The sequence below is a fragment of the Apodemus sylvaticus genome, chromosome 14, assembly GCF_947179515.1.
Source record: "Apodemus sylvaticus chromosome 14, mApoSyl1.1, whole genome shotgun sequence".
Classification (NCBI taxonomy): Eukaryota; Metazoa; Chordata; class Mammalia; order Rodentia; family Muridae; genus Apodemus; species Apodemus sylvaticus.
Window position 1 is genome coordinate 45,159,463 of NC_067485.1, and position 71,543 is coordinate 45,231,005.

Below are 71,543 nucleotides of genomic sequence, written 5' to 3' on the forward strand. Positions count from 1 at the left end.
AGAGTTTCCACAACTGGCTCAGAACTTTCCAAGGCCCAGGAGTCCCTTGGTAACAAAAATGCCTAAAATGTTGCAAAAAAGCCTCTAGGCCAGAAAAGCTGTTCACAGGAGAGGACCTTCCTGGACCTTCACACTCTTAAAGACATCCTGTCCCCATGGTGAAACCACTCTGGGATTAATTTAGAGGGGTCACAGCAGTGAGTTGAAAGAATATGATTAAAGACTCCAGTCTTTTGACTCAGTCTTCTTAAGGAGCATGAACCTGACCACACAATACTATGCAAATAGTAAATAAAAGTAGTGAGAAAATAGGGAATGGAAACAATGTATAGAATTGATATCAATTAAAAATAGCCAGGCATGGTGGCACAAGCCTTTAATCCTGACATTTGGGAAGCAAAAGAAGCCAGATCTTTGAGATTTGGAGGCCAACTTAGTTTATATATTGAGTCCCAGGCTAGCCAGAGCTATGTAGTGAGAGCTTGCCTGAAAATAAAAATATTTTTTAAGTATAAATAGGTGTTACTTGCATATGTTTGGGAAAAGCATAAGGTAAATGGTACACTAATGGTCTCAAGTCTTAATCCTTTCCTATATTCTTGTATTTGTAACACCTTCCACTCTTGAACTGCGACTCTGAGCTCAATCATGTGATTTAATTTGGCTCACGTGCTGTTGGCAAAGCAAAGACCTGAGGGTTTGCCAGTGACTGGGTTTGACTTACCTTTTCCCTCTCACATTGGCATAAGGTTATACCCAGGCAAAAGTTTTCAGATGATCTGAGACTCAAGAAGAGTTAAATCACCCCACTAATGATGAGACCAGCCTAAACCAGCTAAACATGAAGAGGTTGATAGAGATATGGGTATGCCTAACTTAAAACCTGTAGAATTATGTGGCCATTCTATAACTGACAGCAAACATACAAATATGCTGTGCCCACCATTGGCCAGCTGTGGCCCAAGGCCCAGGGATATTCCACTATTCTGTCAGAGCAACAGATAACTAAAATACAGGAATGAGGATGTGGAGCAAATGAGGAAAATGAGTATGCTTTTGATTGTGCAGTTTGTATACCCGTATACCTGATTATTGTGAAAATTGGGAATAAAATACGTATTCCAAGGAGAGAGCAAGAACACAAAGTGTTACGATTCAAATATCTGCTAATGTATGGTAGCTGAAGATAATGAAGGTTATACAAAGGACAAAAGGGGGGCTTAAAAAATCCACTGGAACATTGAAAACTATGGATTAGAAGCAAGTTCTGAACCCAGTGCAGTAGGATTAGTTTAAAATGATTGGGATGGCCTGGTGAGAAAAGACAAGGAGGAGCCGATATCACACACCACACAATGACACAAAGAGAAGTCACTTACAGGTACAAGTCATAGGCAGGGGGTTCTGGTGGCTTAGCTATGAAATGTAAGCACAAGTAAAAACAAAAGTTTTACTGTACCTCCATGTGTGAACCAGGAGGTTGAAAAGATTCATAAGCAGGCCAGCAAATGCCACAAGTAGAGGTGCCCGCCACCATGCCTCCCAACTGAATTAGATACTGAGAAGTAGCCAATTCCCAAAAGTCATTCTGTGGTTTCCACAGGACCACCAGAGCATATGAGCACAAATGCACAAAGATTCACTAGAGTGAAATAAAAAGCTAAAAATTTTAGACTCTCTTTCATGGAAACTCGCAGTGGGGCGGGGGGGGCAGGAGGTGGGGATCATTTCAGTTCAATCCTTAAGTGCAAACAGAGTGACCTGCACATTGGGCTGAGGATGGGAAGACCACTGGGGCCAGCTCAAAGCCATAGGCCAAAGGAATGAAAGGAAGCTAGAATGTCTACGGCCACGTGAGGAAGGGGAGTGACAAAGCCGGGGCTGGCAAGACATTAAAAACTCAGGAGTTTGGCTTTTATAAATGATCGGGGAAATTCTAAAGGCTTGAAAACAGAAAGTGAAAAGACTGGATATGTGTATGGAGAAGTTCTGCTACTGAGTTTCCACAATAAGGACAAAAGCTAGAGTGGAAGCCTGAAAGTAAGAACAGAAACTAGCAATTCATCCAGGAAGACGTCCACTTCAGTAAAGCGACTAAAAGATACAGTTTTGAAAAGCTGATACAACTGAAAGGAGAAACAGTGTAAGTTTTGAAAATGCAGACTTCAATAGAAGTCTATAGAACTGGGACTAACTTCGAGCTCCTGGATACAATTCTAATGCACTGAAGGAAACGTTGTAATTTAGAAGGTGTTTTCAAGGTATAGTCCTGTAAAAACTAGAAATGTCCTTCCTAAATTTAACATCCAGTTTCTATGGATTACCTGTAATCCACAAAGAAACCATTTCATAAGTATTTACTAAGTGCCTACTGTGTGTCAGGCAGTGAAACAATTGCAGTTTGATGAGTTCCTATATTCTTCCCACAGTGAACTAAAGCCGTAAAAGTATAAGAATGTTTTCTCATTAGCTTTGGTGTACTTAGCAATAACGGAAAAACAATAATATCAATTACCTATGTTGCAACATAATTCCCAAAATATACTGGGTCACAATTACAAGGAAATAGAGGAAGACTCAAGGCAAATCTATTAAGACAATAATATACAGACAAGCCAGTGGTCTCTTCCACAAGCTGATGGAATGGGAAAAAATGGGGGGGGGGGAGGCAGCGGTGGGGTTATAACTAAAGGAGATTTAAAACCTACATACAAGTGCCCTACAATTACATCCGAGTTGGAATAAACTAATTGTAAAAGAAGTCGGACAGAGGGAATTTGACTGTAAACTAAGTGTCAGATAGCATTAGGGAACACTCCTGCTCCTAATTGTGTCTGCTAATAATATGATGATGTAGGAAAATGTCCGTAGAAATGCATTAAAGTCTGGAGAGCTTGCTCAGTGGTTCTTGCAGACACCCACGTGGCAGCTTACAAAATGTGTGTAGCACTAGTTTCAGAGCACCTTACACTTTCTAGCCTCCCTGGGCACCAGGTAGCACACAGTGCGCATGCACACATTCAGATGAAAACTCAAACACAAAAATAAAAATAATTTTTTAAAAATGTACTGGGGTGACATGTCATGATACTTGTAGTTTGCTTTGCAACATAGAAAATTATGTGAAACAAATGCTACCTCGTGTTTCCGTTTATGAGATAAGAGTGATATTATGGCTAAAGGTATAGCTCGCCGGTAGAACGGTGTTTAGCATGTCCCTGGTTTAAATACCCAACATCATAAAATAGAAATGAGGGCTGGAGATCCGATTCGGCGGTAGAATGCTTGCCTACTTTAAGAAGATGCCCTGGGTTCCACTCCCAGCACAATCAATTAATCATCAACAACTATAACTGTCTCAGGTATCTCGGGACTGGATTTGAGCCAGGAAGATCCAGCTTCCTCCGGATTTCACCCAGTCTCTGAGCCCCAAATCAGGGTTGGATCGCGTCGGCAATTGTTCCCTAACCCTTTTCCAAATAAGGGCCTTAAATCTCCTGGAAACCGGAGAGTCGGTAAAGCAAGCCGACTCAACTTTCCAGCTCCGAGCGGCTGTGCGCTACAAAGACCGGAAATGCATCATCGGTCGTGAGGCCAGGCGCCAAATTAAGCCTTCCTTCCCTCTTTCTAAAAGCAGCTTTTCTCGGGGAATTACGGGATAACTGAGCTTCGATGACGCAAGGCTGTCAAGCTTGGGCCCAAATGGCAGCCCCACCGTCGGAGGCTGAGCTTGTAGGTGGCGCTGATAGGGGCACGAAAACCAAAACTGTGGGACTGGGAGTGACCGCTACTTCCCAGCCCGTATTCCTCCTCATTCTGACGCCAGCAGCCTAGACTCTAATTGACAGTGTAAAGAGAGAAGAGTGGCGGCGAAAACGTAAATTTGTTCATCTTTGGGAGTTGTTTCTGTTTTGTTTTTGCCTTCCCTCTTAAAGCCTCCTGTATTTCTCTTCTAGAATCGTACTACAGAACATGGATTCTCAACCGTGGGCTGCAGCACTTTTGGAGAGCCGGCGACCTTTTCACAGGGATCCCATATGTGCTTGTATATCATGTATTTACATCATGACTCATAATAGTAGCAAAATTAAAATTATGAAGTATCAACAAAATAATTTTATGGTTGGGGGGAGAGGGTCACCATAACCTGAGGAACTTTATTAAAGGGTCCCAGCATTAGGAAGAAACTCTGGAAGAAGACATGTAAGCAAGTAATTGCAGAAGAATTATTTGAATGTGAAATGAATTAAAATAAAAACCTGCAATTCAGTTAGAGTGGTGAATCCTATGTGTGCCTGGCGGGTAACTTAGAAACTGCCTGGCTGAAAAGTCGACTCCACCTGTACCCACAAGGAAACTTAATCCATGTAAAAGCCTGTCATTTCTGCCTTCCTTTCGTATGTCTCTAAATCAGCTGTCTGCTCAGCTCTGCATATAGCTATGTTAATTATTTAAGTGGTTTCTGTTTAAACTTGACGATACTCATCCCCCATCAAGGTTAAAGCCACAAAGATGAGAGTAACAGAGGTTCTCATGGCCACCTTTTGCTACTCCTGTCTCAGATCCTGAAATGGCACCGGAAAGTCCTCAGTTATGGTCCTAAGACATGGCCAACAGAGAAAGAGGACCCTGACAAAAACAGATAATCCCACGAGGATGCATGAGAGGGTGTGGCCCGACTGACTGGAAACAGTAAGCAGAACAGCCTCCTTTAGAGCTAGAGTGGCACACAATGGTGTTTCCACCAATCAAGAACTGTTGCACCAATCACAGTATAGTTCTTTTGTTGGGTCACCAGTAAAAGCACTTTCCCTCTGGCCTGCATGCAAATGGATTCCAGAGTTCACTGAAGCACGCAGTACTTAAAAGGTTCTTGCAGAAACTGAAACGTCGGGATTAGGATAGTGCCTTCTGAGCAAGCAGCTGCAGGTGACACATAGTTTCCTTAAGGTATTCTTGGAGTGCTTAAGGCGGATAGATTTGACATCAGCTCAGTCCAATGGGCTGTGGCTAGCAGTCTGTGCTCAGGGCAGCTAGGACCAAACAAAACAGCTATTAATAAGTGAGTTAAGTAGCCCCAGCTCTCATCTCGAGATGATTGAAAACATTGAAAGAAGCCTTATCGTTAATTTTAATGGTGCTTTTACAGTATTAAAAGTGTCTTAACACTGGGCAGTGGTGGCTCATGCCTTTAATCCCAGCACTTGGGAGGCAGAGGCAGGTGGATTTCTGAGTTTGAGACCAGCCTGATCTATAGAGTGAGTTCCAAGACAGTCAGAGAAACCCTGTCTTGAAAAAAAAAATATTAACAATACTTCAAATGCTTAAGCAAATATCGTTTAGGAAAGTTGTTTGCCAGACTGTGTTGATATACTTGATGCATCTAAAGAAATGAGCAATTCTGATGACTAGAAAGTAGACCGTGTAGCCAAGAACACCAACACTAACTTTTCCTGTATACCCAAAAGAGGAATCTAGGTGATATGATTAAATTAATAGACAGACTATAAGGAAGTAAGAATATGAGCAGGAGGGTCAGTAAGAGGCTGCGATAGAATCCTTATGAAAACAATGTGAGTAGGGAACAGGGTAGTAACCACAAAACTAGGGAAGAGAGAAAACCACACACGCCAAAAGTTTACACTGATGTCTTTGTGGTTTTGAAACAAACTGTCATAGTTCAGTCTGACCTCAAACTCACTATTCAGCCCAGGATGGCCTTGAACTCCTAACACTCCTGCCTCTGCTTCCCAAATGTGGAAGTTACAAGCTTATGCTATTAGTTGATTTTTAAATTTGATTAATTATTCAAAGTCTGTTCAATATAGGCTTGTGCTAGAGGTTTGCTCTTGGGCTGTATATAATAATCGTGAATACAAGTCTCTCCTTCTCATGAATTTTATAATACAAAATAAAATACTATTTGGGAAACCATATCTAAGAAAAATAAATCAAATTATAAACATATAGTGCAGATTTACTCTGGAAAAATCTTGTCATAAGTTACAGATTTTAAAGCCTTTCAGACATCACAAGCAAAAATCAAAAAAGTAACAGTTTAGTTATGTAAAGACCTGATACACATCTACAATATTTTCACATTATTTCTTGGACCTTATGCCCTTGAACTACTTATTTATATGAATTTCTTTTTGATATTCTAGGCTGGCCTCAAACTCTATGTATACCTAAAGATGACCTTAAATTCCTCCATCTATCTCCCAAGTGCTGGGATTACAGACAATGTCACCATGCTCTGTGGTGTTGAGGGCTGAAACCAGGGCTCTGCACATGCTAAGGATGAACCCTACCAGCTGAACCACATCTTAAACCTCTCTATTTATTAGTTAATTTTTTCTAGAAATAGGGGATGGAGAGGTGACTCAACAACTAAGAGGATTCACTACTCTTGCCTAAGCCCTGGGTTTGAGTCTCAGCACCTACTCGGCAGCTCACAGCCACCTGTAACTCCAGTTCCAGGAGACCCAGGATCCTTTTCTGACTTCCTCCAGTGCTGCCTAGTCACATGGTATATAAATGTTGATGCAGGCAAAATATCCATACATGTAAAAAAAAATAGTGAAATTAAGAAAGAAAAAGTCTCATTTACCATTCAGGTGCTCATCATTTTTTCCTAAAGAACTGTTTTCAGCGTGATGTGTGTGCAATCTCAATACTGAATAGGTAAGAGAATAAAAACAGATCCTTATTCTGATCCTGTACAAAAACCAACCCTAAATGAATCAGACCTCATTGGAAGACCTGAAACATTGAAACTCATAGAAGGAAAAGTAGGAGAAAAGCTTCACGAACAAGAAATTCCTGAAGATGACTCCAGTCTTTCAGGAAATAAATGCCAAGTTAACAAATGGTGTCTAAAGAAATTGAGAGCACTGACTGCTTTTGGAGAGGTCCTGAGTTCAAGTCTCAGCGATCACACGGTGGCTCATAAGCATCTGTAATGGAATCCGATGTCCTCTTTTGGAGTGTCTGAGGACAGCAATGGTGTACGTGTGTACGTGTGTACGTGTGTGTGTGTGTGTGTGTGTGTGTGTGTGTGTGTGTGTAAATCTTTAAAAAAGGAAGGAAGGAAGGAAGGAAGGAAGGAAGGAAGGAAGGAAGGAAGGAAGGAAGGAAGAAAGAAATTAAAACATGTCTGTACAGCAAAGGAAATAATCAAGTAGAAAGACAGCCTAGAATGGGAGAAAATCTTCATTAGATGGACCATATTATCCAGTTATACCACTGCTGAACATTATTCAAATGACCCCAGGTAAATATAACACAGCGATAATTACATGTTAATGTTTATTACATCACTATTCACAATACTTAAGTTCTGGAACTAAACTAGGCATCCATTCAACAGAGAAATAGGTTTAAAATGTGACAGATAGATGATAGATAGATAGATAGATAGATAGATAGATAGAATTTTTCTGCTGTAAAGAAAACATTACATCATTTATAGGAAAATGAATATAATTGGTGATAATTGCACTAAGCAAATGAATTCACATTCAGAAAGACAAATATTGCATGCTTTCATTTGTAGTTCCTAGGTGTCATATAGAGTCACAAAAATCACATGTACTTATTGACACAAAAATAGAAGCAATGCTGTCTAGAGTGGTGGTTCTCAACCTGTGGGTCGTGACCTCTGTGGGACCTTTCACCAGGTTCACCTATCAGATATACTGCATATCAGATATTTATACTATGATTCATAACATCAAAGCTACAGCTTTGAAGTAGCAATGAGGATAATTCTGTGGTTGGGGTCACCACACATGATGTCTCTTTGTGTGTGTGAACCACTGGGTTTAACTGTGTTTGCTTGCGTGACCATGAGTGGGACTGGAGGATGGTTTTGTGAGGATGGAACTCACCCTGTAATCCAGAACTCCAAGATGGCCTGGAACTCAAAGCTGTAACTTGAAGTGATTGTTCTTCTTCAGCTTCCCACATGCTGAGATTATAGGAATGAGTCAACTTCTCTGGCTTTCAACTACCTGTCCTTAATAAATAAAGCCTTATGTTTCTGTTGAGGTCTCTTTTATGTTTTCTTGCTTTTTAGGTGATGGTTTCATATTTGTGTTTGCTATAAAAATGTAACAACATTAATTTTGAAAATTTAGTAGCTTTGCTACTTTGCTAATTATAAGTTGAAGATGAAATTATCTTGGATTTTCTATAAAAGTCATTCAGCATGGTCCTTAAAACTGTTATATAGTTATAATTAGTATTTTAATTAGAAAGTGCAATTAGTACACTTTTAAAATTAGTACATTTTTAAAAGCACATTCCTCTCACTTTTATTTTCCCTTTTCATCCAGTTTCTAAATAAACATTTTCTTATGCATTTCCCAGGACTTCTTTGTGATGATACAGCAAATACAATTTTCCTTTTTCTTGACATCACAGAGATGTCAGGCTATGCAAGGACGTGTTCTTTTGCCAACTTCCTTAGTTGTACTTGGAAAAATCACGTTTGAAAGTCTCTTGGTCTGAGTCATCTTTCCTGGATAATGTAGCTCCCACCCCTGATCCAAGATGCTTCTCTTTATGACAAATAGAGACCATCACTAAAAGCCCAACTGGATGCAGTACAGGCATCGACAGATCCTGGGGGTCCCAGCCCCAACAGATACATCTGCACCATGTCTCCTGCATCTATGGCTCAGAGGACATGAAGGAAGAGGAGGCAAAAAAAAAAAAAAGTGTTAAGACCCAGCAGAACCCTGGGAAGTCAGCTGTGAAACAGTTCCTCTGAGAAATGGCTGCAGACATAGGACTGAAGCAATTGCAATATCATTATCAATAGAGGGGGTAAAATTTCACAGGATGCCACCCCAAACCAAAGACTACTGGCAACTATTGATTGCTGGGAAGTGGAGAATTAGTCTTTCCCAGGGATGAGCCCTCCTATGAGTTGTCCAATGCAGCCTTGAAACCTTGAAATCATATACAGACAAATAACAAAAACCCAACTTAGCCAGTGGAATATACACATACATACACACATACATATATATACTTGTTTGTGCACATGCATATATACATATACACACACACACACACACACACACATGAATATAGCAATAATAAAGAGGCTATCAGCCTCAGAGTGAAAGAGTAGGGCAAAAGACTGGAGGGAGGAAAAGGAGGAGAAAAATTCCACTTCAGTTAAAAAATTTTCTTTTTAAAAGCCTTTTTATGAAGCAATCCCGAAGAGGAGGAGAAAGACTGGAGGAAGTAAAGGAAGGAGAAAAAGTGATGTATTTCTACTTCAGTTAAATTTATTTTCTTTCTTTTTTTTTTTTTTGCTGTTCATTGTTAGTTTATTTTGGTTTTGAAAAATAAAAATCATGATATTTGTGCTATATATAATAGTGAGAAATGCTTTTCTGAATAATTTTTTTCTTTTTAAAAGTCTTTTTAAGAAGCAACCACGAAGAGGAGGGAGAAAAGGGGGGAGACGAATCATAGAGTGTCGCCGGTGCCTAGAGAAGCCGGAAGTGCTCTGTGCCCCGCCCCCCGGGGTCGGACTTTCGACACTTTTGTGACTGCGGGGTGCTACGAGGTGCTGCGTTCGCGGGTGGGTTCGGGTCCCCTCCTGTTACGGTCCTCCCGCGGGGGCTGGCTGCTTGTGGGTGGCTGGGGTGGGACAGAACAACTTCCTCCGCGGCCTAGTGGCGCCGGGAAAATAAACTCGGTGGCCATTCGGGCCGAGCGCCGGACAGGGCCTCGGGCGCCTCGCCTCAGGCCGGTTCCGGGTGTCTGGTCAGTCTCAGGGCGTTTGGCGATGGGATTCTCGGGTCTTGTACTTAAGCTTTGAAAATGGGAGACGTCACAGTTTTGCTTTTCCTGGAGACAAGGTCAGTTCCAAGGTCTTTATTCTGGGGTAACTGGAAGAGAGCCAGAACTTTGGAATCGGGTTGCCTGGTTGAATCTGGCGTCTGCTACTTTGTGACTTCTCCCAGTCCCTTAACCTTTCTGTGTTTTGCTATTTTAGGGGATAATGATATCGCCTAACTTACTGGATTGTTGAGAGGAGTAAATGGCTTCATTTGTGCAAAGGTGCTTAAAATAGTACCAGGCACGGGGTAATCGGCACGGTGTAAAGATAGCTGTTATTATTACTGTTGCTATTTCGAACTAGGACAGCACTTTCTCTTCATTGATTAGCCTTGGTACTGGCTCTTGGCTTTTGAATTTTACTGCTATTTACCAGTTCTCTTTGTAATGAATGACTTGTGTATTTTAGGAGGGAAAATAAAATATTCTGGAAAAGAGCCTATCCCACAGCAAAGACTAAAAGTGGTTTGTGTAGTGCCTTTTGATGCTCAGACTCAAAAGAGTTTTAAAATCCTGGGGATGCTTTTTTTTTTTTTTTATTTTCATTTTTTTAGTGGGAGGAGAAGCTTGAGAAACAGGAGGAGCTTCTAACAGTGAAGAAGGATAAGGACCCTGGTGTAAGCAGACACTGCCCTTTCGTTTTGCCCGCTCGGTGGTGCTGCTGCGAACCTACCAGCTTTCTGACCCTCAGCAAGAATCCTCACCAGCTTGAGAATCACATGGATGGCAGATAGATAGATAGAACTGATGATAGATTGGTGGTAGATTAGAAAGAAATAGATCTGAAACTGAGTTCACACTAACACCCTTTGTTCTTTCTGCAGGTTTTTAAAGCTAATATTGACCATATACAGTTTACTGTTGCCATTGAGTGATCTCTGAAAGTCCTTTTGTCTTCCTTCTTTGGCTCTTTAACTAGCGTTCTTTTCTCTATTTGTAACATAACAAAAAAACGAAAACAAAAACCTTGTCTTTGGTTTACTTATTTGGCAAACACTTGTGTTGGTAACATCTTCTGGCCAGCACCTTTGTGCTCTGCCCAGTTGGTGGGACTCCAGATAGGAGAGCTGGCGTGACGTGAGTGCGTGAAATGTTCTTCAGAATGTATCAGTGTTCATTTTTCTCCCTACAGCCTCTCCCAACAGCACCACCCCCTTTCAGCCTCAGATCTTATCTCACCTCCCTTGGCCCCAACAAAACACTTTGGTCTGTACTCAGAAAAGAAAGAAGAGAGGATTTTGTTTACTATTTGAAATGGCACTAGTAAAGAGTGAGTCCGAGAGAAACTTCAACTCACCTGCAACAGTGGGCCAGCATTCAGCCGTAATCTTGCAGTCACCTTCAGTCACGCTTTTCCTGCCTTTCCGCTATTCTTCCCTTTCCTCATCTGCCCTCATCTACCTTCCTTTTCCTGTTCTTCCCCTTTCTTCCTTTCATTCTTTTTACAGCAAACTAGAGGCCAAGACATCAGATCTCTTCATCTGCAGGCACAGCAGTGTGCTATAAAGTCGGAACTTTAATTTAGACATACCATCATGAACAGAATTGTCAGTAATTCCTTAATCTGCGTTTGTGCTTTCCTGATTGACCCACCAGTGTCTTTTTACAGTAAAAGTATACTATGTTTAAACGACATAGTATGTATAGAATTGCTGTCCCTTGTGATCTTCCATAGTCCACCTTCCTTTTGCTTCCTCTTTAAAAGTAACATTTATTTGTGGGAAAAACGTGGGTTTCCAATATTCTCACATCAGTTGCTTTATTCTACTGATACTTTGGGAAAAAAATATCCTTAGCTTCTTAGTTCTCAAACTTGGCTGCACTTTGGATCACACAGTAAGTTCTCAGATACTGAGGCCTGTGACCCACCCCAAGAGGCTAGTTCAATTCATCTTGACTGCCCAACTGTTAGGAGGCTTTAAAAGCTTCACAGTGGTTCTGTTGTGTAGTATAACTTCAATACTTTTAATTTGTTCCTGTGTTTTTACCTGTACATGAATTCATGGATATAGAGACTTGATTAAATTTAATTTAGATTTACTTATTTGAATAAATAAATTATATTATTTCAGATCTCTCATGACAGCTAATTAGAAAGTATTTTCTGATTCTTTGTAAGAGTTGATATAATGTTCACCCAGGTGTGATGGTTCACAACAGTACTCTCAACTCCTGGGAGGTGAGGCAGGAGGATTTCCAAGAAGAAAAAGAAAAAACAAAATTAATGAGTCAAGGTTACTGAACTTCCATCACCTGTGTTATCCCATAAATTGTAGAAAATTGGAGTGAGAAATAGAACTTCAAGTGGGCACAGACTTGGAACTGTCTTTCCCTTAGTAATTCTAGCTTACCTGTTCTAATCTCATTTCACTGAGTAGAGAGGAATGAACTGCCATCTCAGTGTACCCTCAGAACTTTTAAGTCAGCCCTAGATTAAAATCTAGTTTGAATCCTGATTCAAAGAAATCAGATCTTCTGTCCCTTTTAGGGCACCTAGGTCTCACAGCTTCTGGGAAGCTGTGAAAAACTGAGGCACTGACTAGTTAATATGTGACATTTCTAAGGTCATACATCTCATAGTGATAGGGAAAGAATATTTGTAAATATCCTATTATAGTGGCCATGTTGTGACTCAAGTGGGATTCTCAACCAGCCTTCCCTGTCAGGGATTAAGCCAACTTTAGCTCCCTTGTGAGGCACATTGGGCAGCTACTAAATGCCCATATAACACTTACAGCTTTTGAGGTTGCACAGTGAAGGAAAGGGAGGGTGCTTCCTTTACTCGTTTTTGTATGGGTCAGAGATCTCTGTTGCCACTTTGTTTCTAATCCAATTCCCCCGGTAAAAGAAATCTCAACTCAATCAGTTAAAGAAACAAGCTACAAGCCTAGATTGGGCAGGTCTCCCACTACACTACTCTATTTCCATCTATATTATCACATATATATGTGATATGTTATATAGCCTCTCCTTCGATCCTTTCTAACTCCTTCCTGTTGATCCCCTGTGGCTCCTCCCCTAAACTCTCAGCTCCTCCCCCTTCTTCCTGCCCAATCATTGGCTCAAGCCTTTATTTGAAAGTTAAGGTGGAGAGAAGGTTCACAAGGCAACTCCTCATCTGCAGCCCCTCTGAGGAGTGGAATTAGCATTAAAATATGCTAATGGCTATCCACGACAGCTCTCCAGTACATCTATCTGCCCATCCATCCATTGTCCGTGGTCCAACCATGGAAATAAGCTTGCCTGCCTGTATTCTCTGGGGCATCCTTTGTCCCTACCTTCTTACCATGTGACTCCCTTCTCTGGTCTATGTTTTCTGTAAGCTTATAACACTGAGATGAATCAGCCAGTTTTCCAGTTTTGAAGTTTACATTTGTTATATGTTTGTGTTCCAGTGTTTGTGCATGTGTGTATACTGGTACATGCCACATGTGTGAACATGGAAGCCAAAGATAGGTATTGAATGTCTTCTATTGTTTTCCACCTTTAATTAGCTATGTTTTTAAAACAGGGTCTCTCACTGAACCTAGAGCTCACCAGTTGGGTAAGAGTTGGCCAACAAATTCTAGGGATCCTCTCATCTGTCCATCCCCAGTGCTGGGATCACAGATGCTTGCCACCATGTGATGTTTTCAGGGTTGCTGAGGATCCGAACTCAGGTCCTCAAACTTGTATATCAGGTACTTTACTGACTAAGCTATATTCCGAGCCCCTACATTTGGACTCTGGCAATACTGGTTTATAGTTCCCAAGGTGACATTTAGAACTCTGGAAGTGCTATTGTCACCTAGTGGGCAGAGACCAGGAGTGCTACTAACCATTCTAATAGTTTTTTTATACCATAGAGATAACCTCACTTAAAATGCCTGAACTTGAGAAAAATGGCCTTGGAATGAATTTTAGAAAAAAAGGCATTTGAGTTTATTCAGTCTTTTCTCTTACACAGTAATTATTCTGTTTCTACTCTATATTAATACCTGAGAAATAGAAAAGCAAGGTGAGGACAGTTGTTTTCAAGAAAGTCACAATCCAGTGGAATAGACAATCTGTTTATTTATTTAGAAAGATAGTTTTAGTATATAGCCTGAATTGCCCTAGATTTCGCTGTAAACCAGGATGGCCTTGAGCATGCAGCTCTCTCCTGTCTCTGTCTGATGAGTGCTGGGATTACAAGTATACTCCACCAAGCCTGGCTGACTAGTTTGATTTAACATTCCCAAAGTTCCAGCAGGGGGCTGTAGAAACTAGTGCTAGCTTGACTGAAAACATGCATGCCCTGGTTAGGAAGTTTAGATCGATGTCTGATCAAAGCTTGGGAGAATTGGGGAGGAAGGGAAGCATGCATGTTTACTAGGCTGGAAACAATAATGCTGATGGCTGTGAGGAGACACAGCAGATCTGAGGACATTCCAGGGGAACAGATGGAGCAGATGACCCATGTTGGAACTGGGCAGAGGCAGTTACGTGAGTATGAGGATGACGTGGGGCGAGTTGCTGCCCGTAGAGAATGCTGCGGGGAAAGTGGAGAAAGCAGGAGAACCAGCTCTGTGTGACGCATACTGACGAAGGTTTGCTTGTAAAAGTTCCACTTAGAACTATCTGGGTGGCAACTCAAGATAGGGATCAAGAAATAGGAACTAAGAAATTGGAGATAAATAAAATCTTGCAAAGGACTCAAGAATATGGGGCTAGGGGTCAAAAACAGAGTGCCAGAGCACATTCTTACTTAACAGGAGAAAGGCCATAAACTATGTTGATGTCTATGCACTACTTTATTAGTTGACAGTAATTTACTACTCACCACATGCTAACCACTGTTCACAGTGCTCACAACATTTCTATCTGTTGTCCCTAACCTGTTAACATATGAGGAAATCAAGGCATGGAGATGTGCGATTTACAAAACTTACCCATTTGCCTTGAGCCAAACCAGAATTGAGGCCAGGAATCTTAGCTCGGGAGTCTACGTACCTAATTAGACTGAAGGAGGCGTTGAATAGAAAATAAGGAGGCAACAGAAGAAAAAAGTCCCATAACCCAGGGACAAGAGAGTTTCTAGACTCAAACAATAACTTCAGCCTGGTTACCTGAGCAGCCGTGGAACGTAGGAACTGGAAGGAGCTTTTTTAGCTACTGAGGTGTATGGTCTACATCTGTTTGAACCCATGGCAGAGAGAAAACTCGAGTTGGAATCTGGAGGGCTCTGGTCTTGGGGAGCAGCAGACTGGATGATGGGGTGTGGCCTCGCAGAGCTTTTCCTATTTTCTGGATGGAGAGCACAAGGTTTCTCTTTGTGACACAGCTTGACAGTTACAGAGGCTTAGTCTGCATGCAGCTCACTGTCACCTGACACTGTACACGTTCTTTCCCTAGGCCCCTCACTGTCACCTGACACTGTACACGTTCTTTCCCTAGGCAAACCACATTTTTCATATACTTTTGGTCTCTCCCTATGGATTTGAATAAGAGCAGTGAACACTATTCGTGCCATGGCCTGAATGCTATCCTGTTTGGAATTTCTTCTGCTAAATTACTCCATTGTTTTTTAATTCATTCTCAAGTTCTCTTGGCAAGGACAGAATGCAGCCAGATTCGTTGGCAAGATGTAAACATAAGCAGATTTTACCAGCGAGGCCTCCACTGCTCACATATTTCTGGAATTCCAAACTCAACCAGAATGGCCTATTAAGCTTTTCCTGTATCCACAGGGTCTCACCCTACAGCTGCGAACTATGTTCTCTCCACTATCCAGTCCATGGTGAAAGAAACACATGGTCAAATTTAACACAGCAGTGACCTCTGCTCCAGACTAGTTACATTAGTTACTTTGTTGTCGCAATGACAAAATACCAACAGAAGCAAACAAGAGGTTATTTTGATTGACAGTTTGCGGGTACAATCCAACATGGAGGCAGCTGCTCACAGTCTGTGTAGTGAGGAAGCAGAGAGGTAGGCTAGTGCCCCAGCTGCTATCTCCTTGGCTGGTACCCGGACCCATGGAATGCTGCCCGCCAGCCATGGTGGATCTTCTGGCATACGTTCAGTCTCTCCAGAGCACCCTCAGACATAGATGATTCTAAATGCCCCACGATGGTACGGAGACATTTGAACATGGGGATCTCCTCAGCTGCTCCTTGGCAGTTTCCTTGGGGTCCTGGGCCTAGGAGGAGGGGAACATTTGCAACAATAGTGCCTTATAGTGATCTCCACCTCTCAGTAGTCTTTTACAGAAATACAACTCAAAGCTACAGTGAAACGGGAGAACTGCTTGGTTCGGGATGGCTAGAGAATCAAGGGAAAGCACTACCCTGGACTCACACTCTGCAGAGGACCAAATGGAGCTACTGGTCATAAAGGTGGAACAGGAAGAGGCCTCCCCCTTGGCAGAGGAGGCCAGTTGGCTGGGCAGTCCTGGGCCTGACCGCTCCCGCCAGCGCTTCCGCGCTTTCCGCTACCCAGAGGCGGCCGGACCCCGGCAGGCGCTCAGCCGGCTCCGCGAGCTCTGCAGACAGTGGCTGCGCCCAGACATGCACAGCAAAGAGCAGATCCTGGAGCTGCTGGTGCTCGAGCAGTTCCTGACCATCCTGCCAGGGGAGCTGCAGGCCTGGGTGCGCGAGCAGCACCCCGACAGCGGGGAGGAGGTGGTGGCGCTGCTGGAGTACTTGGACAGGCAGCTGGATGACACACCTCCACAGGTAGAAGGAACAGGTTTAGACCCATGCCCCGTGCCTCTCAGCAACCTCAAGCAAGACCCAAGGGAGGCATTGCTTAGAGCCCTCCAAGTCTGTCTATGCTGGGAACCTGCGGCAACCAGCGTACTGACCTGGGCCCCTCAGAATAGTTAATCGCATAAAGGAAAAGCAAAGGATTGTGGAAGAACTCAGTCCTAGTGAAGCTAGGGTAGAATGTGTCGAGCAGAGAGGTGAAAGGTTATATATGTACCTTTTACTCTTGTGTTGAGTAAGACACAGGACAGGTTTGGGCACAGTGGCAATAGGCACAAATGGCTTCGTAGGTGTTTTCTTGGCTTGTCACATGTAACAGCATCTGCGGTGGCTTGTTGGATGTACTGGGGTGCTTATGCCGTGGCCCCTGATAATTCGGTTGACAGTGGAGGGGAATTCTACAGTTTTCTTAGAACCTAGAATCTAAAGGAGTTATTTTTTGGGTTGGGGTTTTTTCTTTGTTTGTTTGGTTGGTTGGTGTGGGGTTTTTTGTTTTGTTTTGTTTTGTTTTTTTCCTATCTAAATTTATGGGTCCCTTGTTTAAACCTCTGGTTAAAAAAAAAAAAAAAACAGGCCAGGTTTAATGTCCATCTCTGGCTTGTATCAGTGAACACATGGCTTGTCCAAGGCCAAGGTTCTGTACTCGGGTCATTGTCTGATTTCTGTAACAGTGAAAAATCAACACAATTCTCCAAACTTTGTCCTGTATAAAAGATATGGAAAGGCTGAGCAGCAGAAGAGAAAGGACCTCAGGAACTGTAACTTAGTGATCTAGAAGCAAACCTGCATCTGGCAGGATGAGCCACGCCTTAGTGGGTGGTTCCCAGCATCTTACTGGCTTCACCCACTCTGTAGACTAACCTAGAAGTGCTAGCTTCAGGTTTCTGATAAGACATTTGCAGGTGATGAATTTTATCACCATCCCCTAATAAAGTGCTTCATAAGTCTGTGTGTGTATTAAGCATTGAATGATCTGTGGAAATACTTGCCTAACCTCCCATCTTAACTTAGCCATTTAGTAGCATGATTTTGGCTAAGTTGTACCCTAAGGAACTGTTCGTATTAAATTAGTACATATTTGTAGAATTTGGATACAGTGCCAAGCTGATAGGAGATACTTTGGAAATGTCTAATAAATAGATAGAAAATAAAAGTAAATGAATGATTTCTAGGTTCCAGATGACGACGATGGTCAGGACCTCCTGTGCTCCAAGGCAGTGCTGTTGGCATCCGCCCAGGGCTCAGAAAGTAGCCAGATGGAGCCCCTGGGGCCTTTGCTTAAGCAGGAGTCGCTGGGATCCCTGCACTCAGAGGTCAGAGGTCAGTACTGCGGGGCTCTGTAGTGGGCGGTCTTGTTTTTGCCTTTCCCCTTCTTGTAGTGGTGCATATGGGCATTCCAGGATTTCAGAAATGCTAATAAGGCGCTTTTGCATATCTTCAGAGAAGGTCTTTGGTTCTAGTAGCAATCAAGTATTTGGAAAGGAAAATATTTTATAGACTTGTATTTGCATAAATTCATTAGTCAAGTTTTTAAACCTGGGATTTACAATGCAAGAAGGCTGATGCTAGCTAGTGTGAGTCTCACCCAGAGCTTCTTTTTGTTGTAGTCACCCAAGCTGGGCACTGTGGAGAAGATGGAGTGACAACTACGAGGCTCACGTCAGAGTTGCAGGTGAGTTAGAGCTGCTCTTCCTTCTCAGCACTCCTTACAGTGGTGCGCTCACTTCTCCACCCTCATCTCCACCCCTGTCCTCAGTTCTCCACCCAGCTCCTAGTTAGGATGGGAATTTACTTATCCATCTCAAGGTGTGTTTACTGCTTAACTTCGAATAGAATTTTAAAAAATTTAATGCTGTTTTATGTGCATTGGTAGGAGGGTGTCAGATCCCCTGGAACTGCAGTTACACAGTTGTGAACTGCCATGTGGGTGCTGGAAATTGAACCCAGGTCCTCTGAAAGAACAGACAGTGCTCTTAAACACTGAGCCATCTCTCTAGCCCCTCACTCAACATTCTTGAGGTCTCACCATTTGGGGATGGGGTAGAAAGGCTGTGAGCTTGCAACCCAGGTATTCCCTATTCCATCTCTTTGGTGGAATTTTATTCTTTTAGGGGTTGCTGAAAATGGAAGATGTAGTCCCAGTCCTTTCCCCCAGATGGACAGAGCAGGATTCATCTCAGATGAACTTCTACAAAGATGAAATGCAGGAGAACTCTGGCAGCCTGGTTTCCCTGGGTAAGACTAATGAGTGCTAATTTCTTCTCTGGCTTCTTGCTCTCTTTTATATAATAGAACCTACTTCCCGTTAGGTTGTTAGAAGCTCTTGAGCTCATTGTGTTTGAAATTATAAACACACTTTGAAACACTATTTTTGACTAGCTCCTTACTGCTTGTAATTGTGGTTCTTTGTCCTTTGTCTTAGTTAGGGTTTCTATTGCTGTGACAAAACACTATAACCAAAAACAACTTGGAGAAGAAAGGATTTATTTCATCTTACAATTCCATATCATAGTCCACCATCAAAGGAAGTCAGAACAGAACTCAAAGCAGGATCCTGGAGATAGAAACAAAAGCTACAGAAGAGCACTGCTTACTGGCTTGCTCCTCACGGCCTAATGAGTCTGTTTTCTTATATGCTCCAGGGACACCTGCTCAGGACAGGCACTGACACAATGAACTCGGTCTTCCCACATTGACAGTTAATCAAGGAAATGTCCCCACAAACTTGCCTACAAGCCAGTCCATAGAGGAATTAAGATTCCTTCTTCCCAGATAAGTCTAGGTTTGTGTCAAGTTGAGTAGCATACACTCTGAGTATTGCAGTGACAGCAAATGGGCTAACGCATGGAGTCCCCTGTATTGTTCTGGCTCAGAGGAGATGCTCAGGGAATACTGAGTGATAAAGGGTGCACATCTCAGGGACAGCACACTTGTGAGCATGCATGAGATCACAGCTTTAATGAACTGCAAAAAAAAAATTTTTTTCCTTCCTGTTCCTATCCATGACTAGTAAAAAGACTGAGGAACCTCTTCACAAGAAATGGTTGTGGAATCGGGTTTGAGAGTTAGAAGCAACATTAGACACCAGTTATAGGCCCTGACCCTAAAGGCAAGGACACAAAAGGTTACAAGACTTGTCAAATGTCATATGCTGGTGGCATGGTAGGGCCTCCAGTTTTTCTCAGAGAGTTGATGATCTGTTCTGTTGTGCCAGGGCACAGTTTACCATAACTACTTTTGTCTTTGTCCTAGTTAGAGTGTCTATTGCTGCAACAAAACACCATGACCGAAAAGCAAGTTAGGAGGAAAGGGTCTAATGAGCTTACACATCTCCATTGCTGTTCATCACTGAAGGAAGTCAAGACGGGAACTCAAATAGAACAAGATCCTGGAGGCAGGAACTGGTGCAAAAGCCATGGAGGAGTGGGGGCCAGGGGTCCTGCTTACTGGCTTGCTTTCCATGGCCTACCCAACCTGCTTTCTTATAGAACTCAGGACTGCCAGCCCAGGGGTGGCACCACTCACAATGGATTGGGCAATCCCCCAACAATCACAAATTGGGAAAATGCCTTACAGCTGGATCTCATGGAGGCATTTCTTCAACTGAGGCTCCTTCTTCTTTGATGACACACAAATACATCACTATTAAACTACAACCCTTCCTTCCCCAAGATATAACATTAAAATCATTGTCTTGGTTAGGGTTTAACTGTTTTGAACAGACACAATGACCAAGGCAACTCTAATGAGGACAACATTTAATTGGGGCTGGCTACAGCTTCAGGGGTTCAGTCTACTAACATCAAGGTGGAAGCATCCAGGCAGTCATGATGCAAGAAAAGCTGAGAGGTCTACCTCGTCATCTGAAGGCCAGTAGAAGACTGGCTCCCATATGGTTAGGAGGAGGGTCTCAAAGCCCACATCCACAGTGACATACTTTCTCCCAAAAGGCCACTTTCACTCCAACAAGGCCACTCCTCCAAATAGTGCCACTCCCTGGGCAAAGCATATTTAAACCCCCACATTCATGAATAACTTTAAAAATCCCAGTCTTTACAAATTCAGACACATTAAATTAAAAGTCCAGGGACTAAAGAGATAGATGGCTCAGCAGTTAAGAGTACTGGCTGCTTTTCCAGAGGTTCTGAGTTCAATTCCCAGCAACCACATGGTGGCTCACAGTCGTCTATAATGTGATCTAATGCACTCTTCTGGAACGAAGGTATATATGCAGATAAAGTACTTATATACATAAATAAAACTTTAAAAAATAAAATTAAAAGTCCAAAGTCTTAGCTGTGGGCACCAATAAAAATCAAAATTAAATGAAATACCTCCAAGAGGGAAGAACCAGGGGACAGAAACCGTTTGCACCGGGCAAAACCAAACCAACAGTATAAATAACATCCAGTTATCTGGGATTCACTCAGTCTTCCAGGATCCTCCAAGGGCTTGAGTCACTTCTGTGATTCTACCCTTTGCAGAACACACAACTTATCTTCTAGGCTCTCCCTGGCTCCATTCTGCTGCTGCTTTCTTAGCAATCATCCCATGGTACCGACACTCCAAAATGGTTCTTCTGCTGCAACTAGGATGCACTTTCTCAAATAGCTTCTCATGGGCTCTCTTAATGGTGCCAAGCTTCAAATTCTTTTCATGGCCTCTCACAGTGTCAAGTCTCAGCTGTTCTCCATGACCCCTTCACGCCTTCAAAACCAGTACCACCTGGGTGAATCTTACATATTACCCAGTCTAGCTGCTAGCAATGAGTACAACCTTGACCACCTCTGGAACATACCTTCTAAGTGCTGATTCTCAGAAAACACTTCCCAGAAAATTTCAACTCAGTGATGCTGGTCTCTTCTTAATCACCACTAATTTCTTAGCTCCAGCTAACCAGCATCAATGGTCCCAGGAAAGCAGAGGTTTCACTTCAGTGGTGCTAGTCTCTTTTTAATTGTGGCTGACTCTTAAACCCCTGCTGGCCAGAATGACAGAATCCTAATTCAAAATAGCAAAATGGCCCATCACACTGCGCTCACAACACTCAGTGGCTTTTCTAACTCAAAGTTCTTCTATAATGCTCCCAAAAACATAGTCAGGTCTGTCATAGAATACCCCACAATCCTGCTACCATCTTGTCTTAAGAGTTTCTATTGCTACAACAAAACACTATGACCAAAAAGCAAGTTGGGGAGGAAAGGCTTTGCCCAGCTTACACTTGCACATTGCTGTTCGTCCCTAAAGAAGTCAGGACAGGAACTCAAACAGTGTAAGATCCTGGAGCAAGAGCTGATACAGAAGCCATGGACAAGCTGGCTTACTCGGGCCTGCTTCCCCGGCTTGCTCAGCTTGCTCAGCCTACTTTGTTATACAACCCAGGACTGTCAGTACAGGGATGGAACCACCCACAATGGGCTGGGCCCTCCCCAATTGATCACTAATTGAGAAAATGTCATATACCTGGATCTCCTAGAGGCATTTCCTCAACTCAGGCTGTTTCCTCTGAAGACTTTAGCTTGTATCAAGTTGCCACAAAACCAACCAGTACAATCTTTATCACAAACAGATGTGAACACTGCAGAAATCCTTTTACTTGCCCTGTTTTCTGTTACTTCCTGTGTTCAGTCTTTCTCACATCTGTTCCATTTTTTTTTCTGTTGCTATAATAAATACTATATGACCCAAATGCTATGACTCCTTGAGGGAGTAAAGGGTTTATTTTTATCCCATAGTCTTTCTTATTTTTTTTTAAAGATTTATTAATTGTTATGTGTAAGTACACTGTAGCTGTCTTCAGACACTCCAGAAGAGGGAGTCAGTTCTCATTACAGATGGTTGTTAGCCACCATGTGGTTGCTGGGATTTGAACCCAGGACCTTCAGAAGAGCAGTCAGTGCTCTTAACTACTGAGCCATCTGTCTAGCCCCTGAATACATCCATTATTAAACCATAACCTTTCCTTTCTAGTTTATACCCAAGACCTTATGTTAATATTCCAATATAAAACAGTATAATTTTATAAATCTCAAAGTCTTTAAAAAAAAAAAACCACAACACTTAAAATTCAGACTCTCTTTAACTTTTGATTCCTGTGAAATTAAGAACAAGTTAAGGGCTAAAGAGATGGCTCAGAAGTCAAGCACACTGACTGCTCTTACAGAGGTCCTGAGTTCAATTCCCAGCAACCACATGGTGGCTTATAACCCATCTTTGATGAGATCTGATGTCCCCTTCTGGCCAGCAGGCATATATGCAAGCAGAACACTGTATACATAATAAATAAAATAAATAAATAAATAAATCTTAAAAAAAAAAAAGAACAAGTCAAATGATTTACTCCAAAAGGAAAGTACTTGGGCATAAAGCCAAAGTCCAGCAGTATAACTTCAAATCTTGTAGTCCAGTATTCAAGATCTATGACTCACTAATGACATTCTGGCCTCTGAAGGGCTTAGCTCTATTTCTTTCCAGCAGAGAAAGTGAAATATTTAATCTTAGGTACATGTCTTTGCTGCCTTCCTATTATTACACCTTCAGGGTCCTTACGACCTCCACTGTGTATCCACAGGGGTCCTTAGTTCTCAGCACTTTCTCTCCACTCCCACTATTCCTGGTTATGCCCTTCTACCACTCCATTCTTGCACGTGTCTCAGTAGCTTTTCTGTTATCCTCCTTTTTGTTCCGTCCTAATTTCTATACTTAAATGCTTAACCTTGCTGAACACAAAGACCTTTGTGATTATTGTCTCGATAGTATTCATCACAGTGCTCTATGGAAAGCATAATTAACAATTACTGGCGTTTGTGTTTCAGATCAGGACATGCAGACTAAGGTTAGGGACTTGTCTGGAGCTGAGGAATACACAGAACAAAAGCCCGAGCAGACAGTGTGCTTCCTGGGTGAAGACACTGTCCAGATTCCTACAGGTGCAGAAGCCAGTGAGCAGGAAGGCAAGTCACAGACAACACAGAAGACTGCCACAGCAAACAGGCGGTTCTATTGCCGTGAATGTGGGAAGAGCTTTGCTCAGAGTTCAGGCCTAAGTAAACACAAAAGAATCCACACTGGATTGAAACCCTATGAATGTGAGGAATGTGGCAAAGCCTTCATTGGAAGCTCAGCTCTCATTATTCATCAGAGAGTTCACACTGGTGAGAAGCCATATGAGTGTGAAGAATGTGGTAAGGCCTTCAGTCACAGCTCAGATCTCATCAAGCACCAGAGAACCCACACTGGGGAAAAGCCCTACGAGTGTGATGACTGTGGAAAAACCTTCACTCAGAGCTGCAGCCTCCTTGAACATCACAGAATTCACACTGGGGAGAAGCCATACCAATGCAACATGTGTCCCAAAGCCTTTAGGCGTAGCTCACACCTCCTAAGACATCAGAGGACCCATACTGGGGATAAAGATTTTTTTGTTCCAGAACCTTACTGGGAAAGTCAGAGTAGGGTGGAAAGCCATTGGGAAAATATTGAAACTCCTGTGTCTTATCAATGCAATGATTGTGAGAGAAGTTTCAGTAGGATTACAAGCCTTATTGAACACCAAAAAGTACACACTGGTGAGAAGCCTTTTGAGTGCCAAACCTGTGGGAAAGGCTTCACCCGACCTTCATACCTTATTCAACATCAGAGAAGACACACGGGGAAGAAACCTTCTGTCACAGCGACCCCTGCTGTACATTCCGAAGTTGGTGTTCAGTTGTCATTGAACTGAAGCCACTCTGAAGCTCTTAATGACTGCAGAAGTCACAGGCTGGGGCACTGTTTGATAATGTAAATCCTCAGATATTAGGAATTTGGCTAAGACTTACCTTCTACATTTTAGAAGGTGACTAGAAAAAACTTATTTCATAGGAGAGTTGTCTGCAAGAGTTCTCACGGATTGGAATTAAATGGGCTTCCTGACTGTCAAATTGCCTTCCCTTGGCCTGCACGTCATGTCTCTTGAGGGAATGGTTTTGCTTTGGGGGAGTTACTCTGATCCTTCATTAGGCTAATGAGCCCTTCACATGTGGTCAGACTTGGAACTCTAATGTCCTGCTTTGTGCCTTGTATACAGGTGCTAATAAACATTTATTAAATATACTGGTGAGATTTCCTACATAGCTCTGAAAACCTATTATCTGGAAATTCTCACCAAGGCCATTTGTATATCTTTAAAATCAAAAAAAAAAAAGATGATGATGTTTTAGATTGAATCAATGTAGTGCTGTTTTTGTTTGTTTGTTTGTTTTTGTTTTTGTTTTTTTACCAAGTATTCCAACTTGGCAGGGCAGAGGTGAAGGTGAGGTTACTGTGCTAGAATCCTTTAATTCTTTACCTAATTTAGGAATTCTGTGAGAGTGCCTTAAACAGCTTTCTTAGCATTAAGTCATTGTGAATGTGCCACCCATGGAATTCCACTAATATTTTTTCCTGTTAATTTTGTTACTCTTGAGAGAACAAAAAAGAAAAAAAAAACTTTTCCTACTTATGTAGTGTAAAAACCAGTTTCAGAATAAAGTGATCAATGTCTAAGGCTTGGCCTCTTGGTTCTCACTTGGGTGGTTCTCTTGGGTCTGAAAGCCCCTGCATCCTCCTCTTATTTCATAACCACCGTGCTAGGGCAGTCCATGTGATACAGCAGAGTATATGTGGGGCAGGAATGGCAAGAGCTTCACTACTAAGCAAGCGGCAGTTGGTCTCTTGATGTGTTCCAGTATACGGAGGGGGTTCATAAGCTATACTCCATGAGCAGTGACACGTGTCCCTGTATGACCAGCTTCCTAAGGAAGAACTATCAGCAGATGTTTGCCTATCTCCTACTATACAACTGGGGAATTAACTATGTAAACACTCTTGACTTGACTCTCAATCTTTTATTGAAGAGTATTTCAGTAGTCTCACTAATCCCAGCACTTGAGAAGCAGAGGCAGACAGATTTCTGAGTTTGAGGTTCACCTGAACTACAGAGCAAGTTCCAGGAGATTCATGGATACACAGAGAAACCCTGTCTGAAAACAAACAAAAAAGAAAAAGAAAAATCATTTTAGTAGAGTGCTGGGGAGATGGCTCAGAAGTTAAAAGTGCTTGTTCTTGGAGATGAACCATGTTCAATTCTCAGATCCACCCCCCCTTGAAACCATCCATAACCCAGATCCAGGGGATCCAACACCTTCCAACCCCAGAGGGCACCACACACACTTGGTGCAAGACATACATAGGAGCAAAACTCATAAATCTAAACATCTTTTAAAAGAGAGTTTCAGGAACATTGCATTTAATGTTCTACCTTTCTCAAAGGTTTACCTATAACACATATTGATAATCTGCACAAAGCCTATCCCCCGCTAAGTCCACACTTTGGTAATCCAATGAATTCACACAAAATATTTAAAATGAAAATTGCTTGCTTTTGGATCCAGAACAAGTTGACTAAATCACATGTAACAATGCCATTACACGTGGTAATTACTTCATGTTCACTCCCAGTAACTCCCCTTGGATACTGCATATCACCATTTTCTTTTAAAATGTAGGACTTTTTTAAAGATTGTATTTATTTATGTATGTGAGTACACTGTTGTTGTTGTCAGACACACCAGAAGATGACATCAGATCTTATTACAGATGGCCGTGAGCCACCATGTGGTTGTTGAGAATTGAACTCAAGACCTATGGAAGAACAGTCAGTGCTCTTAATCACTGGGCCACCTCTCCAGCTCACCTTTCTTTCTTACCTGCACATTTCAGTTTTGTCAGTTTGAAGTCAGTACTGTGAAAGTATTTATTACATATATTTCAAATGGAGTTGCTTCTACAAAGATCTCAGGGATGTCTGCCTGCTCTCTTTAAAACTTCACTAGACTATCACTTGTTAGGACAGAAAAATTCCCATTACTATATCTATTCATATTTCTCTGTATCCATTCATATTTCTCTGTATCCATTCATATTTCTCGATTGATTTCTGCCATCAGCAGTCTTCCGTGGTTATAGCAGTGTTGAGAATTTAGAATTTGGACAGAACAGATTTTCTAGCTTGTTTTCACTATGATTTTGCTTATATGATATTTCTCTTGCTGTAAGACCCTGGCCCTCTGTCAGTGGTACTTACTTCAAGATGCCCCTGAGTGAGACACTGATACACAGGTGCAAAAGCAAGAGGTTTCTTTTCTGGTGTGTTGGTCAACCTTTAATTAGTCCCTCAAGGTGAGTTACTAAGAAGGCAACCCCTACCTATTAAAAGATGTTTTTATACTTTTTAGGGGCACAGGTTACATTAGCAAGGTTACAGTCCAAAGTTATTGGCTACACATATGGACCTTTAAATGTATTGGTTAGCAAGACTGACATGCATTTGAATTCTACCTGGGACTTTCCAGGGGGTCAGGCAACTATCAGTCAGTACATTCTGAGAATTTTTTACTCAAGAATGTTCCTGTGGGTGGAGAATGGAACTTGGTCTAGCCTTGACTACAGGTGGAAGGGGGAGGATGTAAGGAGGGTGTGGGAATGGAAAACCCCTTAGGGTTCCTCTTTGCCAAATACATTTAAAAAAAAAAAACTAGGAATCAAGTTATCATCTAACTCCCTCACAGACTTATCTAGGACTCTGTTTATGAGTTCCCGAGGTTTGCTATGTCAAGGTTCTCAGAGACCTACAGTGACTAAGCCAGCTCAGACAGTCAACAGGGTCTCGAAGGAGGGAAAGAGGATTTTAAAAAGAAAAAACAATTAGACAACACTATAACATTATCCCAGCCAATACTGAAACAGGTTTAATTTCTCCCATTCTGCTTTTATATCACTCTGGGTACATGCTAGGTACATGCTACATGATAGGATCAGTCCTGAAGCACAAAGCAGTTAAGGGACAAACCAGTATAAGCAAAGTCCCATGGTTATTCAGGGACCTAATGAGACAAGACACAAAGAGCACATTCCCCAGCTGTATTCATCTTGAATCTTGTCCTAGTCCAACATCAAATTCTTGTCCGAGCCTACTTTCTTGTCCTAGCTCGATGTAAATATTCCTGCTGATATCCTTGAAGCAGCACCAAGAGCTCTCCATTCTACAGACACATGTTTAACAAATCCTCATGTAAATGGTTTGTATTTCTGTAATAAACCACATTGTTATTTTGTGAGTTGTAAATGTAAAAAGGCATGGCATGATTTCTAAACTTCTGGACATGTATTAGAATCCTGCAGAAAATCAGTACAATGTACAGGTATGTTGGAGGGGGCGTATCCTTAAAGAATTGGGTGGTGTGACTATGGAGGCTGCTTTTTATAATTTGGAGACCAAGGGTGTGAGTTTCAGTTCAAAAGCTAAAAGGCTCCAGTCTCAAGAAGGACAATGTTCAGTTTGCATCCAAGGACTAGGAAAGCGAGTGTCCTGCTCAAGATACTGGCAGGAATGGTGTCACGTTTCCAGGGAGAGTTAGCTTCTTTGTTCTTTCAGGCCTTTAACTGATTGGATGAAGGTCCAGATATGGGGCAGCATACTTACTGAATTACAGATGCAAAGGATAATCTTCAAAACTTCCCTCACTGTGCTCTCAGAGTCTGACCAAAATATCTGATCTAAGGACACAGGGAATGAACCCTCATGGCACTGCTACAGTTGAGCAGTTTGCATAGCACTGCCACACCTCTTTGGTGTATATTTCGTATCCCAGACCGACCTCAACTTCTCTTTGTAGCCAAAGATGATCTTGAACTCCTGATCCTCACACATCCACCTTCCAGGTGCTGGGATCACAGGTGTGTATTACCACACCTGGCTTGCTCCCACCTTTCCTGACTGAGCTGAGCCAGGTGGCTTGTCACCTCCCTGCTTCTGGATCAGGATAGAAAAGGAGCACTGTGACGTTGAGATATGATAAGTTACCAGAGTCCGAAGTATAGTCAGATTCTAAATAGAATTCATGAAATTGACTGATTCTATTTTCCCTTTGATAGAAAATTCCCAGGTACTTAATACTTAAGGCCAAACCGTTTCTTTTCCTGTTTTCAGAAATGAAAGTTACCTGTTTCCTAACAAATTATATCTTTAAAACCATTCTGTGGGGGCTGGAGAGATGGCTCAGCGGTTAGGAGCACTGACTGCTCCTCTACAGGTCCTGAGTTCAGTTCCCAACAACCACATGATAGCTCTCAACTACCTGTAGTAGAACCCAATGCCCTCTTCTGGTGTGTCTGAAGAGAACACACACATACATAAATAAATCTTTAAAAAAATAAACAGTCTGTAACCTGACTGTGCTGGGACAGGTTAAAAGGAATCAAAGACGGACAAGTGCATGAGAACTAAACTCTCTTCCTTGTAACCAATTCATTTATATCTTCATTTTCTTGTCCATCTAAAGTAGAATTGTTGACATGTATCATAGCTACCTGGCATCTAGCATTTCAGCTAGTTGTGCCACACAGACTAGATTCACGAAAGATGGCCAAATCCCTGTTTTCTTACCCTAACCATCACTTCATTTTCTTAGCACCAAGATGACTTTCCACTCAGCTCCCTGCCTATCACAAGGCTTTTATTAGATATGTGCTTTCCTCTATTAAGGATTGATGCTCTCTACCTCACTTAAGGTATAATCACAAGTTTTTGAAGACTGTTTATCTTATCTTCAGCGTGACAACTTCTTAGCTGCAGAATGGCATGCCCTCCCTTGTATACTCTGTTTTGACACCACCCAGTATGTGATAGTTGAGCTTGCATGTTGAGTGTACAAAGAGATGCCTCTAAGACCAAGGCTAAATTGCCATCACTGCCACTACATCTACTCCTGAGGGAAGAATACAGACACACATAAAATAAAAATTAAAATAAGGGGGATGTGAAAGGTATCTGTCTGTGTCTTATGAGGATTTTTCCAGACCTGAGTAACTTTACTATTTTTTTTTTTGTTGCTGTAATAAATTACCATGACCAAATGCACCATAAGGAAGAGAGAGGGTTTTTTTTTATTCTTTTTAAAGTTTTTTCACACAATACATTTTAATTATGGTTCCCCTTCCCCATTCCTTCCAATTCTCTACCTTCCCTCCCACCTGGATCCACACTCTTTCTGTCTCTTGTTTCAAAAACAGGCATCTAAGGAATGATAAAATAAGATAAATTAAAAACAATCTAACTATGACTAAAATTTAAAATCTAAATATGAGTAAACAACCAAACAAGAAAAAGAACCAAAGAAAAGGCATAAATAAATGCAAATAAATAAAAGACACACATGTGTTTGCACACTCAGGAATTCCCATGAAAACCCCAAACTAGAAGCCACAATATATATATGAAAAGGACTTATGAGATAAGGAAAACAAACAAAACAAAAAGAAAAATTCCTTGACAACATTAAAAAGATGCTGTTGAGTTCATTTTGTATTGGTCATCTACTGCTGGGCAGGCAGCCTTCCACGAAGAGTGATTTGTTTCCCAAGTGAAACATTCTTGGAGAAAACTAGAAAACTTTCATTTTCAAGTGGCTATCAATTAGAAATAGCTTCTTGGTTAGGGTTTGGAGACTGTGTCTTCTTTCAGCGTGAGGTACTGGTGTACACCGGTGCAGGCCCTGTGCTGCCTCCGTCCCTGGGAGTTCACACCTGCACCAGCCCCATGTTGCCTAGAAGACCTTGTTTCCTTAGTGTCCTGTGACCCCTCTGGCTTTTACACTCTTTCTGACTCCTTTCCACAGGGTTCCCTGAGCCCTGAGGGGAGGGATTTGATGAAGACATCCCATTTAGGGCTGAGTGTTCCAAGCCAAGGTCTCTCTGCACATTGTCCAGCTGTGGCTCTCTGCATTTGTCCCCATCTGCTGCAGAAGACAGCTTCTCTGATGATGGCTGAGCTAGGTGCTGATGGAGAGTCCTGCAGAAAATCAATAGGAATCATTTTACTGCTATGTTCTTTTAGTAAAACCGTTCTGCTGGTGGTGGTTTTGCTCTAGGTCTCTGAGCTATCTACTATCAGGTTCTTGGTGACCCAAGCAGCATTAGGTGTGGGTTCTATCTCATGGAAGGGGTCTTAAATCAAGTCCGATATTGGTTGGTTACTCCCACAAGCTTTGTGCCACTGTCTTTGTTTGGGTTTCATTGTTGTGAAGAGATACCATGACCAAGGCAACTCTTATAAAGGAAAACATTGGGGCTGGCTTACAGTTTCAGAGGTTTAGTCCATTATCACTATGTTGGGAGGCATGACAGTACCCAGGCAGACATGGTACTGGAGAAGGAGCTGAGGGTTCTACATACAACTTGATGCACAGACAGCAAGGCGGATGGAGACTGTATATACACACTGGGTGTAGCTTGAGTATATATAAGACCTCAAAGCCCAACTCCACAGTAACACATTTCCTCCAACAAGGCCACACTTCCTAATAGTGCCACTCCCTATGGTCCAAGCATTCAAACACATGAATCTGTGGATGCCATATCTATTCAAACCATCTCAACCACCATTGGACTGCATCTTTCGCAAATAACTCTTGTAGATGGAAGGGTTCATAGCTGGGCTGACATTTCCCTCTGTCCTTTGGTAGAGTGTAGAGTGCTTTCTAGTACCATGAGCTAGTCCATACAAGGGGTGGCTCTAAGTAGGTACCAACTCACTTCTCCACATAGAATGAACTGTGTAAGTATCTTCAGCAGTAAGGCCTTACCATAAGTTTGTACAATCAATAACCTTGGAAATAGCCTGGGCTGCTTGGGGGTTCCCATGGGGCCCCTTTGACGAAAAGCTCAATTAGATATAATCTAATTTTGGCATTGAAAGCTTTGTTTGATGACAAAAGATATCCAGTTGGGGCTCTGTCTTCCCCACTCTTTGGCCATTTCATTTAGATCACATTATATGTATATGTGTATGTATGTGTATGTATTATAGAAAGGTTCTACTGTATTGGGCTTCTATAGGACCCCTCAAACGATCCTTAGCTGTCCCTCCTCATGTTCTCTCCCTTATCCTTTTATCCCCTCCCCCTCCCTGTTTGGTTCTCCCATTCTAGTCCCTCTACCTCATCCATCCATAACTATTTTATTTCCCCTTCCTAGAGAGACTCCTCCCACAGTCCCTCACTCTCTACCTACCCTCTGTAGTCACATGGATTGTAAATTGCTTATCAATGATTTAACAGCTAATATCCATGTATAGGTAAATAGATCCCACTTATCTTTCTGGGTCTGAATTATCTCACTCAGTTTGATTTTTTTCTAGCTCCACCCATTTCCTGAGAATTTCATTTCATTTTTAGGGACTGAGTAATATTCCTTTGTATAAATGTAAGAGAGTTTATATGGCTTACAGTTCCAGAGGGAGAGCCAATAATGGTGGGAAAGGCATGGTAGGAGGCAGCTGGAGCAGGGAGCTGAGAGATTACATCTTCAAACACACTCATGAAACGGAGTGAACTGTGAATGAGGCAGGGCTGAAAGCCTGCCTTCAGTGGTGTACTTCCTCCAGCAAGGCTCTACCTTCTAGGGGCTTCACACCCTTCCTAAACAGTACATTGTGCTGGTTTGAATGTGATGTTCCCCATAGCAATGCATTTACTACTTGTTCCTCAGTGAGGAGCCCTTTGGGGGGGGTGGCTGGGATGCGTGGCTTCGCTGGAGTAGCGTGTGGCTGTATATTGGCAGACGGGGGTTTAAAGACATGAACCATTCTGTCCTCTTGACTCCTTCTGTGCTTCAGCTCTCAGCTGTTTCCATCACCATGCCTGGTGCTTGCTGCCGCAACTCTCCACCGTGATGGACTCTTAGCCATCTGAGCTGTAAGTCTCGCCTTGGCTATAGTGATTTATAACAGCAATAGAAAAATAACTAAGACAGCTACCAGCAGGACTAAGGAGCCTCTGGGCAACAGTTCTCATTCAAATGGTTACAGTGACTTTAACACTGAAATCAAGGTCCAACATCTACAACCGTCCAATGCAGCCTCAATCTCTGGGCAGCTAGGATGAGGGTCTGATAGCCCACACCCACAGTGTCACACCTACTCCAACAGTGCCATTCCCTTGGCCAAGCATATACAAACCATCACAGTATCATGGCTCATTTTCTGTCCAGCTGGGCTATTAATTACTGAGAGTTACCACTTCCTTTAGAGAGGAAGTCTGCTGAAATGGAGTAGTGAAATAACATCCAAATGTTGTAATAGTCAGGATAGGTTTTGTAGCACTGGGAATTGGATCCAGGGTCTTGTGTGTTTTAGGCAAGTATTCCACCACTGAGCTACATCCCTAGTCCTAAATATTTTTTTTTTAAATCAAGGAGAAAACAAAACAAAAACAAAACCACCTGTATTCCACAACCTGAAACTGGATGGGGTAGCTCCTGCCTGTATTCCTAGCACTCAGGAAGTGGACCCAGGAGGGTTCAGGATTCAAGGGCATCTACAATTATGTGCCATCTTGGCAGCCAGTGCTCGGGACATAAGATCCTTTTCCAAAAGAAAAACAAGAGACTGGAGAGAAGGCTCAGTGGTTAAAAGCACTTGCTGTTCTTGCAGAGGACACAGGTTTGGTAACTCCAGTTCTAGAGGAACTAATGTCCTCTTCTGACCTCTGTGGGTACCAGACATACATAGGGTACACATACACACATGCAGACTCACACATACAAACGTGCAGACTCACACATACACACGTGCAGACTCACACATACACACGTACAGACTCACACATACACATGTGCAGACTCACACATACACACGTGCAGACTCACACATACACACATGCAGACTGACACATATGCATAAAGTTAAATAAATACAACTTGTTACAAAAGACAAACAAAAACAGACTCTCAAAAATATATCCTAAAAATGTTTCTGGGAGTATTTAAAATATTTGAAGCAAAAGTCTTAGCGGGGAGGAGACTCAAATTGAGATGCTTTAGAATTGCAAAATACAGTATCTGAGGTAGCTGGAGAGACCTCAGCACTTGAGTTCTTGCTGCTCTTACAGAGGACCTGAGTTCATTTCTCAGCACCCACTTAAGAGGCACACAACCACCTGTGATTCCAGCTACCTACTCCAAGGAATCTACTAGCCTCTTTTCTGTACCCAACACCCATGCACACAAGCACGTGCTCCCACTTTAAAAATCATTCATTTTAAAAAATACAGTAACAAAACACAGAAGAGATGGCTTGCAGAGACCTAAGATTTGGTTTCCAGCACTCACAGGACAGCTCACAAACAACTCATAACTCTAGTTCCAGGGGATCAGATGCTTTTTTCTGGTTTCTAGAGGCATCAGCACACATATTGTGCAGAGATATACATGTAGGCAAATGTTTATATGCATAAAACATTTTTAAAAACGGTCACTGAGTTAACTCGGCTGTAAGATCTATGACTCACAGCTTATGTAGCACTTCTATGAACTGCACCAATACTACAGGATGAATGTGGCAAAAACAAAAGTCTGAACCCACTCATGTTTCTTGGAATCCACCATCTGCCTTCTTCCCTCCAACTTTCAGAATTTCCTAATTTTATATAAGACCTTTAGGGCATCTGGCTGTACCAGTGGCAGAAACAGAAATGTGTCTGCTCCATGGCTGGCTGGCTGTGCACCATTTCTCCCGTGCAATACCTACAACATATCCGACTCTCCACATATTTGCTGAATGAGTGAATAGATGATTTACTCTGGCTGCTGAAATGATATGAATTCAATAAAGTGCTCAGTAAGTAAAGAAGTCATATAATTGCTGATAAGAATGACTGAATTTTTATATATTTTTTCCTAATCAATAAAGTAGCAGGATAGTTATTAAATAATCAAAATTATTAGTAGGCACAATATTTCAAAGATAGAGTAAAGTAAGAGCATTCCACAGATGAGATGGATGTAAGTTCTCCTACCACTGCTAAACAGTGTTTATAGTTAAAGCAGGGTTTTTCCAAATGTGGGTCTTGTTACAACTGTGGCTGTCAATAGTTGCTTCCTGTGTAGCCTAGGCTACCCTAAAACTCACACAACTCTCCTGAATGTGAGATAATGTGTTTAAGCTACCACATAAAGGAGTTTTTATGTGGGAAAAAAATGCAAACCAGTATTTTTAAAGATACACATGCTTTGTAGATTAGCCAATTACCATAATTATGAGAAACTAGAAACTTAAAAAAGATTTATTTTACTATATTTATACAGAATATGTATACACTGCAGAGACACACTAGGATTCTAGCAGAAGGCATACGATCTCCCCAAAACCGAGTTACAAACAGGCTGTGGTGGGCCTCCATGTGGGGTCCAGTTCTCTGCAAGAGCAACACGTGTTCATAATCACTGAGAGTCAATCTATGGCGGGGTCTTCATGTGGATATGGAAAGTTTGATTCTGAGGTACCATGTGTGCCACACTTCCGTTCCATCATTATCCTGAGGTAAAGGCAATGGCACGGAGCCTGGCCGCCGGAGCCTATTGCTTTCTAATCAGTAACAGTAGCAGCAACTGTTGTTTAAAGAGCACAAGGAGCAGGAGTGGAGCTCGGCACTAGGCACCTGCATAACATCCATGCAAACAAGGCCCACAGATTTAGTCATGGAGGTCGGTCCCATCATGTTGTCTTAACCAACGAATGAACAAGGGAGCAATGGATCAATCTGCTCACATAACTGTTCAGCAGGTTCTTTGTCCCGTTTCTACCACATTAGGTGAATAGGTGAATCACATCACTTCTCCCAAATAAACCCAACTTTCCTTTTACCAAAGGAGAAAGACAAGACTTTTTTCTCAACAGTTCTCGTATCCTGAGACTTCAAACCCCATCCTTCCCCTAGCAGCTTTTTTTTCAGATACACAAAAAAATGATAGTGTGGATAAAGAGTTCCCCTGCTATCAAAGGAAACATGAAGGTTCCCCATGATGCTCTTACCAGGTAAGCTAGGGAGCCAACTAAATTATTCAAATAAAATGGAATGATGTGAAAGTTATATATAAAACACAGAGCATTCATAAATATGTATTGTTTGTACAATATATATATTAATACAATATTAATTAATATATACATACATACACACATGCACACTCATGTGCACACAAAAACATGCAAGGAGACCTTACCAATCATTCTGAGGAACATTTGGGAGAGATACCAAAAACTAGAAAAAACTAGTAAAACCTAGGGGTTTTGGAGGGGTTGTAGTATAAAAACTTTCTTGTAAGGGTTAAAAGCTGGGAAGAGATTCAACCACAGGGTAGCAAATAATTATTCTCAGGGTAAAGAGACAACTTGTCAGTCAGGAGCCTGTGGCCTCCAGAGTTAATAGAGTTAACATATGACCTCTGAGAGGTAAAACTGGAGCAAATGAAAATGTTCTTTTCAGTGCTGGGAACAAATCCAAGATAAGCAAGCAACTTCTGCCTCCCAAGGCTAGAGGCCGTGTTATAGAGCACACACTTTTCTCTCTGTTTTGAGATGGAACCCATATTGACCAGGCTAGTCTTACAATACTGAGTTCCAATGAGCCTCATGCCTCAGCCTCCTGGGTGCTGGGGTCTCAATTATGCACCACTGTGTCCCCTTTCCAGTGACTGCTACACTATAAAATAACCGCACGCCTTTAATCCCAGCACTTGGGAGGCAGAGGCAGGCAGATTTCTGAGTTCGAGGCTAGCCTGGTCTACAGAGTGAGTTCCAGGACAGCCAGGGATACACAGAGAAACCCGGTCTCGAAAAACCAAAAATAAAATAAAATAAATAAAATAAAATAACTTTAAAAAGAAGCCTCACAATGACAGACATGCTGAGTTACTATCATCTGCGGGCATCTCTCCAAATATGACTTGTATTGAGAACACAATGCTTTTTTTTCATAATAGAAAGGTGGCATCTGAATCATGGTTCTAGGCTAAAAGCTGATCCTTAAATGAGATCTCACCTTTGAGGTAGAATGCTTTCTGGAAATCCTCACTGTCCACATTACCACTGGAGCTGTTTATGGGGCACTGTCCAAATCACACAAGATTTACTATGGATAGATGATACCACAATACTGAGGTGTTTGGACCTGGGTCTGGGCTTTCCCATTAAGACTAAAAGGAATTAAAAACGACTATAGACAATTACTCAGGGTCCTAAACACTACTGTTATTCATGTCCATTTGAAATAAGCATCGTGTGTCGGAGCTTAAAAGTATATGCTCTGGAACTTAGCTGCGTGTGTTCAACCTGACCCTCCCGTGGACCGTGTGGCCTTGAGTAGGTAGAATTCAGTCTCAGCCCATGTGTAACCTTACTTCTTACCACTCCTTTAGAGACTTGCCTCTGCCAACCACTCCATGCACTTTGTTTACCATAAAATGTCTTAATATGAATTAATTTTAAAAAAAGAGAAATCAGGAAACCAGAGCAGTTACTTCCACTAGACTGATGAATTACTGCCTGCGTTACTTACACCTTAGATCTCCGTCGTTCCTCTTCCGTTCCTCTCTGCTTCCCGCTGCGCATTTTAAAATCTGCACGAAGATGCAAAGGGAATCAGGCACCATGGCTCCTATCTGACCCTAGCCCTTAGAAGGCTGGGGTAGGAGGGCTGTCAAAAATCTGAGAACACCCTGCGCCACATAATTAATAGGTTTCTCCTCCGATGCAATCTGCTAGTTCAAGCCAAATCAGGAGTATACAGGCAGGTTCATTGAGTGTCAGCTCTCTCGCTGTTCACTGACCTCAAAGAAAGTCAATGGAGTCGCCGCCTAAAGCAAGGGGGTTTTATAGGTCTTGGGCGCTGGGTGATGACGTTGGCTAGGCATGTGCTGGGAGTATGATTTAAAAAAACAAAAACAACAACAAAACCTGATCCCCTGGGGGGGGGGGCACTCTTGGGTGGGTTGCTGCAGAGACGTGACATGGTTGCCTGGAGTTTTTTCTCCTTGCAGGCGGGGTTGGGGCAAGAAAAAGCAGATGGGATTTATCAGCTTGTGCGGGGATGACAGTGGTTCCGACCAAACAATAGCTACAAAAAGATGTACTGGCCAATGTGAGGCATTTGCTGATCACTGTATGCCAGCACCCCAAGCACACACCTCCAGCCGGTCTTGTCATGTCCTCCACTTGGTCCTGACTCTGGGTTGCCAATCTGGCTTTACCTAGCTACATTCCACAGTGTTGTCTTTGTCTTCCACAAGCCTTGTCCGAACAAGGCTTGATCTCTTTTGATACATATGTGGAAATTTCATGTCCCTCCTTTTGGGGGTACTGTGTATTTTTAAGCACAAGAAGTAGAACAAAGCTCCCACTGTTAAGATACTAAGTATATCTCTCGGTGTAACATATTCTATTGTTCTGGTCTTTGCTCAAGGTCTGTTTACACAAAATATTTAGGAGTTAAATTGAATAGTGTGCAGAAAAGAAACTGGAGGAACATTTGTGTAGTGACAGCATATAGTAAGCAAAGCAAGAAACGGTGAAGACTTGGGAGTGGAAAAGCAGTTCTAAGAGACACATTCCTCAAGCAAGGCAGCTCTGCTAATTTCTGTTCACTAGCACATCTGTGCATTCTGAGTAGACCGTCCTGCCAGCAGGAACCTGCTAAGGAGGATATTCTCATAAGAGTTTCCATGAGATTAGCAGGAGGCAGGGTGAGCTCAAGTAGAGAATAGGCTCCACATATACAGCTCTCTGGCTTCATCTGGGACCCCGAGTGCTGGTTAAAAGCAGGTTTTGCTAAGCCCAGCTGTTTTCCTCGTGCAGCCCTGATGTTCATGCTAGGGAAGGCCTGGAACAGTAAACAGTCTCAGCTTCTAGTACTGGAGTGGAGCCTTAGGCGCACTTAGTCCTCCAACACTGAGCTATTTTCAACCTTTTCAAACTTTTTTTTTTCTTGAGACAAGTTCTAAGTCACCCAGGTTGGCCTTAAACGTTCTGCCTTTCTGAATCAACCTCGTCAGTAGCTCCCACCAGGTCCAGCTGAGTTATTTCTCCACAGCTCACATGCTTTGAGATGCTTGAGAACAATGTTTTTCAAATCAAGAAAGGCTGATGAGATGTCTCAACTGGTAAAGATCCTTGCCGCCACGCCTGTAGCCTGAGCTTGATCCCAAGGCAAAGTACGAACTCTCTCAAGTTGTCCTGATTCCCACACATATGCCATAGCATGCATCACCCAGACACACAGGATAAATACATCTTTAAAAATGTCACACTAGCTCCAACACCAAGAGCCGATGTGACACGCAAGAAGCATAAATCATAAAACTAAAGCCACTATCGTTTCTATGGGAGAATGTATTCCCACAAGTAGGAACTCAATTCCCGACCTAGTGGTGCTATTCTTAGAGGTACTGCAGAGGAGGGAGTTATTTTAATCAGGGGAGAGACCTAATAAAGAGTGGGATAACTCTCTCCTTTCCAATTTGCCTTGTGTATTACCTGAAATCCACTGACTAGCTGGACAGAGGGTAAGAGTGGACTACAGTTATGCTGAGGTAAACTCACACAATGAGTTAGTGTGGCAAGGTAAGAAAGAGGAAAATAATGAGCTATCTTAATAGTGATTAAAAATGATCCAGGAGCCACATTTCATGTGGCCCCACTACTCACTAATAAAATCAGCATAGCTCTCAACCGAAGCAGTTGTTCTGACTCAACAAGACAAGGGTAGTGAGTGGCAGCCTCTTACTGGAGAGCAGCAACATCTTTTACACACTCAGTAAAGTGTGTGAACCAAAAGGCTACACCAATGGTCAAGAATACAGACCCTAGTATTAACAGAACTAGGGCACAAAGACCTTAAGGTGTGTGAGATATTTTTGTTTTGATAATTTATTTTTATGTTCATTGACGTCTTTGTGAGGGTAGCGCTGGAACTGGAGTTATGGACAGGTCTGAAATGCCATGTGGGTGCTGGGCAATGAACTCATGTCCCCTGCATGAGCAGCCAGTGCTCTTAACTACTACTGAGCCATCTCTCCAGTCCTTTCCCCAACCATAAAATACTTAGACTTGAAATAATGAAAAGACCAAACCAAAATTCTAGTTTTCGGCCCTAATGGTGTTCACCTGGTGGAGCTGGGGACAAATGTTCTGGGAATCTCTAGTGGTTCCTGTTCATCAAGAGTCACAATAACACCTCAGACATACTGAGCATTTTGAGTGGGACAGGAACACTTATTCAGAGACAGCTTCTTACTGTTATCAAGGCTGGCAAGACATCCTATCTCAGCCTTCTGAGAGACTGGGACTACAATACTTCCATGGCCAGGTAAACCTTCAAAGCTTTGAGATCGAACCCAGGGCCTCATTCAGTGCACACATTTTAAATACATGACATCACAGGCGATGTTGATATTTGCCCATGCTGGGGTGTCATGTATGTGACAAACTGAATTAGAAGCCAGATACAAGAACTTGGTTTCTGGTCTTTCTCCCTGTGGTATAACAGCTGCCATCTGCTCTTTTTGTGTATAAGTGGTTTGCCTGCATGCATGTGTGTGTACCACTTGTGTACCTCATGCCTACAGGTCAGAAGGCATCAGATGCCCTGGAACCAGAGCTATGGATGGTTTTGAACCATTACCATGTGGGTGATAGGAACCAAACCTGAGTTATCTACAAGATCAACAAGTGCTCTGAACTGCTGAGCCATCTCTCCAGCCCCCTATATCCTGCTTTCTTTTTCTTTAGGTTTCATGTAGCTCAGGCTGGCCTTGAACTCCCAATCCTCCTGCTTCAGCATCTTGAGATATGCCATGATTAAAAAAAAAAGTATGTATGACCATATTATTTCTACATCTGTACTTAGAGGTATTTTAGAGACAAATGAGAAGTGCTCTGTCAACGCATTACAAGCATTGGCTAGCATTCATAGACCATCCTCTTACCCTGTCCTCAAGCCTTTTCCATCAAATGTCTATCAGCTAAGCACTGGGGGGGGGGGGGGGGGAGGAAACACTTAAAAAACAGCCAGTAGGCTGGCTTCCAAACTACCTGCACTCTTGCGTCTGCTCACCGGTTTCACCAAATGTTTCCTCCCTTTTCTCTTCCAGATCTATCCCTTAATAAAAATAATTTCAGAAATATTTGCTGATCAGGTGTACAAGGAGTCTGTTCTTCACAATTTATGATATTTTCTACTACTTTAATTCTAAAACACGCTGAGCATCAGTTCCACTGTCCTTCTCTCGTTAACTGTGGTAGACTTCACATCTTGGGCTAAGCTGTAAATGTTTTAAGGAATCTGGAGTTAGATTTCCTTCCTTCCCAGCCCCATAAAAAGGACAGTACACAGAGGGAGCTCATCAAATATTTATGGTTTACAGCAGCAAAGGCTGAAGTGTTGCCACAAAGCATTACATACACAGTATTTCTCATCAGTCTACACTGTGAGATGGCTTCTCTGTAGTCATCACAGAGAGTTCTTGCTCTTTTTGTGACTAGTCTGATGATAAGAGTTGAGTTCTGTGTGAACAATTTCCCACACCCATTACCCTTTTAGGGAGCACCTTATTATGAATTCTCTGAAGCTTACTAAGCTGACTCCTATCTGAAGGTCTTGCCACAGTCATCACATTTGCGGGGCCTTCCCACAGTGTGGATTCCCTAATGTTCCGTGAGTTCTGACATCTGAATAAAGGCCTTCCCCCCCTCGGCACATTTATACGGTTTCTCTCCAATATGAATTTGCTCATGTTCTGTAAGACTTCTTTTTTGAACAAATGCTTTTCCACATACATTGCACTTGTAGGGTTTCTCCCTGGTGTGGTTCCTCTGCTGCTGAGTAGGACCGCTTTGAGTGAAGGGTTTCTCCTTGTGATGGGTTTCCTGATGGGAAGCAAGAGATGAGTTATAAACAAAAGCTCTCCCACAATCATTGCATTCGTAGGGTTTTGCACCAGTGTGAACTCCTTGGTGCTGAGAAAGTGTGGACCGGCGATTAAAACTTTTATTACACTGAAGACACTGATAAGGTCTGTTTCTTCTGTGGCTCTTGAGATGGTGAAAGAGGCCTGCTTTCTGGCAAAAGGCTTTGCCACATTCATTACAGTGGTAGTGCTTTTCTCCCGAGTGAAGTCTCTGATGTTGGTTAAGAGCTGACCACTGGCCAAAAGCCCTGCCACATTCATTACATTTATATGGTTTCTCTCCAGTGTGTACCACCTTGTGTCGAATAAGAACAGTCCTCCATCGGAAAGTTTTCCCACATTCTTCACATTTGTAGGGCCTGTCTCCAGTGTGGACTCTCTTGTGCTCTATTAGGCGAGAGTGCTGACTAAAACTCTTTCCGCACTCATCACATCCATGCACTTTTCGCCCTGCATAGATGTTCTGGTGTTTAGCGTGGTTTGAGTTCTCGGCAGATTTTACCCCGTTTTCATTGCGCAGAGACTGGCTGTCTTCATGGGAAACACCAGAAGACTCTTCTCCAAGAACATGAGTTTTTTCATACTCAAGTGCATCCTTTGCTAATCTGCTAGAGGGATTCTGTTCTGCTTCCATTCCTTCCCAGAGGCCTTGCTTCAGAGTTACATTCCTGGACTCATTTCCAGTCTCAATACCTGAAACTACAAGAAGCAGCCTGCATGTTACCTACTCCCCAGGTAGTAAATGGTAGCTTGTGATATTAGTAACATAAAAGTATTCAAATGAAAGTTACATAAGATCTCAGAGTTTCTTACTACAAACTACAAAACTACATTAGGATACAAAATGAATCAAATATATAACACACCCCAAAAATAGAGATAATAAAGCAAGAGAAAACTGGGCAAAGGGAAATGATATGATTTCCCATAAAGAAGATACACAGTGCTTATCACAAGAGAGATACTACTCCATTATCAGAAAAAAATGAGTTAAATAGCACATATAATTTTTAAAATTTTTAGTATGTTTTTTGTGTTTGAGTATGCACAAGCCATGGCACATGTTTGGAAATCAGAGGACAACTTTTGGAAGTTGGTTTTCTCCTACTGTGGTTTCTGGGGATAAATTCAGGTTGTCAGTTTTGCATAGCATGTACTTTAACATGTTGGGTCATCTTGCCAGCATAAGGTATAACTTTTCACTCACTGTACTTACCTAATTATTTTGGTATTACACTATACTCATAAAATGGGTATCTCAACTTGCTGGTGTGAATTTATCCAAATTGTTAATGGAAAGCAATTTCACAATAACTACTAACATTATACAGTACATACCGGTTGGCAAGTGCAGGTAAGAGTCTATGCTATGTTATTTATTGCAGCACAGTTTGTTTTAAGAAAACACCATTTCAACAAACCCACACAAACATAATTCCAACTCTAACAACAAAAATAACAGGAAGGAGCTGGGCGGTGGTGGCACACACCTGTAATCCCAGCACTCTGGGAGGCAGAGGCAGGCGGATTTCTGAGTTCGAGGCCAGCCTGGTCTACAGAGTGAATTCCAGGACAGCCAGGGCTACACAGAGAAACCCTGTCTCAGAGGGGGGAAAAAAACCAAAAAAATAAAATAAAATAAAAAACAGGAAGTAACAATCACTTTTCATTAATATCTCTTTATAAAAATTAATATTACCAACTATCCTAATGGGTTGAAATTCAAAAATATAAGGAATTAGAAATTTGTTGGCTCTTACCCAGTGGTCTCTCTAATTTGGTAATTGGAGAAATATGTCCAATATTGTACAATCCATATATACTTTCTGTTTGTTTGTATGTGACAGTGTCTTGCTGTATACCACATAATGGTCTTGAAATCATGCTTCTCCTATCTCAGCCTCTCTATAAGTGGGACTGTTTATTTGAGGTTTTTACACTATACTATGGTTTTCAGAACAGCTTACATATTTCAAGATTATTTATACAGCCAAAAGAAACATACACAATTAATTTGGGAGGTGGCCTGTAAGAGAACAACAAAGAGTAAGACTGAATGTTTTGCTTGATATTTATAATTATTGTATCAATTTTGAAGATGACCTTATAAGTTACTCTTTTTCTGAGATGAATGCTTTTCAAAATCATCATAGCCAATGAACCAGAATCTTACCCTCACCTAATGTATGTGCCACCCTCCAAGCAGAACCATTGTTCATTGAAACAGTTGATGAATGACTTCATGGATAGACCATCTTAATACACACACCATTTCTTAAATGAATGTAACCTGTTCCCTGTGGGCTGAGAATGATGACAATCACTCAAGTCAAATAGCTTTGACTATAGCAGGAAATCTGTATCCACATAATTAAGAAAGGAAGGAAGGAAGGAAGGAAGGAAGGAAGGAAGGAAGGAAGGAAGGAAGAAGGAAGGAAGGAAGGAAGGAAGGAAGGAAGGAAGGAAGGAAGGAAGGAAAGAAGGAAAGAAGGAAAGAAGGAAAGAAGGAAAGAAGGAAAGAAGGAAAGAAGGAAAGAAGGAAAGAAAGAAAGAAAGAAGGAAAGAAGGAAAGAAAGAAAGAAGGAAAGAAGGAAGAAAACACCAAAGACAAATGTCAGCAGTAGTAGCTGGGTAACCTGCTTTGTGCTTTGTCTAAACTTTTCTTTAAAGATTTATTTATGTATGTATATGAGTACACTGCTGCTCTTTTCAGACACACCAGAAGAGAATATCAGATCCCACTACAGATGGTTGTTGTGAGTTGCTGGGAATTGAATTAAGGACCTTTGGAAGAACAGTCAGTGCTCTTAACCATTGAGCCATCTCTCCAGCCCCTTGTCTATACTTTTTAATGCAAAGCAGCTGTTAAGAAATAGAAGGCACAAAAGTCTACCATCTTAGTGTGAAGGAAAAGAAAATGTTTACTATAAAAAAATCTCTAGGGCACATAAAAAAAATTAAAAAGTGACAATTTACTTCAGTGTTGGCAGGGAGACTAGATGAATTAAATGGCACAGAAATTCTTCACTGGATAATTTTTATAAATCCTTCTTTTAAACCATAGGACAGTTTACCTATTAAAAAATTAAAAGCGAAAGTTAGCAGAAATGAGGAAGGCAGCGAGTCCCCATCTGTTCACCACCTTTTCCATTACCTCCATGTTCATTTTACTGTCCTTCAGTCAGGTAAATACTTCTTTTTCTCAGTCTACCAGGGAGCTGAAGATACCATGTAACAAAAACTTATTTACTAAAAGAACTAAGGATATAGTCCAAGAGGAAGACAGAAATACTGTTTTATAGCTCAAAGTCTACAAATAGCAGAAAGGTCAGAATAAGGGATTATAATTACCAGAAGAATGAAATTAAGTAAACCTAAACAAAATAAAGCCAGAATTTAGAAAACTAATTTTATAAGAAGAAAGGGGGGCTATAGATGCACCTTAGAGAGGCACAGTGCTTGTCTGGCATGCATGAGGCTCTGAGTTTAAAGGAAGAAGGGGGAGCAGATAACTAAAGGGGGACAAACCATGACACATGGATGTCAACACATGGGCATCTGCTTTCTGGGCAGCCCTCCCAACTGTAATGGGAAACAGTAGGAAGCACCAACAAGCCCTGGGGTCCTGTCAGCCCTGCTTCCCCGCCCTTCCCTTCCTTCTTTACCGTGCTCCTCTTGGGCTTCACAGGCTGCAAGTTCACACCCCGGCTTGGCCTTGACAAATTGAAGGGACACACTGGGTTTCTGCTCTGCTGCTAAAGGTCTCATCTCCTGCAACAGTATTTCCTGTTCTTCAGTTTGGACTGAGGCCTGAGAGAAATGAGAGAAGTGCTCTAAGAACAGCAAACAAGAGTACAGTGTTCAAGGTCACCTGCCAGCTCAAGCCTGCTCAAGCCTGCGTGACTATTTTCCACAGCAATCAGCCAGTCTCCACCTCACTCATTTTTCAAGGTCATTTGAAAATGTCACCCTCTCCAGGGAACCTTCTTTGCCCCAATACTGCTAAATTTTGTTGATTTTCTGTTATTTTTACATCTTTGCCTCATGCTCAAAGAATGGAGATGGGAAAGACGTAAAGGAAGAGCTGGAAAGAAAGCAGAGAGGAAACAGGAATTCTGGAGGAAGGGGCGAAAGAACAGCTCCGTAGTTAAGAACACTTGCTGCTCTTCAGAGGGCTGGGATGTAGGGTTCCCAGCACACACGCTGGGTGATTTGCAACTGTCTGTGTCTCTAGATAATAGGTACAGCTTCCTAAAACGATTTCCATTAATTTGACTTTTGACTTACAGGACTCCTCACCACCATGTAAAATTTACCCAATATAGCAACCCGAGTGACTATTTTAAAATTTACTTTATACTTCTCTTTTGCTCAAAGCTAGGCACTGACTTTCCATTTGCCAAAATCTAGTTTCTGTATAATGGTCTCTAAGTCCATATATAATTTCTTTAATTCTTTCATCTTCTCTACACATTCAGCTCTACCCTGGGCATACTGGCAGCTCGGTGTCTGTTGAATAGTGTGACCCTCATGCCCTTTCTCTATTGCTTTTGATATCAACATCTAACACCTTATGCGTTTGTGGAATCTTTTTTCCTCTATCTCTTCTCAGTAGACTAGAATCTACAGAGTAACTTGTATATGATGTTCACTGGTGGATCCCAAGGGCCTTTGTTGGTATGTGGCACAAAACTGGTATTCCATTAAAAACTTGCAGAATGGCCACCTACAGCCTTTAACTCTGTCAAGGATGACATTATATGTTCTCTTACATGTAAGTATGAATTCATGACCTTGTTTTAAGCTTTTTGGCTCCTTTCCTCTCTCCCGTTTATTTTATACCTGGTTGACGGATTACACTTCTTTGATTTCACAGGTCCATTCTCGTCATACTGAGCCGTCCTAAGTTTAGCTCTTCTGACATGCTCTTGGTAAATTCATTTATTGATGTCTGAAGCTGGATTGTTTGTTGTAAGAAGTGTGCTCCTCAGTTATAACAATCAAAATTTCTCAAAAAACTACCAAATGCCCTCTTTGACCCTGAATTACCATTGGTTGAAAACCAGCCTTGTCACAGGTAAGACAAAAATAAAAAGGGTTATAAATGAGTCTTTCTTTTGCCTCTTTTATGTAACTTTTCTAGCTTATTTAGACTATAGAGAAAAGATTTAGAGCTTTTGTACTAGAAGAAAATTCAAAATGAGAGGTTTATGGTCAATGTCATAAACTCTGTATCTCAACTTTCTTACTCCAAGTTCACTTTTCCAACATGAATGGCTTTCTCTGCCTCAAGCATGTACTCCCCACGCTAACCCTGCCACCTAACTTTCCATTCTGCTCCCGTATCTCATTCATTCAGAACAGTGACCTCCACCTCCATCTTTTAACTGTTTAATTCAGAAATCAGGGCAGTGGATGTACGTCGTATGACTTTTCCTGGGGAGATGTGAGCAAACTTATTTTCACTCCAGACTGGGCACTGGCAAAGCAAATAAAGATCCCAGCTTGGCCAACCAAGAGTTCCTTGAGCTTGCTTACAGCACAGGTAAGGGGTTTCTTAAGGCACCAGGGTGACAAGTCCCACCCTAGCACTGGTGAAGAACTCATTAAATTCACACCACTGAAGTCTTGCTGTCCACCAACAGATGTGGAGAAAGAGGGATTAACAGCTGGTATCCTCGATCAATGTTTCTACTTGGGAATATTAGCAGCCCCATAACCGTGCACACAGCTATCACAGTACTGCGGATTAAATGCAGGGCCTTGAACATACTAAGCAAGTCCTCTAGCACTGAATCACATCCCCAACTCTTGTTTTTGAGACAGGGTCTTGCAATACAGCCCAGATGGTTCTCAGACTCAATCTGTGTGCTTCCATCGCCTGAGTGCTAGTGGACAGGCATGAGCTCCAGCCCAGCTCAAAACCTATTTCTTAATTTCTTGTTTTATATTACATATATCCTTTACAAGAGGCTGTTTTCCACCCCATTACCATCATCTACTGCCTTCTCTTTCTAGTATCTTCTCTCTGTAGTATACACCTTGTGTTTCTAAACTAAGCAGTATATTTATCAGACAGAACTTTGTAGCTTAGCACAGGCAATCCCTCTGATGAAAAGGTATAAATAAGCCAGGACCAGACAGGAGTGGAGGTGCATACCTGTAATCTCAGGATTAAGGATGTGAGACAGGAAGATTACAAGGGCAAGGCTAGGATAGGTAATATACAAGTTCAACCCCAAATTCCTATGAAACTAAGGTGCCCTTTGGCGCCACCTAAATGTCCATATGCTTTGTAAAATAGTGGCATACTTCGCTTTGGCCTACAAATTCACAGCTGAGTTTAGGAAACAGAACCCATGGCTTTTTTTTCTTACCCGGTATCCTAGTTCATCAAGCTCTCTCTCTAAATCCTCCAGCACAGTCACTACCTCCTCCACACTCTCGGGGTTCTGCTCCTGCACCCAGGCCTGCAGCTCCCCTGGCAGGATGGTCAGGAACTGCTCCAGCACCAGCAGCTCCAGGATCTGCTCCTTGCTGTTCAAGTCTGGCCGCAGCCACTGACGACAAAGTTCCCGGAGTCGGCTCAAAGCCTCCCGGGGTCCAGATGTTTCCTGGTAGCAAAACTGTCTGAAGTATTTCCGGAAGACGTCTCTGTTATAAGTGTTCCTTTGCGGGTTCCTATCTTGTTTGGCGGTATACTTACACTCTTCCTCCATTTTTATTTCCAAAACTCCATCCTGGTTCTTACAGATCTTGGTATCACTAGTAGATGCCATCATAGCTATATAAAAGATTTATCAGTCTTTCAAATAATAACTCCTTGGTAAATTTCCTTACCGAGTGGACCTAAGGGATAAGTCATCATTACTAACACAAACTACAAAAAGCAAATACCACATATTCTAAGATTTAAGTGGGAGAGTTGAAAATCTGTCCTCTGGTTAATTTATTCTATTGACTTTCACAAAAATAGATAAAAATGAAAAAGTTGTCAAATGGTTTCAGGGCTTCAGGGAGTAAAGTTTGGTAAGAAACTTACCTCCACTTACTCCTAAAGTAAACCACAACTAACTGAAATAGAACAAAAACAACAACAAAAAAATTTTTTTTTAGAATGAGCAGATAGCGTTGGGGGAGGGCAAGCGCTGCCTACCATGTGAGTTCAATAACAGTACCACAAAAAAATAACGAAAAGGGTACAGGAGTAGAGTGCTCCTGCCTTGCTGCTTTCGAAATTTTCCTGCGTACCTGATACAAATCATAAATACACACACAGTATGGTCTCGCGAACTGGCTTTAGCCGGGACTTAATCATTCATAAAGGTTAGAGGTTGGAGAGGTTACTCTGCTGTTCTCCGCAGCAAGCCTGGGTCCCGGCCAGCTCTGCGCCCCAGGCGTAGCCCGAGGCGGCCGCACCGCAGCCGGAGTGGCCTCTCCCGGGGTTCCAACCATCTTTCTAGGACAGGGAGGCTAGGTAGCAGCAAGCACCCTCCCCCAGCCTGGAACGCGAGCTCGCTCACCGCGTCGCTCCTGCTCCTAGAGGGGAGTCCAACCCGCCCAGGAACCGGAAGCCAACGCGGACCGCTACAAAGGCCGGAAGCGGTGGAGCCTGGTCGCTCCCAGAGCCACTCTAGGGAGCCACGGAGTCCGACTCAGTGGTTTGTCCATGCACCAGCGAAGTAAATTGGGATTTTCTGTCTGTGCGTACTGAGCCAATCGGGAGGTAGAGCATTCCCTCCTTGTCGGGTTTCGCATTTGTGTTTCAGTATCTCTGAGACGAGTGATGCTTCAGAGAGGCATTCTCTCGGATCCGTTACAACTCAGCTCTGAAACCCAACCCGTGGGGTTTTGACGACCTTTTCAATAATTCTCAAGTGTCCTTATTTTATGCTGATAATATGATCATAAATTTGGAAAGCCAGAACAGCCCATGGGAAAAAATATATTAAAAGGATAATTTAGTAAACAGGATAACTACTAAAATCAGCCTTCATAAGTACGAGTATGAATGAAAAAAAGGTCACAGCTACAAAAGCAACACAAACATCAAGCTCAAGAGATGTGCCACATTTACTTAGGGTCAACTTTAAAATACTCTTTAAAAGTCAAATATGGTTGTACCAGCTTGCAATCCCACCAGCAATGAAGGACTGACTGTTCCTTGCAAGCTGGTACAGCCACTCTGGAAATCAGTTTGGCAGTTCCTCAGAAAATTGGACATAGTACTAGCTGAGGACTCAGCTATACCATTCCTGGCCATACACCCAGAAGATGCTCCAGCGTGTAATAAGGACACATGCTCCACTCTGTTCATAGCAGCCTTATTTATAATAGCCAGAAGCTGGAAAGAACCCAGATGTCCCTCAACAGAGGAATGGATCCAGAAAATGTGGTGCATTTACACAATAGAGAACTACTCTGCTATTAAAAACAATGACTTCATGAAATTCACAGGAAAATGGATGGAACCTGAGAATATCATCCTGAGTGAGATGACTCAGTACAAAGGAACAAATACAGTATGTACTCACTGATAAGTGGATATTAGCCCAAAAGTTCAGAATACTCAAGATTCAATTTGCAGGCTATAGGAAGCCTAAGAAGAAGGAAGACCAAAATGTGGATGCTTTAGTGCTTTTTAGAAGGGTAAACAAAATACCCATAGGAGGAACTATGGAGACAAAGTGTAGAGCAGAGACTGAAGGAAAGGCCATCCAGAGAATGCCCCACCTGGGGATCCATCCCATATACGGACACCAAACCCAGGCGCTATTATGGATGCGGGGAAGTACTTGCTGATGGAAGCCTGCTATGGCTGTCTCCTGATAGACTCTGCCAGAGCCTGACAAATACAGAGGCGGATGCTTGCAGCCAACCATTGGACTGAGTGCAGGGGTTCCCCAATAGAGGAGTTGGAGAAGGGACTGAAGGAGCTGAGGGACTTTGCAGCCCCATGGAGGGAGCAACAATGTCAACAGGCCAGCTCCCGGGAACTGGATCACCAACCATAGAATACACATGAAGTGCCCCATGGCGCTCTTTAGGTTAGGGAAGTTTTCTTCCATAATTTTATTGAAGATATTTGCTGGCCCTTTAAGTTGTAAATCTTCACTCTCATCTATGCCTATAATCCTTAGGTTTGGTCTTCTCATTGTGTCCTGGATTTCCTGGATATTTTGGGTTACAAGCTTTTTGCATTTTGCATTTTCTTTAACTGTTGAGTCCATGGTTTTTATGGTATCTTCAGCATCTGAGATTCTTTCTTCTATCTCTTGTATTCTGTTGTTGATATTTGCATCTCTGTCCCCTGATTTCTTCCCAAGGCTTTCTATCTCCAAAGTTGTCTCCCTTTGAGTTTTCTTAGTTGTTTCTACTTCTGATTTTAGATCCTGGATGGTTTTGCTTAGCTCCTTCACTTGCTTGTTTGTGCTTTCCTGTAATTCTTTAAGAGATTTTTGTGTTTCCTCTTTCATGACCTCAGCCTGTTGACCAAAGTTCTCCTGTATTTCTTTAAGTGTTTTTTGTGTTTCCTCATTATTGGCTTTTGTATTCTCCTGGATTTCTTTCAATGATTTTTGTGTTTCCCTTGCAAGGGCTTCTAACTTTTGATCCATTTTCTCCTGAATTTCTTTAAGTATGTCCTTCATGTGTTCCTGTACCAGCATCATGACCAGTGATTTTAAATCCAAATCTTGTTTTACTGGTGTGATGGGGTATCCAGGACATGCTGGTAAAGGAGAATTGGGTTCAGATGTTGCCATATTGCCTTGATTTCTGTTAGTGACGTTCCTGCGTTTGCCTTTTGCCATCTAGTTCTCACTGGTGGTAGTTGGTCTTGTCAATGCTGAATTCACCAGTGCAAGCTGCTCCTTCCCAGGTGGCCTCTGGTGCACAGCTTACCTCCTGCACTGCCTGAAGACAGGGTGTTGTTGTCCAGGCTGTTCAGACCCTGAAGCAGACACCTGAAGGCTCACTCTGGGGCCTGCTGGATTCACTGGAGCACACTGACTTCTCCCTGCTGGCTGCCCAGAAGCCCCTCTTGCCTCTTGCAGGACCTGGAAATGTGGTGTTGCCGCCCAGGCTGATCTGGATCCTGAAGCGGAGAGGTCTGAGGGCTACCGCCAGAGGCCTCAGGACTGAAGCCCAAGCTCCGCACCACAGGCGGGCACGGGTTTTAAGACCCTCATCCTAACTGCCTGGAAGCCAGTATTCTGCTAGCAGCCTTCAGATGAAGATGTAGAATTCTCAGCTCCTCCTGTACCTTGTCTGATGGAGGCTGCCTTGTTCCTGTCTTGATGATAATGGACTGACTGTCTGAACCTGTAAGCCAGACCGAATTAAATGTTGTCCCTGTAAGAGTTGCCTTGGTCACGGTGTTTGTTCATGGCAGTAAAACCCTAACTAAGACAGGAGAGAAGCTTACCAGTTCTCCAGTGTTGAGATGGAGAGGTCTAGCAATCAGATGGCTGGAAAGTCCATGTGGCAGCAGGAAATGTCAACCTGCAAGTTTGTAAACCCAAGTATACTGAAAAACAGAGGAGTGGTTATATGGGAAGGGTTTGGGAGGAGAGGAGAGAGACTGCAATCAGGATGTAAAAATAAACAAAATTAAAATAAAAGAAATTGACACATGAAAATAATAGGACTATTATATTTAAAATAATCAAGAGCATTGGCTTAATGGAGTGAAAGTAACAGATGAAGGAATCATGTCTTTTAAGCAGTCAAATAGACATTTTAAAAGTTAGGCTAACTCTATGTTTCCCCTATACTTATACGTAGTTTTAGTCTGTGAATTTTTTTTCACTTATCTTTGGAGCATTTAAACAAATCTACTACTGTTAAATTTTAGGGGTTTAATTCAGTTTGATCTTATAATCTCATGTGGAGTGGCTAACTATAGCACCAGGAAAAACTGCTCTTTAATATTTAAAGTATCATAGCTTTTATATATGACTAACTGTCTTGATCTATTTTGTCATGCTAGTGTAATACCAGATTCAAATAAAAAAAATGTAAAGTCTTGTTATATAAGAAATTAGCAATATAATACTTTTTTTCAATTTTATTTTAATGAGATTGTCTTTCTTATGTATTGTGCTGGCTTGTTTTATGTCAACTTGGCACAAACTATATTGAAGGGGAGAAATCCTGGATTGAGAAAATACTTCTGGGGCCCTGGAGAGATTATTCAGCAGTTAAGATCACTGACTGCTCTTCCAACGGTCCTGAATTCAAATCCCAGCAACCACATGGTGGCTCACAACCATCCATAATGAGATCTGATGCCCTCTTCTGGTGTGTCTGAAGACAGCTCCAGTGTACTTATATATAATAATGAATAAATCTTTTAAAAAATAAATAAAATAAAAAGAGAGAGAAAATTCTTCTGTCTTGGTTAGGGTTTCTATTGCTGTGAACAGATACCATGACTAAGGCAACTCTTATAAAGGCCAACATTTAATTAGGACTGGCTCATAGGCTCAGAGGTTTAGTCCATCAGCTTCTTGGCAGGAAGCACTGCAGCGTCTAGGCAGACGTGGTACTGAAGGAACTGAGAGTTCTACACCTTCATCCACGGGAAGCTAAGAGAAGACTGTCTTTAGGAAGCTAGGCGGAGAGTCTCAAATCCCACTCACATAGTGACACACTTCCCAAATGAGGCTACACCTACTCCAAACAAGGCCACAACTTCTAATAGTGCCACTCCCTGGGCCAAGCATATTCAAACCACCATATTCCACTCCTTACCCCCATAGGCTTGTTCAAACGCATGAGTCTATGGGGACCATACCTAGACATAGGATAATGCAAAATACATTTAGTCCAACTTCAAAAATCTCATAGTCTATAGCAGTCTCTACAATGCTAAAAGTCCAAAGTTCAGTCTCTTCTGAGATTCACATAACCTCTAAATTGTAATCTTAAGCAATCAAAATAAAAAAGCAGATCACATGCCTCCAACATCATATAGGATATACAGTACCTTTCCAAAATGTCCTGGTAAGGAAATAATCAAAGCAAGATAGAAAACCATCTGGGCAAACTCCAGACTCCACATTCTCTGTGTCTAAGGTCGAAGAACTCTTCAGCTCTCCAAGTCCTTTCATCCTTGTTGACGGCTGTTGGCAGATTTGGTATTCAGCAGCAAGAAACTTTGTTCTCTTAGGCTGGTTTCACTCTGTTGGCTGCTTTACTCAGGAGGTAACCCATGGCTTTGGCATCTTGAACATTGGGGCCTCCAGGGACTGGAGTACTGCTGTGATAGTCCTGGCCATGCTTTTGTTTAGAGGGATGTGGATTTGGGAAGTGGTGGAATGCTTTAAGTGGGGCTTGATGGGCCATCCTAGTAGGAATATGAAAGACATTGGTGTTAAGGGTGATTTGAACTATAGGAGCCTGGCTCAAGAGGTTTCAGAGGAAAGAATGTTAGTATGTAGCCTAAAGACTGTTTTGTGATACTTTGGTGAAGAATGTGACTTCTTTTTGCCCTTGTCTAAAAAGTCTGCCTAAAACTAAGGTAAAGAGATTCAGACTAATTGCATTGATAAAGGTCATCTATGAAATGCCCAGCACAGACTTTGTCCTCTGGTTTACTCTTAAGAAGAGCGTTTTGATCAAGTTTAGCAAGCTGAAAAAGAAAAAATATAAAATTTATGGTTCAAGTAATAAAGGGGATCCAGGAAGTGAAATAAAGGTAAGTCCTGCATTCAAGGAGATAAACAGATTTAGGGAGTGATGATCTCAGGGCAGGATCCCACCCAGTAAAGTTTATTGTTTGTGTTTGCAGTTGAACAAGGAATCGTTTTGACTTTTCATCTGGAATGAACGGTAACCCAGAAATGGAGGGCACACTTGTGATCCAGATCTTGAGGCTGGAAGACACAGGCTGTTGTGGATTTGGTCTAATGCTGCTTATGATTATTATGTTAATCTGGTCCCCAAAATTGCTCAAGAATCCACACATCAGCATGTAAGAAACTGAGAGAAACCTGCTCCCAGTTGGTTTAGGTTGGTAAATAAATTTGCCAGGCAAGGGACTGAGGAGGAGCAGGAAGAGCATGACCTCTATGCCGGGAAGGAGGAAACACCAGGCCTGAGAGGTGCAGAAGACAGAGAGATAATCATCATATAGGTGGCAGGGAACACAGCTGAAGGGGTTGCAGGTCTGGGTCTAAGGCAGCAAAGATGGAGCATAGAGTTTAGTAGGTAATAACTTGGTAATCTCAGAGGAGGGTACATTGGTCACGTGGAGGTTAGGAAGAGGCTCAGCCATTGAACTATTTAAGGCATAAATATATAGGCTGTGTGTGTGTGTGTGTGTGTGTGTGTGTGTGTTTCATTTGGGAACCCAGAACATTGGGGCAGGTAGCAAGGAATGTGCACCTACCACCAGTGGGATCAACTCTAGTAACCTTTATTGGGTTCAGCAACACAAGCTTTAGATCCCGGTCTTGAGGCATTGTGGCCATGAAAGGCTTAGCGCTGAGAGCTGGCCCCAGCAGGGGTTTTTCTTCTTTCTTATAAGTTCTTCTTGAGGCAGCAGAGGGGGAAGAGCACTGGCAGGGATAAGACTTGGTCTTACGAGATTCTGGGATAAGACTTTGTCTTACGAGATTGGGGGTAAGACTTTGTCTTATGAGATATTTAGGGTTTCCGTATAATAAAAGGTTTACTTATCTAAGTCTAAGTTACTATGCTACTGTAGCTAACCTGCCTTCTGTGTTCCTCTGAGACCAGAGACTGCAGTCTCAAGCACTTAGCACCTCATCCTAAAACAGCAGGAAATTAAGTAAAGGATTAGTTGCTAGAGCCTTTTCTCTATTGTCCAGATGCCTCTTGTTTGTGGGGTAGGGTGGAAGTTTAGAGCAATAAACTTCAATTGAACAAGGAGAAGAGAGTAACACTTTCAGAAAGAAAAACTTTTACATAAACGAATATGTATAATCGCACATGAGTTCATACGCAGCTTCAAGCATGCAGAGCTCTCATTTATACATTTCCATACAAATTCAGTTGGGCCCAGCTTGCATGCAATCTCACAATTACATACTTACACACACGTCCATATTTATTTATGCATAGGGAGCAAAAGACCAAGCACCAGTGCAGAAAGAACTCACTTATTCTGGATGAAAAATGAGCTCCAATCTTTATTGCATAAAGAAAGAAAAAGCTCCCACCGGTTTAATTCTAAATGAATTAAAACCATGTTTGTAAGAAAAAAAAGCTTTGTTCCTTTTAATAAGACTAAGCCTGCCTTGTCCTTACCATGGAACCTGCTCTGTCCCATGGTAAGGAAAAACCTACTTGTTCCTTCTGCTCTTTGCAGAGTCTTCTCTTTTCTCCCCCTTTCCCTCTGCGTTCTACACATTGCTCTCTTAGTTTTTTTTAATGTTACCTATAGTTTCTAAGTAATTCCATTCTGCATTCTCTTTCTCATCTTGTTCTCTTTTGACTAAAAACTTCTCCTCAGTTCAGTTCCTCTCTCAGCTCAGTTCTCACCTCTGTTTCTCTCACCTCAGCTCCTCAGTTCTGACTCTTCTCTTTGTCCTCAGCCCTTAAACATTAATACATGATCACATGGTACAAAGTTCACCACAAGTTCACACAAAAATTCAAATCATAAATTGAAATAGGAGTTTACAACAGAGAATGTTTACATGCATATCCATTAGGAGTGACTATCTAGCTAAACATCCATCACCTGTCCCAGATCTACAGGTTCACTGAAGGCTTAAAGCCATAACTAAGTTATAAGTGAAGTTTTGTATAGATAAACCCAGTCAATATTTTGTCTTCTGCTCTAGCACCTATAATAAATCATTAGTTCCCTTTTTATGACCTTTGGTTAATTGTTTTACAACCTCTTGGAATGTGCTCTGAGTAGCAGAAAGTCTTGTTATCATCTAAGAGCAATCAGCTGCTGACACTTGGGAGACTGGCAGAGTTCTCATTGCAGTTTTGACTATAGCCTAATAGCAGTCCCACTATAAAAGAGCTTAATAATCACAGATATAATTTTAGGAATTCTTGTAGGATCATCATTAAAATTCAAGTCATCTATTTGTCTACATAGCATCACTATAAGACAGTACATCTTCATGGATCTGCAGAGATGTGCTATCCCTTAATGATTATTATATATGCTTAATAATAACAACAGGAAAAGCATATTAATAGCAGGAGTCTTTCCTAAAATGAGTCCCTCACAGACTTACTTAATGAGGGCTCACCTGTTACAGATTATATAATAATAATATTAATATATAATATAATAATCTGAAGCAGGCCATTTCAGGATGATCACCTGATAGTAGATTAGCTTGTTTCATTATGGCTCCTGACAGCCTAGGTCCAGGTATGATGGTACATGCCTCTAATCCCAGGAGACAGAAGCAAACATTTCTCTGAGTTCAAGTCCAGACTGGTACAGAACAAGTGAGGTCCAGGAGAGGTGGAATGAGCCTTTAATCCCAACATTCAGGAGTCAGAGCCATGCAGATCTCTGAGTTCAAGGTCAGCCTACATCTTATGTTGTTCCAAAGGCATGCTGGAGAAAACTATCTTCAGACAGCTAGGAGTCTCAAAGCCTACCCCCAAAATGACACACATCCTCCAACCAGCCCACACCTGCTCCAACAATGTCGCATCTCCTATTGGTGCCACTCCCTGGCCCAAGCATATTCAAACCACTACAGCCTCCATAAGATCACGTCATCAGCAAGCCTGTGAAGGATTTCATTACTTAGTTATAAAAGGTTGAGGACCCAGCCCACTGTGGGTGGTATCACCCCTGGGCTAGTGGTTTTGTGTTCTATAAGGACCCAAACTGAGCAAGCCAGGAAGAGGAAGCCAGTTAGCAGCACCCCTCCATGACCTCTGCATCAGCTCCTGCCTTCAGGTTCTTGTTCTGTTTGAGTTCCTGTCCTGATTTTCTTCAATGATGGACTATGATGTGGAAGTGTAAGCCTAAAATCCCTTTCCTCCCTGAGTAGCTTTGACCATGGTGTCCCTTCACAGCAATATAACCCTTACTAAGATATGTACCAAATATTTATAACACTGATAGAAACAAGAAACCAGACATGTTAGGCAGTCAGAATTTTATAGTTCTTGTAATCAATAATCAAATATTAATCTTTATTTTAGTAATTAAAAATGGAAATGAAACTCTTTAAGGAATTACTGCAGTATTTTAAATTTCATTCTTATTAGTATTATTTGTGAAACCTTGCTAATTGTAGTGTAGGACACCTTGGATACTCATTTGATTAGGAAACATCAGTACTGAAGGTATAAAATACCATGAATGTTGTTATTAGAAATTGATGAAAAAATTAAAAATTAAAAAAAACCCACTCATCTCATCTGTAATCCCATCCTGTTGAAAGCAGAGACAGCAGGATCATGTGCCAGCTAGCCTGGCATATAGCAGTGAACAAGAACGAACCCTGCTTCAGACTAGGTGCTAGGCAAGGACCAACTAAGATTGTCTTCCGACCTCCATACACATACACTGTGGTACACATGAGCCCACACTCACAAACATACACATCTTCAGAAGCATGAATCTTTAAGAAGTATACATATCATCTGGAAAAATAAATTTTTAAATATGGTGAAATTTTCTGAGTCTTCAATAAAGAGTAAAATGCTCTCATAAAAAAAAAAGAAATTGATGTGTTTCATATAAATTTGAATAAAAAGAATTAACCAAAATCTATGGGTATCTCTAACTTGAGTAAATGGGATTAAAGATATTTTGTTTGTTTAACATCGGTGCATGTTATACCCCAAAATAGAGTTTATTTGAGAATATTTAAAGTAAGTTATTTGGTTTTGTTTTTTAGATTTGGTTTTTTCGAGACAGGGTTTCCCTGTGTAGCCCTGGCTGTCCTGGAACTCACTCTGTAGACCAGGCTGGCCTCAACTCAGAAATCCGCCTGCCTCTGCCTCCCAGAGTGCCGGGATTACCGGCGTGCACCACCACCCAGCTTTAAAGTAAGTTTTTAACAACCTAAAAACTAGATTTGGGGAGCTGGAGAGCTAGCTCATTGGTTAAGAGCACTCTTCGCTCTTCCAGAGGACCCCAAGTTTGATTTCCAGAATACATATGGCACTGAACAGCTGTCTATAATCCCAGTTTCAGAAGACTCCACGCCCTCTTAGGGCATCTGCTGTGGGCACTGCATGAATGTGATACACAGACATACATGCAGGCAAAACATCCATGTACATAAAATAAAAATAATTAAATCTTTTTAAAAATTTAACTAGATTTTTTAAAACTCAATTTATATTGAATAATGGCAAAACCTTTTTTCACAAAGACTGAAAATGCTTGAGTTTTATAAACATAAAAATTAGTTTCAAGTAATATAGGACTTTTGGAAAAATAGTCATAATAAAAAAATGAGTAAATTTCTCCTATTATCCTCATTTACAACTTCATTAAAACTAAAATTAACATTATTTTATAATGCTTAAGAATGTACCAAGTGAAATATTAAGTATCATAAAAAATTTAAATCTAACTATAAAAGAATTTAAGAGACATAAAAGTTTAGAGAAACATTCTCTTATTTGGGATTCTCAATTGTCAATAAGATTAAAGATGAATATCATCTAGCATCGCTGAAGCATACATGGTCATGTTCTCAGGTGACCTTGGTGTATGTCTGGTGTGAGACAATTGACCACCTCAAGTTGTGTAGTTTATGAGTGGATTATCAGTACCTGGATAGTCTTTTTCCTTCAGTCAAAGTGAAGTCTGTGATGTGATGGCCATTTTCCTATTTCCTACCCACTTTGATTGATGAATTCATTTAGTTATAATTATCCTTTGAGGAAGACTCTTAACTAATTATGAATTTTAAATTAGCATAGTTAAAAGTATTTTAAAGTATATGTTTTTCTTTAACAGTGATGGCTAATATCGTTCATATTTGTTTTCGTACAGGATGCCAAGTACTTATTTTATGAGGAGATCATGATGCTATCCACAATGTAAAAATCTTAACAGAAAGCCAGAGCTTTAACTAATTTTGATAATCTTAATTGGCCAAACCTTATGAACAGATTTAAATATTTGTTCATTGAAATTAGTTACACACTTAATATGTAATCTAGTAGCATGTCCCAAATAGGAATAATTCTCTAAACAGAATTTTTCTATGGCTAAGGCAATAATTGACTAACCCACAAACAAAAAGTTTCTCTAAACTTTTATGTCTCTAAAAAAGTTTCATCCAATGAAACAACATATAAAATATATAAATATAAAATCTAATCAACTGTTTCATTTAGTAAAAGATAAAACAAAGCTGTTGGCTTTTGTTGTAAGTCACCTCTCCTCACACACCTCATCCCCGGTAAACATTACCAAGAATAGGTCAACTATTAAGAAAACCATTATTGTTGGGCAGCGGTTGCATCCTCTTTTAGTCTCAGCAACTTAGGAGGCAGAGACAGGCAGATCTCTGAGTTCAAGGCCAGACTGGACTACAGAGTGAGTTTCAGGACAGCCAGGGCTACACGGAGAAACCCTGTTTCAAGAAAAACAAAACAAGACAACCCCCAAAAACAAACACACAGAGAGAGAGAGAGAGAGAGAGAGAGAGAGACAGAGACAGAGAGAGACAGAGAGACAAAGAGACAGAGACAGACAGAGCGACAGAGAGACAGAGAGACAGAGAGACAGAGAGACAAAGAGACAAAGAGACAGAGAGACAGAGACAGACAGAGACAGACAGAGACAGACAGAGACAAAGAGACAGAGAATCATTGTTGCGAGCAGAGAATCACACACATTGGCACACATGTAGACACATACACACACAAAGATAACTATGTCATGGACATTATAATTAGCTTGATTTTGTCATTTCACAATGTGTGCGCATATTGAAATATCACTCTATATACCTTTAATAGTGGGCCTGGTAGTGGTGGCGCATGCCTGTAATCCCAGCACTCTGGGAGGCAGAGGCAGGCAGATTTCTGAGTTCGAGGCCAGCCTGGTCTACAGAGTGAGTTCCAGGACAGCCAGGGCTACACAGAGGAACCCCGTCTCAAAACAAAACAAAACAAACCTTTAATAGCATTGTGTCTAGAGTTACTTAAAATAATGTATCATGTGGACATCACCTATCGTAGCAGATATTGTTCTGTTTTGATTCTTCATTTATTTTGTTGGAATTGTTACTACTGGGGGTGGGGATGGGGGATTGTGGAGCCAAGGCTGGCCTTGAACTCCTGATTTTCCTGTGACTACCTTAAGAGTTGGGATTCTATGTGTGAGCCACCAAACCTGGCTGATAGTGAAAATAAAAGACAATATTTTGCTTTAAGATTCATGTTTCAGGCTAGAATAGATAGTGGGTTTCATTATGTCGTATGTTCTGTGGGGTGGACAAAGAATTGTACGTCGTAGAAAGATGACCCACCCAAAGAAAGCAAAGGAGATTGGAAAGTGAAGTCATAGAAGTCGCAGGAGCAGGGGACGAAGGAGGCAAAGGCCATGGAGATAAAAGAGGAGAAAGGGCAAACTTTATGCAGATGGACAAACAGCGGTCACCAAGGGGATGGGAGGGTCCCCCGATGTGGGAGCCAACTAAGGGCTCTGGGCGGGCCTCTCAGTAGGTTCCCAGGACCCTCCCCGCTTCTCCCTCACTAGACCTGGTCATCTGTCTTAGCAATTCGCACCTGTTGAAAGGGTCTTGGGAAAGGTGGGGGATGGGAGGCTAAGGAGCAGCTTCCTCTCTTAAAGAGGCCAATTCCTGGTTTTCTACCCAAGTTCCCCTGATTCCAGCATCTCACAGTGTGATGTCACACTTTGTTCCCTTCCCGCGCTGTCCTCCCACGCCCAGCCCCTCCCTCCCTGTCTCCCACGCCCAGCCCCTCCTCCCCGTCCTCCCACGCCCCAGCCTATGAATTTGTTTATTTCAGTTTGGGAACTTAAAAAAAAAAAAAAGTTTCATTCTGTAGCCCTGGAACTTGCTATGTAGACCAGGCTGGCTTCACACTCAGAGAGATCCACCTGCCTCTGCTCCTGATGCCTGGGCTTAAAGGGGTGTGCCTCCATACCTAACATGGGACTTTTGTCACCTTGAAATACATGTTTATCATTTATGGTCATCAATTTTTTCCTCTTATTTTCCATTCATTCAACTGGCATAAATATACACATATTCATTTTTAATAGCTGTAGTAGCAAATATATTTGTAAATAAAATATAACTTTATAATTTTAACATTTAGTTCATTATAATTTGTGATATGTGGTACAGACCCAGTTTAATTATTGACCACATTAACATTTTACGGAATCAGAGCTATTACTTGCTGTCACCCCCTTTTGAGCTTGATGTCTCCTTTTATTTGATAAGGTCTTAACATGCTTCCAGATAAGAACTCATAAAAGTAACTTTATACTTTAAAGGAAAAAAAACTCACACCGTTTTGACCATTATTTTTAGATTTTTGAAGTTCTAACACAGTACATTGCTTTTTGAGGTTATTCCTTTTCGAGCTGTTTGTCCAAGGACTTCACATGCTCTTGGCATTGTTCAATAATTTGATACTGAAATTTCCAAAGCATTTTCACCCCAACTTTCATAAGTAAAAGTTATCTTGACTTGACTTTTCAGGGTTTATTATTATTATTATTATTTAAATTTTTCATATAATAATTTTGATCATAGTTTTTCCCTCAACTATACTCTTCATGTTCTTTCCCTCTCTCAAAATAAACAAACAAATGAAAATATACACAAAAAACTAGTAAGACAAAATAATACTAAAATAAGCCGAAACAAAACACACATGCTCCATTTTGTGTTAGTCAAGCACTCCTGGGAATGGGGCAGCACAGCCACTGGCAGGACTGCTGTGCCCACCGGCAGGGCTGCTGTACCCACCCCCGGTGTGACTCCTGTTGGAAGGAGGGGCTGATTTTCCCTCTCCTAGCAGGGATCAATTTCAAAAGCCTTCCTGGTTAGGGGTGGAATTTTGTAACCACTTTCTGTCTTCAGCCTTGTGTGTGGTATCGAGTCTCTGTGGATCAACCTTGTTGTGTCTGGAGGACACTGTTTCTTTGGAGTCATCTCCCACGTCTGGCTCTTGAAGTCTTTCAGCCTCCTCTTTTGCATAGATCCTTGAAGCTTGAGGGGCAGGGCTTGATAAAGACATTTCATTTAGGACTGAGTGTGTCCAAGTGTCTCATTCTCTTCACATTGTTCAGTTGTGGGTCTCTGTGTTAATTACTGCAGAAGTTTCTCTGAGGCACAGCACTATGTTACTGACATCATTTTATTGCTGGGTTCGCTTAGCAGAACGATAGTAGTCGGTTTTCCCCTGACCCTATTGTATTAGTCAGGGTTATCTATCTAGTCTCAGCTTCTTGGTCTCATTAACAGTGTCGGGCATGGGTTCCATCTCATGGAGTAAGACCTTAAATCTAATTTTTAAAAAAAATAGTTGGTTGCTCCCATTAGTGCCACTACTGCACCAGTGTGTTTTTACAGGTAGTTGCTGCTGTACATTGCAGGTTTTATAGCTTGGTGATATTGATTACTTTTCTCCTCCAGTAGTGTGTCTAGAACCTTTTTACAATGAAGCTTCAAGTTCGGTGCCAGATCAATTTTTTCATGCTCTATGATATAATTGACATTGTCACTAACAGGACCTTACCATCAGGTTGTGAGGATAACCGATAGCCTTGACCATGACTTTGTCCACAATGTCTGAGTGGGTCTAGGGTCCCCTTTGGTCAACAACTCATCAACCCATTCCTGGCAGTGGAGGTGTGAGGGTGGATTTGATGTAAACCTTAAAGTTGGGTGTGGTGACATACACCTGTAATCCAATTCCAGAGTATACACTCTAGAAGCTGCAGTATGAGATTACAAATTTTAAGTCAAAAAATTCCCTACCTCAGACAAAACAGATATTTCACATTATTGTTGGACCTTTCCATTCAGAATAAAGAACCACTTTTTACATCCCCTTAGTTGACATGGCCTTCCTCAGAAGCCTCTTCAGAGCTCCTATGACTTCTTTGTTCCTCAGCGTGTAGATGAACGGGTTAGCCATGGGAGTGATGACACAGTAAAACAGAGTCAAGACCTTGATGAGGTCTTGGGAGCCATCCTCTGAGGGTTGCATGTAGATGTAGATCCCTGGTCCATAAAATAAAGACACCACCAGCAGGTGCGATGAGCAAGTATTGAACGCCTTGAGTCTCCCTGCAGCCGAAGGCATTCGGAATACAGTTTGGGCAATGTAACTATAAGATACAAGTATCATGGAGAGGGGACCCATTATCAAGAATGTGGCCACCACTGTTAGAGTAATCTCGTTGACTGTGGTGTTCCCACAAGACATCTTAATAAGTCCAGGCAACTCACAGAAGAAGTGGTCCAGCATCCGGTTCCCACACAGGGGCAACTGTATGGTAAGTGTAGACTGTAGTAGTGAGTTGGCCAGACCAGTGAGCCAAGCGGTGCCAGACAGCTGCAGACAAAGCCTGTGGTCCATAATGACAGAGTACCTCAGAGGTTTGCACACAGCCACATAGCGATCTAAGGCCATGATACCAAGAAGAACACATTCAGTACAGCCTAGCCAGTGAAACACATAGGCCTGCGCCATGCAGCCTATATAAGTGATGTTTTTGTTGGGTCCCTGAAGGTTAAACAACATTTGAGGGACAGTTGTAGTGGTAAAACAGAGATCCAAAAATGAAAGGCTGGTAAGGAAGAAATACATGGGACTTTGGAGCTGGGAATCGAGTTGAGAAACCAAAATAATAGCAATGTTTCCCAGCAAGGTAAACATGTAGGAGGTCAGGAGGACAAAGAAGAGAGGGAGATCCAGCCATGGGTACTTGGTAAAGCCCATAAGAATAAAGTCATCTGGGAAATCTTCATTAATGAGCTTCACTGACATTTCAAAGGAGAGAGGCCTGATAAAAATCAAGGAAGAATGGTTTTAAAAAATTACAAGTAGGCAGAAATTATGAAGGTACTAGAAAAAAAATACACTTTTTTCCTAGGGAAAGAGCTGGTATATGCCATCCACAGAAATCACATCAATGGTGGTATAAGCAATAATTAGTAGGTGACATTTCAAACACCTGGAAGACTCTTCTTGCGGACAAAGTTGTTCTATACAATGCTTGCATTCCTCTCCTTGCTTCCTTTTAAGGAGAAATTTCTCACTGAAGCATCTGAAATGTGAACAAATCAGGATTCAGGCAAAGCGAAAGCTCCTTTCTTTACTTCTTAGTGTTAGGAGAACAACTTGTCAGTAGAAAAAAAGTCTGAGAAAACTATATACTTCAGTATTCAAACAGAATTTCATCCCAAAAGGATGACGTTGTAGAGATGCTAAAACCAGTGGCTGCCAGTGACTGACAGCATGAGAATTATCAGGCAGTGTATGTGATGAGCAAAAAAGTTGGTTTTGTTTTTCCACTGCAGGCTCGTGGTGTTACATTTTTAAAATCTTGACTATGTGCCTTTAATAAAATGGAAAATAGTAAAGACTAGAAAGTGCCAACACTTACAAATGATGGCCAAGACTTCAGAAGCACACACCTGTGTTTGAAATAATGAAAACACAACAGTGACCTGCAGGGAGGGGAAGTGTTTGAGGGAAGCACACTCAGATTTATGGCTGATTTTAGCAACCTGATAAACACACTTCGTAGATAGCATTATCACAGGTTATAGTGAAAAACCAGGTTGTAAACTTAACTGGAGACCATAACGTAGATAACCTAGATCACTATGATAAATGCACTGACTAAACAAGTGTGTTTCATGACGAGAGTGGGATGGCTGGAGAAGCTCTTGAAACACTACAGAGGATGATGAGGACGACAGGGGATCATAGGAGAGAAGAGATGGGGAGCTGGGGGTGAGGTGAGGGCATCCTGCACAGGGATAGCATTAGCGGGCCAGGAAGGGCTGAGAGAAAGGAGCCAGGCATGGTTGTATGACAGAGGAGCTAGAGACCCAAACTTTAATCCAAGAAGCTAGGAGTTAGGAAACGGAATGGACAGAAAGAGGGCATAGTGTTGGATACGTAGCTTAAATCACAAATATCTTTACAAGGCAAATTTTAAGTTTGGTATGCAAGAATCAGCTTGAATGAGTCTCCTGGGGTCGTTTACCTCTGGGTTAGCTAGTGATCTGAGAAATCATAAAGCACCTGAACCTGTGTTTGGGATAGTTATAATAGTTTTATTACCAAGGCCAGGGACATATGGAGACAAAGATAGTGACAAGGGAGTGTGTCCAACCAGAGAAGATATGAGTCATTGAAGGGAATTCACAGATAAAGTAGAGAAAAAGAGTGGCATCCTGTATTCTCAAAAACATCCTCAAGAATTTGCATTTGTCCATTGTTTACCCAATTTGACTCTTGAATTGATCTTCAATGTGTGATATTTTAAAGGTTTTTTTTTCAACCGCAACCTTTCCTCTCACTCTTTCCTGAAGTCGACTACTTCTTGGCTAGAGCACGGATTCAGTTAGCTGAAGTATCTTACTTAGCCTAGCTGACCTTGGATACCCCAGAACACTCATGTAGTCCTCCTCTCAAGATCAAAGAAAACTAGACAAAACCCAGAGATAGTTAGTCTTGTGTTGGTAGAAAGGGAGATCACTAGCACATACCTCTGTTCATTGGGATTTATTAAGCAGATGTGATCAGCTATAAAAATATAGTTAGGAGAAATGTTGCTGAAGGACCAGATTCCTCCGGTTTAGAGAGAGATTAAGTGAGTTTGATCAGGCTAGGGACCCAAGAAGAGCCTCTAAAATCTTGATGTGGCAGGTCCTGTGACAAAAAAAAATATTCTCTCCTGGTTCTAAGGTTGACTCGGGAGAAGATAAAACCACCTTTCACCCAGTATGCCAGCCCTGCCCAAGAGACCGCTGTTGGTAAGTGAGTCTCCCTAGAGCATCAGGGTTATATTTACCACCTTGGCTACAATTAGGGATTGCATCAGATTTTCCATCCACTAATTTCATTTGGCTACCAAGGGAGAGAAGAATTTACTTCCCCAAGTTTCAGAAAGCAAACAAATGTATTAATAGCAATAATAATAGGACCTGAGAGATGGCTCAACAGCTAAAAAAAAAAAAAAAAAAAACCAAAACAAAACACTTTCTGCTCTTGCAGAGGACCAGTGGTTGATTCCCAGCACTCCCATAGAGTGACTCACAGCTACCTATAACTCTATCTCCAGGGATGATCTCTTCTGCCTCCACAGGTACTCAAATGCACACACACACACACACACACACACCCCTATACACGCACATGTACACTCACATACAATCACATAATAAAAACAATAACAATAATAATCATTTAAAACACCCTAGATACTTCACAGGAAGGAAGGTCCCTGGCAGCTTACGTGGGCATTATTATTATTACTGTCCTCATTTATAGCCTGAAGCTTGACGAAATTAAGTGATTTGTTCAGGATTTATAAGATTTTCACATTTTTCAATTCCAATAATAAGTAAAAGGTTTGCAAACAGAGCACCAGTGTACTTTCTTAGGTCGGTAGTGTACGGAGTACAGATGCAGATTTTGTGTGTTCAAGCTCACCATAGTCAAGATTTATATCATTTTAACTGCCTTAAAAACATTAGGATTCTCTTTTTATTTCTTCCATGAGCTGGTACAATTTCAATCACTCTCTATCACTGGAAAAGCGTTTTAGAGTAAATTGATCCACAGAACAAGGTAGAAGAAAGGCAGCAACTCTAAAGACGCTTAAAACCTCTTGTTCCACCCTTTCTGGAACCCCTTGGCTGCCCTTCCGAGGTTATTAGGTGGCTCCTGACCAAGGCGCTCCGGGCTGTATGTCAAACAGTTCCTTCTCCTTCGTTTTGGTTTTGAGTCTGGCCTTGAACCAACTGTGTAGCTGAAGATGGTCTCTAACACCGAGCCTTCTGTCTCCAGCTCCAAGTGCAGAGGTTGCAGGAGTATACCACCACGCCCAGTCCATTCCCCACCTCTACCTTTGAATCTGAAGAATCGGAGGATGCGCAGACAGTATCCATAGTGAAAACAACATAACACAGCTTAAGAAATTGAGAAATTGAATATTCTTACAAATCCCTCTCTCCCTCCCTTCCATGCTAGTTTGCTTTTGTATTTTAAGATAGGGTCTCTTATAGCCCAGGCTGGCCTCCATCACACTATGTAGGAGAGAATCTAGATTCTTCCTTCCTCCTCCCAAGTGCTGGGATCACAGGCATGTGTTACCATCCCTGACTTGATCTGTTTCTTCTCACAGAGAACCTCTTACACAGATATCTGAGGTTTTATTTTCTCTTTTCCTCCTTCAGGAGTAAATGGAATTAAACACCACTTTACTAGGCTGGTGCATTCTCTTCATGAGAAGAACTATCAAAACTATTTCAGGACCCTTAAGGCAGAAAAGGCTAAGATTTGAGACTAGTCAAAGTTACTCAATTTTGTTTTACTTTATGGCTATAAATGTCACCCTTGACTCTAAAGAAATAGAAGACAAATACCAAGAGAAGGTCATGGGTTCCAAAATGAGTAATCTTGGATTTGAAACTGAACTTGGCCGCTTACTATACAGTGAACATCACTAAACCTGTATCTTCATCCTCAAAATGCAATATTTATTTGATAGGATTACTGGGTTCATTGAGATTCTATATGGAAAAATTTGGGTATAATGAATTCCAGTAAATAACTGCTCCTGTCTATGTGATGGCAGGAGAGATGCAACTCATGAGTATAGTGCTGTTGGTGTAGCTCATGAGTTAGTACACAGAGCTGTCAGTGTAGTTTATGAGACAGTGCATAGTACTGTTGGTCTATGTCTTAGTTAAGGTTTTACTGGTGTCAACAGACATCATGACCAAGGCAATTCTTACAAAGACAACATTTAATTGGGACTGGCTTACAGGTTCAGAGAGTCAGTCCATTATCATCGGGGCAGAAACATGGCAGTGTCCAGGCAGGCATGGTGCAGGAGGAACTGGGAGCTCCACATTTCGTCTGAAGGCTGCTAGCAGAATACTGATTTCCAGGCAACTAGGATGAGGGTCTTAAATCCCACTCCCACAGTGACATACCTACTCCAAGGCCACACCTCCTCTAACATGGCCACACCTTGTAATAGTACCACTCCCTGGGCCAAGCATATATAAATCATAAGAGTGTAGTTCATAAGCCAGTGCGCACTACTGTTGGTGTAGGTCATGAGTTAGTACAATTGCTGTTGGTGTAATTTATATCTCAGTACCCGATGCTGATAGTACAGGCAGGCCTCACTTTAAGATCATCGTTCTATTCACAGTTATAACCCAGTGTTTTGCAAAGTTGTTTGTCAATGGTACTTAGAGTGCTTACTAAAATATACATTTCTGGACCACTGCTCAAGTAAAATTAGAATTTCTGAGTGTATTTAACTAGTTCCCTAGGCAATTCAAGTGAGAGTCACCACATTAGAGAATCAGACTGCTTTTTCAATGGCAGAACTAAAGTTAGTATTCTGTTGGGGTTAATTTATTTTATCCCCTTGAGGGCTCAAAGCCTTCCCTGAAGACTAAAGGTGTATAAACAGATATAAATGACTCTTGTTAAAATTTAGCAATTCTGGCTAAGAGGTGTGGCAGACACCTTTAATCCCAGCACTTGGGAGGCAGAAGCAGGCAGATTTCTGAGTTTGAGGCTAGCCTGATCTACAGAGAGAGAGAGGACTCCAGGATGGCCAGAACTACACACATAGAGAAACACTGGCTTGAAAAACAAAACAACACAAAACAAAAATTTGGCAATAACTGAAAAATTATATGTAAAACAGATAACACAATACTGGATTATCTAGCATCAATAACAAATTGCGTCGGAGTCCAGGAAAAGACTTAAAACCCTGGGGACATTTGTTTTTCTCCCTCTCCAAAGAAGAAAGGACAAAGAAGCAGCTAGGCCATTAGGCAGAAAAGCCTATTCTAGAAAGATCAGGACACCCACTTATGTATGTGATGGGAGGTGCAGAGAGCTAGGCACTAGTCAGATCTTGGTATTTGTCTTTTGTCTTTAATAAAGCTCTGAAGGACAATGGCTGAAGCAGGAGAGCAGAATTTCTGGGCAAAGAGAGTGGGTCTCTGGGAGAAACAGGCAGGCTCCAGACACTCATCAGGGGCTACAAGAAACAGAGGACTGAGAGAGAGGTAAACAACTAGCCATGTGGCAGGTCATGGGCTAGACCAAGATTAAGTTAGACCAAGCTAAAGGCCTAAGCTTTAAACTATGTAAGTCTCTGTGTTTTTATTTATATAGTTGGCCGATCTGTAATAGTTCTGAGGTAAGAAATCCATGCTGAAGGCCTTCAATAAATCTCATAAGGCATAAGAGTGTGATTTTTCTCACAAAATTATATTATATTTATTCAGATTCTGAATAGATGCTCTTACTCGTGGGTTCTGCATCTGTGGCACCAGCTTTATACAGAACCACCTGAGACACAGGGGTTTCCCTATGGGAAAGCTGAGATGGGAGGAGCAGGAGTTCAAGCTCATCCTCAGAGGCAGAAGCAAAGTGTGAATCTCGGCTGGACTCCATGAGACCCTAGATCTAAAACACTAAGTACAGACTGGAGAGATGGCTCAGTGGTTAAGAGCACATACTACTCTTCCTGACGGCCTCAGTTCAGTTCTCACATCAACTACATTATAAGTTCCTGTAACTCCTGTCCCAGTAGGAATCTCTGACTTCAGTGGGCACTTGCATTCATGTGTGGGTACCTGTCCCCTGCACTTATACATAATAATATGTTGTTTATAAAATATTAAAATAAGTATGTTTTAAAAACTAACTAAACAAAAATTCAGAAGAAAGTCAGGTAAAAGAAATATATGTCTATAAAGGAAGGGTAATCTGTCTCAACATTTCAAAAAAAAAAAACTAAAGAGATTAAGTAAGTCACAGAAGGGGGCTTGTAAGACAGCAAGCCTGACAGCCCCAGTCTGTGTAATGTCTTCCACACTAGCTGTGGCACACGGACTCCTGCTCGCAAAATAAACCAAAGGAAACCATAACAAAAAGGGGGGAATGTCATAGGAACTCTGAAGAATTGACATAAATAAGAATAATCAAAATGTAAAGGTGAAGAATTTGTGCAAAACAGAAACTTATAACTGATAGACCTCAGTAAAGAATTAAGAGAAAAAAACTAAAACCCAAGAAATACTAGTGTAGTTGACCATCAGAGATCAAGCCATTAGGGAAAACAAATTTTAAAAAACAAACAAACAGATTTTCCTAGTTTTTTTAAAGGAAAAAGAAAACAGGTGAACTCATTCAAGAAAAAAAGCCAAGTAAATACTATTTATCTGTCATCTATTGTCTGTCAGATATCTACCATCAATCCTTCTAAGGGTCAGCCACTATTTATCACCTATTCTCTATTAATCGCCTGTCCTTTATTATCTGTCTATCCTATATTATCTATTGAACAGTCATCTATCTACTCTATCTTCTATCAATTCATCATCTATCATGGGTGCCTCAATCCATCACCTATTATTTCTCTATCATTGCCTATCTACACATCATTGTGGAGTCTGTCACCTATTATTTCTTTATCGTCATCTATCTACACATCATCTTGGTGGCTATTCTTGGTTATCAGCTTGACTACATCTGAAATCAACTAAAACCTGAACGTGGAGAGCAGAACTGTGAGAGGATTTTGCTTAATTTGAAGTGAGAAGTTCAACTTCTGATCAGAATCTTTTAGGTAGGAAGATTCACCTTAAATCCAGGTTTTTTTGAACTGGAAAAGATCCACCTCTCATCTGAGCCATGCCTTCCGTTGAAAGCCTATATAAAAGGACACAGAAGAAGAAAGCTTTTGATCTTTGCCTGCCCACTCTCACCTCACTAGCAAGTCCATTCTGTAACTAGCATTAGAGCCTATTTCTTCAGGATTCCACTGTATCAGCTGAGAAATCCAGCCTTGTGGACTGAGCAACTGTTATATTGTTGGGCTGTTATTTTATAGCCAGCCATTGTTGGATTAGCTGTACTACAGCCTGTAAGGCATTCTAATGTGTGTGTTATGTATATGTA

General features: G+C 41.7%; 3 protein-coding genes and 1 long non-coding RNA gene across 9 annotated transcripts; 2 read left to right on the forward strand and 2 right to left on the reverse strand.

Annotated features, from left to right (window-relative positions):
• The first annotated feature begins 3,599 nt into the window (after window positions 1-3,599).
• Window positions 3,600-4,275, forward strand: LOC127664692 (uncharacterized). The gene is made up of 2 exons (XR_007973222.1): window positions 3,600-3,877; window positions 3,957-4,275. It is a non-coding gene; the product is annotated as an uncharacterized LOC127664692 (long non-coding RNA).
• Window positions 4,276-9,529: 5,254 nt separating this feature from the next.
• LOC127664410 (zinc finger protein with KRAB and SCAN domains 3) lies at window positions 9,530-25,109 on the forward strand. Of its 4 annotated transcripts, none has more exons than XM_052156371.1 (6): window positions 9,530-9,598; window positions 16,076-16,553; window positions 17,756-17,903; window positions 18,191-18,255; window positions 18,695-18,818; window positions 23,399-25,109. In XM_052156371.1, the coding sequence occupies exons 2-6, from the start codon at window positions 16,137-16,139 to the stop codon at window positions 24,304-24,306; spliced, it is 1,662 nt and encodes a 553-aa protein (XP_052012331.1). In that variant the 5' UTR covers window positions 9,530-9,598; window positions 16,076-16,136; the 3' UTR covers window positions 24,307-25,109. The 4 variants fall into 4 exon arrangements, with proteins under 4 accessions (XP_052012331.1, XP_052012330.1, XP_052012329.1 ...); XM_052156370.1 differs by having other exon boundaries at window positions 16,079-16,553; XM_052156369.1 differs by lacking the exon at window positions 9,530-9,598 and adding an exon at window positions 9,631-9,878.
• Window positions 25,110-40,830: 15,721 nt separating this feature from the next.
• On the reverse strand, window positions 40,831-48,971 carry Zscan12 (zinc finger and SCAN domain containing 12). Of its 3 annotated transcripts, XM_052157110.1 has the most exons (5): window positions 48,654-48,964; window positions 48,445-48,476; window positions 47,780-48,251; window positions 45,068-45,212; window positions 40,831-42,101 (listed from the first exon to the last, which is right to left on the reverse strand). In XM_052157110.1, the coding sequence occupies exons 3-5, from the start codon at window positions 48,182-48,184 to the stop codon at window positions 41,140-41,142; spliced, it is 1,512 nt and encodes a 503-aa protein (XP_052013070.1). In that variant the 5' UTR covers window positions 48,185-48,251; window positions 48,445-48,476; window positions 48,654-48,964; the 3' UTR covers window positions 40,831-41,139. The 3 variants fall into 3 exon arrangements, with proteins under 3 accessions (XP_052013070.1, XP_052013069.1, XP_052013068.1); XM_052157109.1 differs by lacking the exon at window positions 48,445-48,476 and having other exon boundaries at window positions 48,926-48,971; XM_052157108.1 differs by lacking the exon at window positions 48,445-48,476.
• A 14,433-nt stretch (window positions 48,972-63,404) lies between these two features.
• LOC127665203 (olfactory receptor 2B11-like) lies at window positions 63,405-64,355 on the reverse strand. Its single transcript, XM_052157632.1, has one exon. It carries the CDS (start codon window positions 64,353-64,355, stop codon window positions 63,405-63,407), a length of 951 nt encoding a protein of 316 aa, XP_052013592.1.
• Window positions 64,356-71,543: the final 7,188 nt, after the last annotated feature.

Coding starts and splice junctions, on each gene's coding strand:
- LOC127664410 (XM_052156371.1), top strand. CDS start 16,137: ATGGCTAGAGAATCAAGGGAAAGCACTACCCTGGACTCACACTCTGCA. Junction 16,554..17,755: donor TGGATGACACACCTCCACAG/GTAGAAGGAACA, acceptor AATGATTTCTAG/GTTCCAGATGACGACGATGG. Junction 18,256..18,694: donor GGCTCACGTCAGAGTTGCAG/GTGAGTTAGAGC, acceptor TTATTCTTTTAG/GGGTTGCTGAAAATGGAAGA.
- Zscan12 (XM_052157109.1), bottom strand. CDS start 48,184: ATGATGGCATCTACTAGTGATACCAAGATCTGTAAGAACCAGGATGGA. Junction 45,213..47,779: donor TTGATGAACTAGGATACCGG/GTAAGAAAAAAA, acceptor CATTTCTCTCAG/GCCTCAGTCCAAACTGAAGA. Junction 42,102..45,067: donor TGAAGCCCAAGAGGAGCACG/GTAAAGAAGGAA, acceptor TGCTTCTTGTAG/TTTCAGGTATTGAGACTGGA.
- LOC127665203 (XM_052157632.1), bottom strand. CDS start 64,355: ATGTCAGTGAAGCTCATTAATGAAGATTTCCCAGATGACTTTATTCTT.